General features: G+C 36.4%; 2 protein-coding genes across 5 annotated transcripts in view; one reads left to right on the plus strand and one right to left on the minus strand.

The window, feature by feature from the left end:
- The window catches only part of LOC18440481 (chalcone--flavanone isomerase), a 5,478-nt gene extending 3,232 nt beyond the window's left edge, over nucleotides 1-2,246 (plus strand). For both annotated transcript variants that reach the window (XM_006850622.4, XM_011627351.3), the window contains exon 4: nucleotides 1,847-2,246. In XM_006850622.4, the coding sequence (XP_006850685.2) occupies nucleotides 1,847-2,065 (219 nt within the window). In that variant the 3' untranslated portion in view covers nucleotides 2,066-2,246. The remainder of the gene's footprint in view (nucleotides 1-1,846) is intronic.
- Nucleotides 2,247-18,313: 16,067 nt separating this feature from the next.
- Nucleotides 18,314-40,747, minus strand: LOC18440479 (putative leucine-rich repeat receptor-like protein kinase At2g28990). 3 transcript variants are annotated; one of them, XM_020671053.2, is made up of 9 exons: nucleotides 40,492-40,747; nucleotides 38,975-39,190; nucleotides 32,164-32,488; nucleotides 29,627-30,099; nucleotides 29,241-29,373; nucleotides 22,200-22,268; nucleotides 22,036-22,107; nucleotides 21,796-21,864; nucleotides 18,314-19,089 (listed from the first exon to the last, which is right to left on the minus strand). In XM_020671053.2, exons 1-9 carry the CDS (start codon nucleotides 40,553-40,555, stop codon nucleotides 18,657-18,659), a joined length of 1,854 nt encoding a protein of 617 aa, XP_020526712.1. In that variant the 5' UTR covers nucleotides 40,556-40,747; the 3' UTR covers nucleotides 18,314-18,656. The 3 variants fall into 3 exon arrangements, with proteins under 3 accessions (XP_020526712.1, XP_088730501.1, XP_088730502.1); XM_088874376.1 differs by having other exon boundaries at nucleotides 18,781-18,953; XM_088874375.1 differs by lacking the exons at nucleotides 21,796-21,864; nucleotides 22,036-22,107; nucleotides 22,200-22,268.
- Nucleotides 40,748-72,089: the final 31,342 nt, after the last annotated feature.

Raw genomic sequence — 72,089 nt, forward strand, 5'->3', positions numbered from 1 at the left:
AGGCCTTATCTCAAAACTCATCCAAAATTATAGTTTCGTATCAAAAAAATTCTAAATCGATCATCTCGACCTTGACCATTGTGGTTGTGAAAGAAAATTAGGATCTTAAGCCATAAAAATAATTACGGTATTTAATGCCTAGGCCTTATAGAAATTACATTCCAAAATAAGGTGAGGGTTTTTTTTTTTTTTTTTGTTCGTAATGCTTAGGCCTTATAGAAACTGCATCCCAAAATAAAAAAGTGACCATCAGATGCAGGTGAGTTTTCGAGGGTAACAAAGAGATGTATATAGGTAGTTCGGCTGACCAGATGCCATGCATGGAAGATCACTCCAAAACCGTAAGGCATTACTTTATCCCAACGACTTACCATGAAATAAAATTTGACTTGGAGCTCAATAAAAGCTCACAAGAACTTTCCCTCTGATTCACCCATTTGAATGACAATAAATCCAGGGCCTTAAGAGCTCAATTATTATTTTTTGGCTATTGTTTACTGTGAATCAAATATGACTTATGCATTTCCACAGAAAATTAGATTTCCCCTATGATTTATTGGGTGCTGGACTATTAATTTCCCATATATGAAAGTGGAAGGATGAAAATGCTTTTGAAATGTGCCGTTTTTTTGCTTTTCTTTATTTTCTATTATTGGGTGCTCTCCTTTTTCTTATCAGATTCCTATAATTATATTCTTTTAAATGCTTAAGCGGAAAACATATTTTACTCCTTATGCATGTGAACAATGGATTATACGCGGTATAAAAAATGCAGTGTTACGGCGATACTCAAGCCTGTACGGACAGTAAGCCCCAGAAAAATGTAAGAAATATAAAAATGTGAAAAATAAAATAAAAAAGTAGTACAAGTAAATCCAAACCAAAAATGACTTTAAAATGCATGAATAAGCTTACGCAAGCGGTAGAATAATGGATTTAAAAAAAACTGATTTATGTTTGGGCATTTTAAAAGAATGAAATTGTCTACAAAGAAACTATTTATTTTTGTAGATAGATGTCACAATCATGAAAATATCAAAATGGGTGGTTGATTATGGAAAGAAATACTAACAAATCTTTACCAAAAGCATCAAAATCATATACAAAAAATTTATACACCATTCCCATATTTTTTTTGTAATTTTTGAGATTCCTTTTTGAATTTTTAGGTACAACTCGGGACAACCTAGCCTTGCCTATAGGGTGAGTCCAGAGTAACTCTGCTGAATCCCCTAAGAATGCAAAATGTAAGTTTCGAAGAATTCAAATAGTTTGCCACGTCCTTCCCGACGGTTTGATTTTGTCAAGGATAGTTCAGATTTGTTGGTACAGAGTATGACACTATTTGATGGATCTAGTGTTCGAGAACCATCCTCTACTACCCCTTGTTGACATCCAAATAGATCAGTGTTTAGCACAGAGTACTTTCCAACAAAACAATAACTGGTTTTTGGGTGCTTGTAGTTCAGCTTCTAACCGTCTAGTGCTAATCTTCTCTGGCTCCGCCTAGCGAAGCTTTCTCCTCTACATAGGTGAGAGAGGATGCCGGGGTAGGCCTGATTTATTGTGCGGAACAGTAATTTGAGATGGAAATTGCCCTCAAAGTCGGTCCTCAGCTGAGCTGAGTTAGATCAGCAATTCTTATTTCGCTCTCCTGATTTGGCACTGTCTGATAAAAGAGAAGTTAATAAAACATAAATAAAAAAAGAAACTGAAGAATCAGATCAAATCTTGGATTCCTCAACCCTTTCCGAACCCGAGCTGAGTGTGTGATGTCCAGTTTTTTTTTCAAATATGCTTCTTTTGTTTCTAACAGATGATTTAAAAGCATAGTGCTTCTTTTCAGATTGGAATCTCCAACGACGGATCGTCCCCTGAGGACGGGATCACAGTGATAGACAACAAAGGCCTTGCTGAAACGATACTGGAGTCGATCATCGGGAAACATGGGGTTTCACCAGAGGCAAAGAAATGTCTTGCAGAGCGCATCTCTCAGCTCTTGAGCAATCACTCAATCCCAACGCCTAAGCTACCAGTGGACCAAAACAATATTATTCCAGTCTAATGTGATACCGTGGGATCAAGTTTGGATCGCAGGTTCTTTGTTTAAATTAGATTTGGAGTGCCCTTATCATGCAAACAATTTGATGTGTTTATGTAAAGCTGAGAAGTTTTCAGCGAGATTGTTCGACTCATGTCAGTCTTGATTTTCAAAGGTTTTAGGGTCTGAGACAAATTTTAAATCACTGGAAACATCTTTCGACCCTAGATTTATGATTTTTTTTTTTTTTGGATAATTCACTAGGGAGAGAAGGTCCCCCTATCTGATTTTTTTTTAATAATAAAAAACAAATACACTTAATAAATTTTAAACAGTGGAATCTGAGAAAGCTATAGCTTTTTTGACAAATAAATCAGCCATCATATTGGCCTCACAATTGATATGTGAAGTTAGAGCTACAAAAATAATATGCATATGATGATCTTTGAATAATTGAAATGAATGGTTGGAAAGGTCTCTAAGGCAAGATGCCACATCACGATGTCGTGACACTTAGGTTCTAATTAATACTCAAAAAGGACAACTGAAATGAATAGTCAAATTTATATAAAAATCATAGTATGATTGTTTCTGTCTCAAATTCCATATTAGTCTTTTCTCATGTTAGTGGGATGATATTTCTCTTATGTTTTCAATCCGACTTCAATCCTCAAGCTGAATTTTGAAAGGTGGAGGTTCTAAAATCGGGCCTTACGGGGATGCACCAAAACCGACCCTATGCACCCCTACTTAAATTATTAGGGGTCATATACTATATAGGGAAAAGTTTATATAAGGTTGCAACCTTAAAATGTAGAATAACATATGCACTTCAAAAATCTATTGAAAAATTTATCGGAAATGTTGTTTTAATGTTGAAAAAACCCTCTAATTGATCATCTCGACATTGAGATGTATGAATATGAAAAAAAAGGTTTTTGAGTCTCGGAAATAGTGCATCTTGCAACACATTATCTAGACCATCTATTTTTAAGATTTTTCATATATTTATAGATCTACTTGATTTTAACCATTTTTGAAATTTAAAATTTTATAATTAGGTATGAAAATAGATTTTAAGATAATATTAAGAATTTTTTATAACAAAATTACTTGTTATTATAAAATTTTAAGGTGTGCCTTAATTGGATTGTTTAAGGTTGCATCCTTATAGAAACCGTGCCCTATACGACAACACTATTTACTTTTTAGTAAATTACTAAGGGATTGTATGCTACAAGACAATTTACTTTTAGTAAATTTGTAAGGGATTGTATACTATAAGCCTATTTACTCTGGGCCGGACCACCAAACAAAGCATCTCTTAATGGGCAGGGCCAAATTGGCTCCGGAAAGCTTGAAAATGTGCCCAGCAGGCTGGGCCAAATTGGTCCTGGAAAGCCTAAAAATGTACCCAACAGGCCGGGCTGGCCACAGGTGCTCAGCCCATTTAGATTAAAAAAAAAAAAAAAATCTTTACTTTTCAAACTTTTTTTGTTAGTAAGCCAAAAGAAGTAAATTACATAGATGCTAAATTATTTTTTAGAAAATTTAAAACCCATTCCCTTTCTCGAGAAACCCAACCTGTCTTTTTCTCTCAAAAAATCCGTTCTCTTTCTAAAAAATCAATCTCTCTCTCTCTCTCTCTCTCTCTAAAATCCTATTATCTCTAAAGACACAATCTCTCTCTTTCTCTAAAAACTTATGCTCTATCTTTCTCTCTCTAAAAACCGAATCTCTCTTTTTATCTTTAAAACTCATTCTCTCTATAAACCCAATCTCTCTCTTTCTCTCTAAAAACCCATGCTCTCTCTCTCAGTATCTTGGTGTAAATCCCAATTAATATTTTTCAGCAGGGAAATAAATGGGTGACATTCATATCACAATAAGATATATCTAACCATAGAAAGTCTAGGTGACCCTTCTCCAATAAAATAATATTTTCTCTTAATATCTATAGAGTTTCTCTCTCAATTAATTTTTGTTATAAAATAAACCCAAAATGACAATATAACAACTCAGTGTAGGCCACAAAACATTCTTCTAAGAAGGGATAGAGAATCATGACATTCACGTCACACGAACAATTTTCATTGCCGAAAAACAACATTTGAGCACCCTTCAATCAAATAATCATATATTTCAAACCGCAAGGATTTTCTCCATTAAAATATTTATGTTTGAAAGTAGACTTAATTTGGTTAAATTATGGTCAGATACTATCCAAAAATAAAAATATTTACTTAGTGGAAAAATTTACGGAATATAGTATACAGTTCTTGGTTTTTATGAGATCAGAACTGACATCCCTTAATGATGAATTCATAACTCTCAATTCCTCTATGATCTCCCATTGAAATTTTGTAGGGAAACACTTCTCTCAATAACAAAAAATATCACTAGGAAATGCTTAAGAAACATAACTCATTTTTTGGGTCATATAAGTGCTCCAAACATCACAAAAATACGATACTCTGCAGAGTACCTTTCGGTAAACATGACAATAATTTTTTCAGAGGTCTACCACTTGACAACAAAACCATTGGCTCTCAAGTTTCTGATCTGAAACTCACCAAGAACAACAACAAGAAGAAAAAGTTAGCACGATATCCACCTCTGTTACCAATGAAAGTTGGACGTGGTTAACTAGCACCGTATATGAGATTTAAAAATTTTCATTTTTGTACTGGCTATACTTAAAGACGTCCAAATATTGCAAATTTAACTCAAAATAAATAAAGATGAATCACAAAATGGATTCTCACTTGCTGCTACTTAATATAACTCTTTTATTTTAATAATAAAAATTATATAATACTTACTTGGGAATAAGAAACACAAACTGCATAAGAAGAAAAAAAAGTACCAGAAGATTACCTCAACTGGACTTGATATATCCCACTCTGAATCTTCTCCTCTAGGATCATGTTCTTTAAGAGATCTCACAAATATGGGAAGCTTTGGATAGAAACCCTTCAAAGATGAAAGCAAGGTGGAACCATCTTGAGCCACAAGACTACGTGTAGAGGGCCTGCCCCGCTAGGCTCTATGCTTAGGGCGTGACCCTCTTTTCTTCCTTTCAATAATGTTTTTTTACTCTTTTGGGGAGGCTAGAGAGATGAGAGGGATTAGAGAGAGAGAGAGGGCGGCATGCCACCTTTTTGAGGAGAGAGAGTTATCTTAAGGTGTAAAGACAGGACACCTAATGAGATATTATATAGACTTAGGGTTTTTAGGGTTTAGCCATCCTTATGGAAATTTGATCGTGAGTATTGATCATAAAAGACTTGTGGGGTGAGAGATCTTAGCCTTATAATTTATATGTCAGACAAAATGATCTATTGGAAGGTACTAGAACATTATCCTTCAGCTTCATTAACCTAATCCCATCAAATACTAAAAACATGGAAAATATTTTTTTCTTTCTTTTTATTTCCATTCATTCTCTACACATGCCTCTTTGATAAGTCAAATATCATTTCTATCAAAACCTTTCCTTATTTATTTCAATCACCTAAATGGCAAATTTTATGCCTCATCAAAATAAGAAGGTTTATGCACATTGTAGTGTTGGAGCCCCAAGTGGGCTCCACACACCTCCCCACATGCCATAATTTAGTGGGCACATGAAGTATAATAGGCCCTCATGTAATTTATTAATTTTAAAATTATGAAAATGATTTTTACAAATCATTTACTATTTTATTTTTATCTTTGAATAACCAAATACTGGATTTTATGGGATTTGGAAATAATTATGTTAAGGAAAATATGAAATTACTGAAGTACTTCGTCTACTACCAGAGACCATAAACTACACCCAGTTTCTCAAACTCACCGACCCACAGTTCATCACAGGGGTTCAATGTTGGGCTAATAAACTTAACCAATAGGTGAGGCGACACAATCCTAGTCTATGGATTACATGTTTCCCTAAGGACAAGCCTTAGGTTACACATACATGTGCACACATATCTCAATTACTGCATAGGGGTCTATCTCTTGTACATGTACACACATCACCTTCAATGATGTTTTGCTTCTCGATATAACTATCATGTGTATATGTCGTATGATGAAGCTTTGGCCCTTGTCCCTTCAAGCGTACCAATAACATATAAGGGTCGCAGAGTCCTTTGACTCACTTGACTTGGGCATCTCTGACAACATCAAGGGATAACTTTGCTAACCTTTCTCAGTTGTGCTCTATGCCCAGGTATCTTAGGTTTTAGTACGCAACTGGCCTAGTTCGTCAAGCCTTGTTTGAGTATTGGCATCAATGTTGCCAACTTTGGTCCTTCTAGACTATAATCTTTTGGTCCCTTTGGACCATACTCCCACTGGAGTAATCATGTCACTATAGTCATACTTTTACCTGCTCCCAAAGGACTTTAATTGACCACATAACCCCAACACAGAGAACCTCGAAAATCAAGGAACAAAGTACTAATCTGCTAATATAAGTTGATCAAATTTGGCCACTCATTTTCTGAAATAAGCATTTGGCAAACAAGATGAGAATAAATACACAAATATTTATTTGGCCTCCTAAAAATTTCTCATAAGAAGAGAATGAATATACAAAAATGACATCGTACAATGGGGAATCCTTTTACAATTTAAAATGCATGTACTAATAGCATTCGACATCATCAGGTTTGGCTCTAATTTTTTGTCTTTGAGACTAGCTTTACAGCTTCCTAAAATGCTCATAGGCACAATTTTTTCACTCAACATCTCCCACAATGAGGTCTTTGAGGCGACTAACATGTTTGTCCAAACCCAACGTGCAAAATAAAAACCATGTACACCTACTGGTGAGATTTGATCAAATATTCGAAAGTCAAAACTAGTTCATTCCATGTAAACTAGTTCACGATATCAAGCAAAATTTACTGTGTTCTACTGCAGCTATAAATAGCTGTTAATGAGAGTAAATAAAGTGACAATCGCTTTCGATTTCATTTTAATATGATCATGAATCATAGCAAGTTGTTTATATATTATGGAGTTAAAATCTTCAGTACAAGATCAACAAATTGATCACAATTTTGTGATCTTTGTTGTTCTCTCTAACATCAGTATATAAGTCGTTATCAAGTCATTATTTTAAGAAATATTCATCTTAAAATTATGTGAAATTGATCTCTATATTTGAATGACACTATAATGCATTGGTTAAGTTCAATACATCAAAATTTTGCTGTTGCAAATCATGAACCTCAAAATCATCAATGGTTTTATCTAGTAACTGCCGCTGGTTTAGCGGCAATAGATCAAGCATAATTTGATCTCATTTTTAGTCAAATCTTAACGCTAAATTTGTGTGAAGTTCTAAATACAACTAAAGAATCATTCACATGACTCTCATAATCAGAATAAAATGATTTGTAATTAAAATTTAGGATAAAGAATCGATCAATAGAGCATCACTCTATTGCGTTTTGCAGCTGCAATTACATTTTGACATCAAAAATTCTTTAAAAAACATCATTGTCCTCTGCTAATGAGATTGTAACTACTTTAAGATGATTCACAATAGATTCATAAATTTAAGATCAAATTTAATCACAAGATTACTGTTTCAACTCATTTTGCAGTTGGTATTTTGTGATGAAAAAATAATTGAGGATTATTCAACATGACATTGAATTCTTATTGAACGTGGGTTTTTTCATACCCGTAGGGGCTGTTTTGAAATAAATAAAACCTTTTAGTATCTTTTTATGAAATGACCAAAATATTATATTTTACTTCACATTTTTTTATTCCACGTTTTCTAGAAAGCTCCTCCACTCATTTTTTTTTTAACTATTGAAGCAAAATGGCTATTATATTGAGGTATGGTTTGAGGGTTTTAGTGTGTTGCACACTCATTCTCTCTCAACATCCTTGTTCCCTATCTCTCTCTCTCTCATTAAGTATTTTGAGGTTCCTTGAGTTCAAGGGTGTATCCATAGCCTTGTACGAGACACCCTAATCATCTATTGTGAAATCAACTTGCTTCATCGCTTCTATATTGATTTCTCTCTCTATATTCCTATTAATCCATTCATGTTTTAGATTTTCAAGCAATGTTTGACATGCTTATGATGCTCTATAGGTATCAATTTACTTATTCTTTATAAGCCCTAGTCGCAGGATATTGGTGAGTTCATTCCACACTTTATTTACTTATATTGGTGTGATTGATTACTATGATAGAGTATGAAATAGAGGATAATAGATTGAAGATTTGAATAGATCACTTGAAGAGCTCTTATTATAGACATATGTTTATGCTTCTTATGTGATTGAGGTTACATGCATGCAAAATGTTTGATAGTATATTTATATAAGGTTTATAGAGAATTTTTTATCCAAATATGATTTATATTAATTCATATTAGTAACCACCCTAAACCATTTCTAATATTTGGTATCAGAGCTTACCTTGGATGGGTACTACCAGAAGCATATTTATGGAGTTGGTAAAAATTGAGAAGCTTGATGGATTTAATTTTTCTTTAAGGAAAAATAAAATATTTTTCTTGCTTCATAATATGGAATTGTTGTATGTGATTAATGAGGAGAAACCCAATGAACGCGATGACTATTTTCTTTTTTGGGTAGGTGACTCGATGATGATTTAACTCTTAGAGAGAGGCAAAGACATTTGAAGTGGAAAAATGGTGATTTTTCATGTGGAAGTACTATCTTAAATTATTTAAGTGATAGGTTGCACAAAGTATTTGAAAAGGATGCTAATGTTAAGGACTTGTGGGTTGCCGTTGAAAAGAGCACACCGATGATGATTATGTTGTTAAATGTGAGCTTTATGAAAGATATAATATGTATAAGATGAAAGATGATCAATTGGTACTAGAGTATTTTGATGATATGAATATTATGGCTAATCAACTTGCTGGTTATGGTGTGCTATAATTGAGCACTAACAAATTATGAAAATTATTGAAAACTTTTCAAATTCTTGAAATGCTTAAAAAAAAACTTGTGCCAAATGGGGCAATCCATACCTTGGACGACTCTTGAGTACATTTGAGGATGGAAGAGAATGATAAAATTAAGGAGAAAGATGAAAGAGCTAAAAACCAAGCCTATTTAGCAATGGCCAAGAAAAATGATAATAAAGTTCCTAATAAGAATGATAAGAAGCCTTTTCATCTTAAAAATTCCTACAAGTTTAAGAAGTGCTATAATTGTAATAAAGTTGGTCATATTGCTAAATTTTGTGGGAACCCAAGAAAAAGAATATTAGACAAAGTAGTAGCTTAAGGACTTCTCCTTTGTGGTTGAAGATTCGTTGATGGTGAACTCCCCTATTGAATGGTTGGTGGACTTCAGAGCTACTTGGCATATCGTCAACACCATAAACAATATAGTGGAGTTCAAAGAAAATGGCGATGGTGTCGGGAAATTTTTTATGGGCAACTTATGTACCATTAACATTATTGGATAAGGGATATTTAAATTTCTACTCCCATCGGGTGGCAATTTGACTCTTAATGATGTTTTTTATGCTCTAGACATGCGAAAAAATTTAGTTTCTCTATCTAGGAATGATAGACGTGGGGGTGAAATTTATGTAAGGGATGAAAAAACAATTATTAAGAAAAATGATGCTTTTATTATAAAGGCCATAATGATTGGCAACATGTACAAACTTGATATTTGATAATGGAATGAAAATGTCATTTGCTTATGATGAGTGTTTTAATATTTGACATAAAAGGCTTGGTCATATTGGTTATACAACGTTAAGTAGATTAATAAAACAAAATATTATCCCTTATCTAAAAAAAGGAAAATTCCAAGTGTGAAACTTGCTTGAAAGAAAAATTACATAGAAAACCTTTTTCTAAAAGTAAAAGAGTTCAAAATTTACTTGAAATTGTTTATACAGATATATGTGAAAAATTGAAACCCAACAGTATATGTGATAGTGAGTATTTTATTACATTTATAGATGATTATTCTAAATACTCTTATACTTACTTAATTTCTCAAAAAGATGAAGTATTAGACAAATTTAAAAAGTATAAATTAGAAGTTGTAAACCAATTAAATACAAAAATTGAGATTCTTAGAAGTAATAGCGGAAGAGAATATAGATCCAACGAATTTAGTGAGTTTTATAGTAATAATGGAATAGTTAGGCAAACCTCTTTGCCTGACACCCCGCAACAAAATAGAATGGCTGAGAGGAAAAATGGGACTTTAATTGATATGGTCAATTATATAATTCAAATAGCCGGTGTTAAATATCAATGTTGGGGACAAGTTATCATGGCAACAACATATATATTAAATAGAGTGCCTTCAAAATCTACTAATGTAAGAACCTTTAAGCCATGATTTGGTAGGAAACCCAATCTACCTTTAAAAGACCGAGTTATTTAGATAATTATGTATATTATAATGAAGCATTATGTAATTTTAAGGAAGCTATTAGTTCACTTGAAGCAATGAGTTGGATGGAAGCTATGAAAACTGAATATGAGTATTTAATAAATAATAAAACATGAGTATTATCAAAATTACCTACAAATAGAAAGGCAATTGGTTGTAAATGGATATATTAAAAGAAGCTTTAATTTTGATGGAAGTGTTAACGGATATAATGTAAGGCTGGTGGCTAAAGGGTTTAGTAAAAAAGAAGGCATTGACTACAAAGCAACATATTCACTTGTTGCCAAAAAATCTTACAATAGAATAATATTAGCCATAGTTAATTATTATGATTTTGAGATTCATCAAATGGAGGTTAAAGTAATTTTTCTAAATGTTGTTTTACAAGAAGAAATTTACATGTCTTAACTTAAAGATTTTGAATATCAAGGTCGATAAAATAAAGAATGCAAATTAATTTTAAATCATTATATGGTTTAAAAACAATCTTCAAGACAATGGTATTTGATATTCTCATATACGCTTAGAGAATATGGACTAAATAATATCACTGCAGATTATTGTGTATGCTAATGATAGTGTGGGTATTCATTTAATTTTGGTCTTATATATAGATGATATAATCATAACATGAAATGATAGAAAAGCCATTGAGGAATGTAAGATGTGGTTGTCCTCTAAATTTGAGATGAAAGATATGGGACATGTTGGCTATATTCTAGAAATTAAAGTTATTAGAAACATAAATAAAATATTGTTATATATTGACCAAGAGCAATATACTCTTAAAGTACAAAATAAATTTAAATTGGAGAATTCTAAACCTATGGCTACCCTAAAAGAAAAAAATTGTAAATTAACAAAAGAAATGTGCCTTACAACTAATAAAGAAAAGAAAATAATTCATGAATGCCCTTATACACAGGTTGTATGGTCACTTAATTATTTGATAAATTGTATTAGACCCGATATAGCTTATGCAGTAAGGGTTCCTAGTAGCTATATGATCATCTTGGTATTGAGCATTGAAAACTAGTGAAGAGAATATTTAGATATTAAAAAGCAACACATGATTATCACTTATGTTATGCCACTAAAGATCAAATCCTTGAGGGATATAATGATATGCTAATTTAGGAGGTAATGTTGATGAGTATAGATCAACAACTTGATGTCTATTTACCTTTGGAGGGACATGTGTCTCATCAGGCAATAAGAAGCAAAAATGTATCTCACACTCTACTATTGAAGCAGAGTATATTATATTGTATCATGCTTCAAGAGAGGCAATATTGTTAAGGTAATTTCTTAGTAAAATGCCACTAGCCAAATATGGACATGGGCCTACAAGGATATATTGCGATAAGCAAGCGGCAGTAGCCATTTGAAAATACCTAATGTAAAATGGCATGTCAAAGCATATTAATAAAAAATATCACTCCATAAGAGGTAGAAAGCTATCTTCCTACACAGTTGATGGTTGTTGATCCATTAACGAATGGTATTAGTATTGACCCAATTGAAAGGAGTGTGGTTGCCATGGGACTTGGATGGATTTATTGATCTTCATAATTGATGCTTAAGTGAAGTGTTAGAGCATTTGTGAATTACTTGATAAGGCTTTATAACTGAGATTTTATGAGTAGCCTTTGTGGCACAGTAATGATTACGGCTTTTGTGATATTACCCACTTTTGTGGAATTGATGCTTTTGTGACATATGTTTGAGCCTTCGATGGTGGAAAGCTTAAGTCATTTGACCTTTAATGGTTCATTATGTGATGAAAATCCCTCGGAGGGATGTAGCCACGAACTATTTATTGGGTATACTTTTGTCTTAAACAAGACTAGATACATTCTAATGAACACTTAACAAAGATCAAGGTGTGAATGACTGTTAGAAGGGTTATTAATATATTTTGTTTTAAAAGTATATCACTTAGTCCCATATAAGGCTAAATATGAACGTTTGATGAAAGATATATAATGAACGCCCTAGAGATGACTCAACCCATCTCAGCCTCAAAGGCAGTCTAAAGCTGCTTAGAGATGACTTAATTCATCTCAGCCTCAACAACAGTCTAAAGCTGCCCAGAGATGACTTAACTCATGTCAGTCTCAAAGGCAGTCTAAAGCTGCCCAGAGATAGCTTAACCCATCTCAGTCTCAAAGGTAGTCTTAAGCTGTCCAAAGATGGCTTAACCTATCTCAGTCTCAACAGAAGTCTTAAGTTGCTCAGATGACTTAACTCATCTCACTCTCAACGTCAGTATAAAGCTGCCAAGAGATGGCTTAACCCATCTCAGTCTCAACTGCAGTTTCAAGCTACCTAGAGATGACTTAACCCATCTCAGTCTCAACGGTAGTTTCAAGCTGTACAGAGATGACCTAACCCATCTCAATCTTAACAGTTGTATCAAGCTAGCCAGAGAAGCTTAACCCATCTTAGTCTCAACAGTAGTCTCAAGCTGCCCAGAGATGGCTTAACCCATCTCATTCTCAACAATAGTTTCAAGCTCTGCTTGAAGATGACTTAAGCCATCATCATCATTGACCGGCTGTTAAAGCCTTAAAAGCTTTACGGATCGTGTGACAATCAGCAGGGTTTGGTATGTTACACCTCTCATTATCTCTCAACATCCTTGTTCCATCCCTCTCTCACTAAGCATTTATAGGTACTTTGAGTCTAATGGTGGTATCCATAGCCTTGCAAGGAATACCCTAATCATTAATTGTGAAACCAACTTACTCCATCACCTCTCTATTAATTTTTCTCTCTACATTACTACTAATTTATTCATATTTCAGCAATATTTGACATGCTTATAGTACTTTAAAGGTGTGGATTTACTTGCCCTCTACAAGTCCTAGTTAAGGGATATTGATGAGTTCATTCTATACTTTTATTTATTCATCTTGGTGTGATTGATGACTATATATTGAGGTAAGGTTTTGGGAAAGGGGAGGGGAAGGGAGGGTTTGGTGTGTTACATATCCATTCTCTCTCAACATCCTTGTTCCTTCACTCTCTCACAAAGCATTTAGAGGTACCTTGAATCCAAGGGTGCATCTATAGCCTTGCAAGGAATACCTTAATCATCTATTGTGAAACCATCTTACTCTATCACATTTCTATTACTTTTTCTCTCTACATTGCTACTAATCCATTCATGTTCTAGATTTTCCAGCAATATTTGGCATTCTTATGATGCTTTAAATGTGTGGATTTACTTGCGCTCTACAAGTTCTAGTCACAGGATATTGATGAGTTCGTTCCATACTTTTAGTTATTCATCTTGGTGTTATTGATGACAATAATAGAGTATGAAATAGAGGATAATAGATTGATGATTTGAATAAATCATTTAATGAGCTCTTATTATAGATATATGCTTATGCTTCTTGTATGCTTGGGGTTACATACATGCAAAGTATTTGATAATATGTTCAAATAAGTTTTATAAAGAGATTTTGATCCAAATTTGATTTTATATTAATCCATATTAGTAGCCACCCTAAACCGATCATAATAATTCTTATTAATCATCTAATGAAATTCGTTTCTATTTATGCTATATCATCTTATCTATGTCTTAATCAAATGATTTCTTCATAGATTTATGAAGATCAAAACATAAATTGATTAGCATAATGCTTTTGAAATTGTTTCTACTGTTAAATTTCAGCAAATAATGATGCAAAAAAGTGACCATATTCTCATCCATAACAGAAAAGATTACATCTTATTGAAAATTTTTGAAAGCATAGGGAAGGTACCTTTGCCTTTATTACTACTACTACGATACTTTAGAAAGAGAGAGAGAAAGAGGAATTTGCAAAGAAAGATAGTAAGATAGAGGGATATTGGGTTTCATATAGAGAGATGGAGAGATTTGTAAGAGAAAGAGAGAGAACTGAGAATTCAGAGAGGGGAGGATTTGTGCAGCAAGGGTTGTTGGAATTAGAGAGAGAGAGAGACTTTTGAAGGAGTCAAAGAGAGAGAGAGTAAGAGAAAGAGAGACAACATGAGAGGTAGCGAGAAAGATGGATATTTGAGGAGACATAATGGAATTGCATAGATATAAGAGAGAGAGCAAGAGAGAGGTTCCGATAGAGAGGACACTAGAGAGAGGATATGAGAGAGAGTGTGAGTGAAAAAAGAGAGAGAATATCTAGTTTGGTGAGCAACAGAGGCTGGGGCAAGCTGGTGCACGTCGACGAGAGCTGCAGAGGGAGAGGGAGAAAATATGGCGGAAAAAAGGGTTCATGGGGGCTTTTAGTCGCGCTAAATCTTCCAAATGTGTAACTTCCTTGAACGAAAAGATTTAAGTTCCTATTACTGTAGCACTTTGGGCACATCAAATGCAGAGTGCTATAGTAATGAGGATGGCTGAAGAAGAACATTACCCAAACAAACACGCTTTTGATTAAGACATAGATATCATCTTATTTATGTCTTATCAAATGATTTCTTTATAGATTTATGAAGATCAAAACACAAATTGATAAACACCATGCTTTTGAAGTTGTTTTCTACTGTTAAATTTCAACAGAAAATGCTGTCGAAAAGTGACTATATTTTCATCCATAACAGAAAAGACCACATCTTATTAAAGTTTTTGAAAGCATAGGGAAGCTACCTTTGCCTTTATTACTACTACCAGGATACTTTAGAAAGAGAGGGAGAAAGAGGAATTTTCCAAGAAAGACAGTAAGATAGAGGGATTTTGGGTTTTATAGAGAGAGATGGAGAGATCAGTAAAGAGAGAGAGATCTGGGGATTCAGAGAGGGGAAGATTTGCAGAGAAAAGGTTTGCTGGAATTAGAGAGAGAGAGATTTTTGAAGGAGTCAAAGAGAGAGAGTAAGAGAAAGAGAGACAACATGAGAGGTAGTGAGAAAGATGGAGATTTGAAGAGACATAATGGAATTGCAGAGATATAAGAAAGAGTGCAAGAGAGAGGTTTCAGCTAGAGATGCTACTAGAAAAGATATAAGAGAGAGTGTGAGTGAGAGACGAGAGAAAATATCCAGTTTGATGAGCAACGGAGGCTGGGGTGAGCTGGTGCGAGCCGACGAGAGCTGCAGAGGGAGAAAAATACGGTGAAGAAAGGGTTGATGGGGGCTTTCAATCGTGCTAAATCTTCCAAATGTTTAACTTCCTTTAACGAAAAGATTTAAGTTACTATTATTGTAGCACTTCGGGCACATCAAATACAGAGTGTTATAGTGATGGGGACGGTTGAAGAATAACCTTTCCAAAAAGATACGCTTTTGAGATTGGCCATCCATGGCAGGATACTCTAACTCATCAGCCAATTTGTTAAGTACTGGTATGATATTCAATGTGATGATTGCATCCACGCTTGCATGGCTAACATAACACATACAGGACCAGCGTTTGAAAAGTCGGTCGAGTAGTTTCTAATCGGTCAAGTTACTTACACTTAAGCCCTTTCCAAGCTCGAGTTGTCTTGAGTTGGAGGTCCGACTCCGGGATCCAAAAAGCTTTAAAAAATTTATAAAACAATCCTAAAAAAATAAGAATTATATTTGTATCATGTTTATTTATGATTTCGATCATTTTGAAAAATATTGAAAAGTATTTTTGCCATGAATACTTACTTTTAAATTTTCCCATCTTTTTCAAAATATTTCAAAAATACCCCCTGCCACAAACTCAAATCTATTTTTTCACTACTATTTTAACTACAATTAGTTATATTTTGTTGAATTTTACTTTGAATATATTTTCTATTTTTAAAACTTTTTTTGTATTTTTTTCCTGATAGTTTTCAGCTGCGACGATACTCAGCCCGAGTTACTCAGAATTGACTCGGCTTGGGCATGGGCCAATTAGTCGTCCTGGGTTGACTTTTCGAACACTGTACTGGACGGTGATGATAAAAAATTGGGAAGTCTCAAGGCTCACTATCTGAATAACTAGGGTATTCTATCCAACATAGGTTATTGGTGAGACACCATTAAAATCCCAGTTTCATTGATACAACAAATTGTAGACATGATAACTTTCTTTCATAAGGTATGATTTATTTGTTGTCATACTGGATTTTAAGTCCCATTAGTTTCCCTTTTTCATCTGTGATTTCCCCATTTGGTGCATTAGTTGGGTGTTTTGAATTTTTATAGCTCCTTTTCGGAGGTCAAACATGTAGGGAATTGTCTTGAAATTCTAAACCGAGATACTCTATTTCTCTTTTCTACTTGATCACTAACACCATATTTTACTAATTACATGCAATACCCTAAGGAATTCCACTTTCAACTAGCCCTAGGTTTTGGTCAAATGATAGAAGCTATCTGTCATTACCCTTAATCCAGACATTTTTTATTAATGGTTTCACTTGTAACCATAAGTAGCATTTGCACATTACTACTGAAAAACCCAAAAAGCGAAGAAGCACTTGTACATTATTTTCTAAGGAGGTTCTACAATGTGGTGTTAGGACTTGTACACAACCACTGTTTTTCACTTTGATGGTCGTTAGGAAAACGACATATGCACTTATGACACTAATTGTCCCATAGGATATCGCCTGGTATTGTAGGCATCTCATTTTTAAGGAAGAAGTTTATATAAGATTGCAGCCTTATACTATTGAATTGAGGTGCACCTAAAAAATTCTACAGGATAGAGTGTTATGGTGTTGGAGAACCCTCTAATTGATCATCGCGACCTTGAAAAGTATGAATATGAAAAAAAATAGAATTCCAAATCCAAAACATAATGCATCTTTAAATAAATTATTTGGACTGTCCATTTTCAAAATTCTCAAGTGTATTAATCTATTCAATCTACACCATTTTTTAAATTTAAAATTTTTTAAATAGGAATCATAATATTTTTTATACCAAAATGACATCTCTAAATAAATTTTAGAGATGTGCTACCTTAAGGAAGGAACCTTATACAAACTTCATTCTTTTTTAAAAGAAGTCAAGAATTTCATCATAACATCTTGGCATAAAGTTGACTATCAATATAATGCAAGTGGTGCTAAAACGTTTATAAAAGTCCGAGGCTGTAGATAATCAAATTAAAGCACACATCAAAAATTCATTAAAAAAAGTTATTTTGTTGCTGAAAAACCTTCAATTCGATCATCTCAACCTCAAGATGTATAAACATGATTGAAAATGGTGCATCTTGTAATTTATTACCTAGACCGTCAATTTTCAAGTGTTCATAAATTTGTTCGGTCTACAATATTTTTGAACTTCAAATTGTATTATTAGAGAAAAAATAAATTTTCAAGCCATCATAAAAATTTTTTAATCTTAAAGCAACATATTTCGGCACTATTTAAAGTTGTGCCCTGTTTTGTTTGTTTAGAGCCTCGGCCTTATACAAACCACACCCATGAGTAAATGTTATGTGGAAATATATTTGACTCGTTTAACGAGACAATCAAACAGTATGAGATCCATATGATTGAATCACTCTGTGGACACGTACATTATGCTCCTCAGGTATCTTGTTGTCCATTTGCAACCTCAGGCTAAGGAAGTACTTAGGAGGAATTATTTCTTTTGTTTTAAAATTTTGGGATCCATCAACAATAGATGATTATTTTTAAAAAAAGAAAAAAAATTGAGTTCGTAAATACTTTGATATACCATCCAAAACTTGGATGGTCCCTATTCAATATTTTTACACTGACTTTTTTCTTTCTTTCTCGGGCACTCACATTCACAGGTTCCTAGAGGTTGATGCATTCTTTAATTTTGTAGTCCTAAAAATGTTTCTAGATTGGGTTTTGCCCGAGGGAGAAAAATGAGAAAATGCTCCTACAACAGCAAACATATAATTTCAGCAAGCAACAAGAAGCTTTGGAGAAGTAGGAATAGGAGAACACTCATCTTGACGTGGGCTCGCTATTTAGATACTTTCAACAGTTATGTGCTCCACACTTGGCTACCCAATACTTAAGATGGGTAGGATAACTAATACACCAGAGGTGAGTCCTTTCCGATCCTCTCGTAATAGGGAAAGATTCCCAGCCCCCTTTCTCTAAATCCAATTTCATCATTAGAATTGCTATTTCCTCAGTGGATGGAGAGCATATACCACACATTCAACTTATGCAACCAAAACCCCAATATGAATGTAGAGTATTGTATGAAATAACCACAAAGTTTGAAAGCTCAAAATTGTGAGAAGTTAGAAGATGTGAAAGTATGGTAGCAATTATAGAGGGGGAGCACTGGCCTCATTTGAAGCCAATGAAACATGGGCATGCTCTTGGATCAAATGCCCCAGTTCTGATACCATCTGCTTTTGGATGTCTGCAATTTCCCCAGTGGAAAATCCTGTCTGTCCATATTCACCACCTTCCTCTCCAACTTGAATAGGTACACTTTGGTCATTTTCCACAGAACTTGAAGTAAGGTTGGTTTTGTGGTTGTTTCCTACTTCAGCAATGGTGCTGGTGCTAGTTTGGGGATGGGGAAGTGGAGATGGAGGTGGCCTTTTGGATGATCTCCCCTTACAGAGACAGCAAATGATCACAAGAAGGAAAATGATTATTAGTAGCAAGGATCCAAGGACACTCATTCCAATTATCAAAGATGCATTGCTCTTTTTCCTTTTAGGAAGGATTAACCCTGGGTTTCCTGAAGCCCTGGAAGAAATTTAGACAGAGGTACATGGGGTTGTTTAGTAGTCCAAAGTAAAAGTCAAAGTAAAAGTCAATGTCCATTTGCATAGCTTTTTTCTTAAATAAATGGAAAAGGCTCCACATATATATATATATATATATATATATATATATATATATATATATATATATATATATATATATATATATATATATATATATATAGGCGAAAATAAACGGTGATTTCGTTTACTTTCATCACCGTCTAAAGTTCGTCGCACGGTCACAATTGTCCAGTAGTGTTTCATTTTTCATTTTTTTTCTACAAATCAGAATGATTTGAAATTTGGAGCGTGTGTACATCTTAGTTAGGCACACCTAATAAAAATATATAAAAAAAAAATTGTGAAAAAAAAATTGATCAAAATACCTTTGAAACTTTCGCCTATAGGCGTTGAGAAGATTTTTCCATATATATATATATATATATATATATATATATATATATATATATATATATAAGGGGAATGATTTCATGCAACAATTGTATAATAGTATAATGCAACCATCTTAAAAAACCATGTTATATATAGGGGAAAGCATCCTGTCAGCCCACGAATTGACCACTACAGTATCAGCCAACGGCTCAGATTCAATCCGAGCCCAATCCAATGAACACGACCTCATTTCATATTTGAATTTTTATTTTTTTTCTACAAATTCAACTCATTTGAAATTTTGAGCGTCTATTCTTCAAATTTCGGGGGTATTTTGATCAGTTTATATTTTAGTAATTATTATTTTTATTCTTATTAGGTGGGCCTTGATGAGAAGAATCAAAATCTAAAATTTCAAGTCATTTTGATTTATAAAAAAAATAATTAAAATTCAAATACGAAATTAAGTTTTAATCATCAAATCGGCCCAAATATTGGCTGACGCTGTAGCTGTCAGCCTGTGGGCAGACAAGATCATTTCTATATTTTATATATATATATATATATATATATTATGTATTTTTTGATCGGATCTTAGAAGTAAGCAAACAATAATGCTATAAATCACTTATAACCCGAACATACTTGGCATCAACTTGTGGGATTTTCTTTGGCTTACCCCAAACAATTTGTTCAAGATTTAATGGCTATGGGTCTCTTAACACATATAAATATTTGGGTTTGGAGCCACAAAGAAGAATGAACCTGGCTTGAAGAACTATATTAATCTTAAAAATTCACAGGGTTCTTTATTAGCATGGATACTTTATTGCTCATCTTAGAACTTCTCATGTATCTTAGAGCATTGGCACTCTATTAGGACAATTTGGTGAAGATCATTAGTTTAAGTAATTAACTCAAAGTTAGTTTCGAATTCAATGGAAATGAAAAAAAAGGCTATTTAACGCATTTGAAGGAAGATTAATAAATCAAATCATCGAATGGGGTGGCGCAATTCAAAAAAGAGTAGTAGTAAACTTAGAGGATTTTAGGTGAGAGAAATAGAGAAAGATACATGGATACTTAATGTCATTAGCAAATTAAAATAAAATGTTGATAAATTAAAATGAAAAATAAAATTAATAACTTGAGTCAAACCTCAAGAGAAGTGGATAATACACATTGAGCATCAAAAATAAAAGGGCAAGGAGTAGGCCCAAAAAGACATGATTAGAAGTAATGAGAAAAAATATGAGGACTTATGGACTCACTAAGAGTAGAGTTCTTGATAAAGCAGAATGACATATTAGAATTCATGCAATCGATCCTAAATAATTTGAAAAAAAACTCTAAAGATGATATTAGTGTTGGGTATTCCAACTTTCACTTGGGGTATAAATGTTGCTGTGAGAGTTAATAACAGCTTCAAGCATTGCCCGAGCATGTGAGAAATTTGGGAAACACTAAATAGCATACGAGTCGCATACCATTTGAGTCTTTTATATTTTGTATTTTTTTTTTTTTTTCCTTTGTTTTTATATGAGTATATGCTTCCACAAGAGCATATTGTTCCTTGACACCTTGAGGGGTAAGAGCTACTTGTAAGGATATTATGGATCTAAATTTTGGGATCTACTTAAGGTTTACCATATGATTATTTCAAAAAAAATTAAAAAATTACGTTATTCGATAATTCAGATCTCATTCTCTAAAAATTAGATGTTCTCCATTCAATCTTAGGACATTCAATTTTTTTATACTTAAAAATTACAAGTTTTTTATTAATTTTTTTCTTAGATTAGGTGCAAGGTGGTAGAGATTACTTCCGTAAAATTTGGGGTCCTAAAATTACCCCGATTTTCCCTAGGGAGTGATTTGACAGTATGCTTCGGCTGGAGCATAAAACCTTTTTAGTTTCTTAAATTACAACTCTATTTCTTTCCTTTCTTTGTAATTTTACGATATACTTAGTGCACATTATCAATACAGAACAAAATAATAGATCAAATATCGCCGAAGTGGGCCTGTACTTTAATCAACACTCTACCTCTCTCTGTTTTGTTTTTATTTTTTTTGTTTTTTTTTTGTTTTCTTTTTTTGTTTTTTGAATCTTGTCACTACTCGGACAAGTCCTCCTAGACTAATCAGAATACCTCTGACTCACGGTAGGGTCAAAACCATGGCCTGAGCCAAGTTCTAAAACACTAGTGCTCGCGGTCAAGGAAAAGTAGAACAGCCTTCGACAAACCTATTGCTAAAAATTCAAAAAAGTTGAGGCGATTCTCTTTCTTACTTCACATTGATCTTCTCGTTGTTGAGTGATTTTGGTAATTCTCCGTTGAACCTATTGTTCTCCAAATTTCTGTCAGGACAAAATCAGGAATTAGGTGGTTAGAATGCTGAACCAATTCCAGTTTTTAAATCACTGGTTCGCTCATTTTCGTCAAAGTTGCAACTGCTGAAAGAAAACAAGAGTGCAGTATAATTTTCGTTGAAAAAGTTTGATAAATTGCTATGCCAATGTTTAACTTACAATTCTCTCAAGTTGGGCAATGTTCCGAGAAAATATGGAACTTCACCAGTTAGGCTATTGTTGTGTAGATCTCTGCAATGAAAGAGAACCTTTGATTTACTTGAGATTGTCAAAGTGTTTCCATTAATTGAAACTGACAAGGTCAAGTAGCATATGTGACTTACATGATTTCAAGGGCCTGCATCTCTTCAAAGATGGGAAGAGATCCTTCAAGGCCATAGCTTGAGAGATAGCTGAAAATTACAATATTACTCTGGGGAATGATCATTCTCTCTAACCATCGTTCATATTAAAATAGAATATCAACTCACTGAAGTAAAATAGCTACTTGAGAGGATCTTTCCTATTTGAAATTTTCAGTTTCAATTAAAACTCAAGATATTATTATTTTAAAACCAATGGCCTTTACGTTTTCCAACATTTAGACCATACTATCCAAATATGGGGCGGTCCTTGTTCGATATTCCGAAACTATTTTATTCAGGCAACTTTATTTCTTATTGCTTTATTTTTTAGTTTATTTTATTTTATTTTTAGGTTGGTCACTCATTTCAAGAGATCACATTCTAAAAATGGGTGCAGTTGGCATAACGATGCATCTGAAGCTTTAGAGGTAGGGTACACCTTCAAATTTTATCATGGTATATAATTTTTATGTAAAATGTTCTTAGGATTATCTCAAAATCTATTTTTATATTTAATTATAAAATTTTAAATTTTAAAAATGGTTACAATCAAGTAGATCTATAAAATATAAAAATCTTAAAAATGGACAGTGTAGATAATATGTTGTAAAATGCACTATTTCTGAGATTTAAAATCTTTTTATTGTTTCAGGGTCATACATCTAGATGTTGAGATGATCAATCAAAGGGTTTTTCAACATTAAAACTACCTTTTCCGATGGATTTTTGATGTGCATTCATAGTTCTACATTATAAGGCTGCATCCTTATATAAATTTTTTCCATAAAAAATACTTCAATCGTGGTTTTTACTTGAGGGACAAATGGAATGTATGCGCCTCGTGGAATACGAAATTGTTTCAATAACATGATATATCTTTCAAAAATTATGTACCTGATCCCCAATAAGGTAACAAAATAAGTTACAAAAGCCCATCATACAACGAGAAATTAATGAATGTAGAAATTGTTTATAATGCTTCCTCAAAGGACATTAAACGACATAGTAAAAGTCGTTCTAAAAACTTATTAGCATCATTTTTTAACCGAAATCCCAAAAAATTACCATTGTCTAATACTTCAGAGCCTCTCAAACAATTTAGGATTAGGAACGGTGGATATACAAGTTTTGCAAAAAATTAACGAGATTAAATGATTTCCTAATGTATATCATAAAAAATGCTTTACAAGTGGCTGGGTTATCTTTTGATGGTTAACTAGTTAAGGATATTCATCATTCACTTTTTAATCTAAAATTAATTTTCTTAAGGCATGTATACTTTGAAGGAAAAAGTTTATGTAAGGATGCAACCTTATAATGTAGAACTACGAATACACCTCAAAAATCCATTGTAAAAGGTAGTTTTATTATTGAAAAACCATTTGATTGATCATCTCGACATCGAGATGTATGACCATGAAAAATAAAAAAAATTTAAGTCTCAGAAATAGTGCATTTTACAACATATTATCTACACCGTCCATTTTCAAGATTTTCATATGTTTATAGATCTACTTGATTTTAACCATTTTGGAAATTTAAAATTTTATAATTAGATATAAAAATAGATTTTGAGATAATGTGAAGACCATTTTACATCAAAATTATGTACCATGATAAAATTTGAAGGTGCATGCACCTTACCTCTACAGCTACGGATGCATCCGTATGTCAACTGCACCCTACTTTGAATGCATATGTTGAAGTAGTTGGTGTTTATTTGTTATGAGTGTTCCATTTTTGTTTTTATTTGAATGGCAATATTACCTTATTTTGTAACAAACTTACACAATTTTCAATTTTATGGATGTAGACAACCAGCAACTATAGATATATTAAATTTAATTTCTTATCATGTAGTCAGCCATTTAAAAGAAGCCTCATTTCAAAGAATGAATACCACGAATGATAAGAAATTTATAGGAAATATGCAACTAGAAAAAAAGAAAAGAAAATAATGACGAGTCCCAACTCACAAGCACAAATTTGTTATTATTTAGTCGATGACATAAATATTTAAACAATCGGCTCACTCATCGAATATGGCCTATGCTTGAACTGAGATACTTGACAAAGTCTGAATGAACTTGTCCGAGGGGTGTCCCTAGAAAAAAAGAAAAAGAAAAAACAAAAAATATAGGAAGTCCAGATGTATCTTAAGCACATGCCCAATTGAGAGAGGGCCTTGGGCATGGGGCCCAAGAAGAGAGAGCATGGCTCTCTCTCTCTCTCTCCTAGCTATCTCTCTCTCAGGCATTTTAAGAGATCTCTTTGTCTCCCCCACCCTTCCCTCTCTCTTTGGGAATAAAGCATCTCTCTCTCACTCACTCACTCGGGGACTCACTTGGGACTGCAATATATCTCTATCTATCTCTTTCTTTGTCTCTTGTTTTTTTTCCTTTCTGGGGTGTGGGGGGTTTGAAAGGGAAACAAAAGGGTGGGTTTCTACCGCTTTTTAGAGAGAGGTAAAGAAAAGAGGCAGATTTTCTCCCTATTTTAAAAAGCAAATAGGGGCAAAAAAACTAGCCCGTTTAGAGAGATATAGAAACAAAAGAATTTGCAAAACACCACCACTTTTTAAGGAGAAAGTACATGGTATAAATGTTGAGCTTAGGTGAGACTTCTCTATTGTTGAAACTCCAAGAAGTAAGAATAAAGATGAGATGGTCAGAGGGGGCCTTTCTACCCCTTGCTCTTGTACATGTGTGTGTGAGAGATATGATATAAGGGAGTGGTGCCCCCCTTTTATTCTATTAAAAGTGTCCATGCTAGTTTTACTCACCCGACTACAGTAGAACTCTTGCTTACTGGCCTGTGTTTTACCGTGCTTAGATGAGTATGAATAGTGTTTTAAGATTGGTGAGAACCTTAAACTTTTTCTTAACCTATTATAATCCCAAGTAAAGGAGGTGGGTTGTGTTATGTAGGTAGTCAATACAAAACTTGTCCAAACTTTCCATGAATCTGAAATCTATATTGTGTGCTTATGCTAGGGTGTTCCTTGTAAGCGATGTTTTGTAGTATTGTGAGAAATGAGCAAGGGTTAGCTGGGCATTCCTGAGAAGTGGCACGCTGAGCGGCCCCCGGTTGCAGTGAAAATAAGCAAGGGTCCATGTGACATTATGAGTACGGGTAAAGAAGCTAGTTCAAGATAATAGGATTTTGATAGCCACATAGAATATATGAACACTTACATGTAAGGGTATGGAGTTAGTAGATAGAATAAGGCAAAGGAGAATAGAAATAGCTTGTTTACAAGAAACTAAGTGGTCAGGAGATAAAGATAAGGAAATAGATGAGCACAAAAATTTAGTATACATGAAAAGATTGTGTAGACACAATAGTAGATAAAGATTTAAAAGATAAAATAGTTAATGTCAAGAGAGTAGGTGATAGGATTCTATTAATTAAACTTATATTAGAGAAATAGATAATTGACGTAATTAATGTTTATACATCACAAGTAGGAATATAGATATAAGTAAGAGACAATTTTAGGAGGATATAGATAGACTAGTCCGAGACATACCAAATGGAGAGAATACCTCTTTAGAACGGGCTTAATAGAATGTAAGGAAGGATAATAGAAGATATGACGGGGTACATTTGGGATATGAGTTTAGTGAAATAAAATATATAGGTAAGTCTATTGTAGATTTTGCTATGGCCTACGATCTAGCAATACAAAATATTTACTTTACAAAGCGAAATGAATATTTAATAATCTAAAAAAATGGATTATATAAAAGCTACATAGATTTCTTCATAGATATGAAGATGGATCGACTATCATGTAAAGACTGTAAGGTATCCCAAGAGAGACTTTGACTACCTAATATATGCTTATTGTTAGGGACGCTTGCATAAAGACCTAGAAGAGATGTGGTGAATTAATAGGTGTTCAAAGACTAGGTAGTGGAATTTGAAAAATGAAAAAAAAAAAAAAAAAAATTAGGGATAAATTAGTTAAAGAAAGAATATGGAACTCTGAACATGCAGTCAAAGAATATGGAACTCTGAACATGCAGTCAATGATAATTTGATTGTATTATGTGAACTATCAAGAGCTTATGAGCTACACTATGAAGTTGTGGTATAGAGTGATTTGAGCAATGATTAAGGCATAGAATATGTGTATCAAAAAACCAATTCAATTTTATGCTAGGGAGGTTTGAGGTTATTTTTCTATTTAGGCAACTGATTGAGAAATTTAAGGCAAAGGGGAAATACCTCTATATGGTCTTTCTTGATCTAAAGAAAGGTTATGATAGAGTACCTCGAGATTTGATTTGGTGGGTGTTTAAAAAGAATGAAGTCTCTAGACACTACATTGTCTTGGTGAGAGATACATATGATGGAGCACTAATTAGTGATGAACAACTAGTGGAGAGAAGAATGAATTTTCACTGACAATAGATCTATATCTTTGTCTTAATTATAAATGACTTAACTAGGCATATAGAAGATGAGGTACTGTGTTGATTGATGAGACCTAAAATGACGTCAACACAAAGTTAAAACTTTGGAGGGGTCCTCTAGAATCTAAAGGTTTTAAAATTAGCTAGACTAAGACAGAGTATATGGAATGCAAGTTTAGAATAGTAGGAGTAGAGAGAAGAAAATAGTTAAGATGGATAGCTAAAAAATACCAAAAAAAACACACTTTTGCTATCGTGGATCAATAATTCAATAACATTGAGAGATTAAAGAAGATGTCACATATCGAATTACACCAGCTTTACTTATGGGGTGGAATGTTGGGCGGTCAAGAAACAACATACCCATAAAATGAGTGCAACCGAGTTGTGAATGATGAGATGGACGAGTGGCAAGATAAGAAATGATAGAATTCAAAATAAATTTATCTAGGAGAATTTAGGTGTGACACCAATAGGTGGGATAAAGTAGACTTAGGTTGGCTGGCCATATGTAGTACAGGCCCAATACAACATTAATTACGAAGTGTGAGTTAGTTCAACTAGAAGGCTCAAAAAGCATAAGGGGGTAGGCCCAAAAGGATATTGTTGGAAGTAGTGATAAAAGATATGGGAACTTCTGACCTCATTGAGAGTATGACCTTTAATAGAGTATAACTGCGAACTAAGATTTGTGTAGCCAACCCCAATTAGTTTAAAAAAAGCTCAAACGATGGTAATGATGGATAAGTATGAACATGAATTTGCCTAAGTACTACTCAACTTCGCATTTAACCCGAAGGGGTACATGGGAACTTCCTTAGGCATAGGTCAAAGTTGAGTATCTTGGCCAAGTTTGAGTCGGAAGAACTCTTGATCATTGATACAACAAATAAACGCCCTCTTTGTCCTCTCACTCACATTTAATTACTCAAATTTTTATGCATCTATTTTATTGGTTCTAGGAGTTATTCCATTAAGTTTGATCAAATGGTGTTAAATGAAGTTTCATCCCAAAAATAGCCCTCATGCATTAGTATCCAACTTGTTGTGAATTAGTTGCCGCTAACAAGTAACCAAGGTTCAAATTTAGGGAACATAGAAATGGATGTATAGTTTTGATCAAAAAACATGATCTCAAAAACACTTTTTAAAGTAACCAAGTAATAATTTGAGAGAGAGGAATGTGACTAGTTTAGATTTTCATTATGGAATAAAAAAGTAGGCTCATTTCAGGGCATCGAGGGTGGCAAGAAACAATTCGATTTCAAATTAATCAAATAAATCTTATAGTTAACATTATTAGTAAGCTAATACTTGATCAAAATATAAATAGATTAATCATTCTTAAGGCCCAAAACTCATCCCACAAACTAACATTGCGAAATAGTTACTATTGTGCAGTGTTTTTACTTCTTACCTAAAAATTTAAGTAAGATTTCTAAGTTTTGTCACTATATTATGGAGTACAAATATTGAAAGCAAGAACAAAATTAAAATTTAGCAATGGGTGAAGGGGAGGAAAGAGAAAATTACGTAAAAACAAACTAATGTGTATTCAAAGGGTTTTGGTTCAATGAATTAGGAGAGAGTTTAGGAAATATAGCCAAAGAAGAATTCCTATGTAATCCTTTTTAAGAAATCTCTCTTAAAACATGATTACTTACATCAAATATTTTCTGTTCATGCAAAAAGAGTCATGTTTTAAGATAGAGTAAAAGTCACACGGTCTAAAAATAGGAAGAAAAGGAAAAGAAAAGTTAGGTTCTTAATGGACTTTGCTAATTATTTAAAAAAATGAACATATATGGTGCATAAAAAAATAACACATGCCTTGTGAGAACCTTCATATACTCTTGAAAGTTGTTTTTTGTTTCTTTCTCACATTCTTGTACTAAGAAGCTTTGAATCTTGATGGAATCCCAATCAAAATATTCATGTAATGCTTTAATGTTAGTCTTGAGTGTGATTAAGAGAGTACCTATGTATGTCTATTTATCATAGAGGTAAATTTTTAATAAAAAAGAAACTTTCGAATTGGTTTTCGTTTTTTGAGGTCTCCATCATCATAATCTCAGGGTGGTCAATACCAAGATAATACTCAAAGCACTAATGATTTTTTGATGAAGCAGAATCCCATATTATTTTTAAGTATGTTCAGCTTTAGATAGTTGATTATCTGATTTTTGGTGATGTCATCTCTTTGGTTTGATCAGATTTCCTTAGGGCACGTTTGGTATACGTGAAAGTATTGCCATGTGAAAACATTCCTTCATGTGACTACAGGTGGGATTTTTCTAATACCAATTGGCATAAAACAATTTCCCTCATATGCCAACTGGTGTGAAAAATGTGTTAGGACCAATTGGTATACAAAAAAAAAAACCATTCTAATCACATGCGGGAGTCTTTTCACAAAAATATTCTCACGGTAGTATACTTCCCCTATCAAATTGGGTCTTCATTATTCCATATCATAAAGACTTTGCGTCCATTTTGAATTGGGTAGAATATTCATATTTCTATCAAAATAAGAGGCGTTCTTAGCACATATGGGAAGGAAAAGTGGAAGTAAGAGAAAGACAGAGCATATTGTACTACTCACAGTGCATTCACCCTAGGGGCATCGTCATTGCTACATTGCAACCATTCCCAATTGGATTTCAATGGCAAGCATGGATCGCCTGTCCAACTTTGTAGTTGGATAAATGCTGAACTAAGTTTTGCCAGGCCTTCCACTGAAAATTACAAGAAAAATTGGATACTAGATAATTAAATAAAACCTAAGAAATACATAGACAAGTATGTAATACATTCGAATATTTAATTCATATGGAGAATGTAGAAATTTTTCTTCTACTTTTCTAATCTGAAAAGAAATGTGCATTCCTTTATTTCAGATCTTTAGCAAGAAAGCATAAGAAGTCAAAGTAAAATAATGGAGAGAGAAAGAGAGAGAGAGAGAGTAGGTCTGCCTTCCCTCCAACTTACAGTCAGTTTGTGAGGTTGATTGTGTCGTTAGCAAATCACTAGATGTGTATAGTTCAAAGGCAGAGATGAGTGGTGGAAAATTCGAATTTGGAGTCGAAGAGAGGGTGAGATTTAGGGGACCAACTGCTGGGTCTGCGTACCCAGAGAACTCATCAATCATTCGATAGCGCGGGCTCAATGTCATGTTGTAGCTCTTGCCATCAACATAGATATTGAATGTTCGATTTCCAACTGCCATCTCTGACACCTCAGTGAAGTAGATTGCTAAATATGCTGACCTTTCAGACATGGGCAGATCAAAAGAGAGATACATTGGGCTTGTTGAATTTGCTGATTCAACAGCTGTGCTCATAACAGAAAATGGTGGATCATCACTAACTGAGTTGATAAGGTACGAGAAGTCTGCTATCACAACATCAGTGTTTGATGGAGTCCAAGACCACCATACTCTATTGTGCTCATCATATGGATACCTGTAATTAAATACATTAAATAAATTAGTTTTTATGATGAATTCAATTCCATCAAAGAGCTAACGAATATGATGACTAATCTTACTTTAATAGTTTTGAGCTTAAATTCTACAATAGAGGAGAATTAGAGATGAATTAAGGGATATGACTGTCAATTTCTACAACATTTACAAACCTCCGAAAGATTATCCATTTGTTTGACAGTAGTTTGCAGTCATCCTAAAACTTTGCATTTCGATAAGATCTATTGTTTAATCAATTTTATTTTTCTTTTTGGAATTGATTGCAACGTGAATCAAGAGTTAGAAAGATCAAGTACACAAAATCCTTCTGACACGATTTTTGGATGTCCATTAGTAGTTTAGAATTGGCAGTCCAAAACATTACAGGTTCTTTCAATATATAGTATGATCCATGTGGTCATGAGAATAACTTTTGGTTGTCAGGATTATCAACTTTCATGGATTGGTTAGATGATGATGAGGAAAGATCGGCCCCATTAAACGTATAATTTGTGTAGTTTCCTTTGCTAGCCAATTCTTGGATTTGGCAAGATGACCCCTATAATTGTAATGGTCATTTGTATCATATTTAATTCTTCATTTTCCTAATAGGATAGTGGATGCGAGACGAGTGCATAGGCACACTTCAACGGTTTAGATTAGATGGAAAACACATTGATGGCCATGATTTATGAAGCTGTTTTAATTTTAATTTTTCTACTAATTGGATTGACATGAAATTTTGGAAGTGCTTGAGCCACACTTTTGTGCACCAAATAAATATAAAAATATAATTTGTTAAAACTAAATTGAACACCATTCTTTGAAACATTTAGAACTATTTTTGTCAATTTAATTTTTTTGCAAATCATATTTAATATGTTTTTAAGTGTACCTGTAGACTCTCCAAATTGTAAGCAAATAAACATTAAACAATCATGACTGTTCATTTTCTTTTATTTTAATCTGAAATGTTCAAAGGGTACTTATGTTCCCTCCAAGTGTCCACATCTTGTGTATACGATATTTTCTTTTTTCCATAATAACAATCATATTGACGTTAATGAAGTGGTGGAGAATCAATAGTAGTATTCATCTTTGCCAAAGTCACTTATGAGTAGTCAATGGCTGCATTGTTATAAGAGGACCAAATGGGCATATTGTAATCAGTGGAATGCAATCGTAGAAAGTGTATTTACTTTTCCAAAACCATATATCTCCTTCCTATCAGCCATATGTTTGCCTTTAGTCACTTACTGGCAACCTCTATCTCTTTAACACCTTTATATCATTATCATCATTCAAGTTTTTTTCCAATTATTTATGGTCGATCACATGAATCATGCTCCTTCATTTTTCTTTATCAATGACCATACCCTGAATAAGATGAAAAATCACCATATTTTCTCTTATTACTTATAACCATGTCTTTTGGGGCCTTCTTTTTGCCCTTTTAAAGCTTTTCCCTTGAACCAAATTGTACCTCTTAACCGGTGTAATATTAGGTCTACATCATACATGGCCAACCTACCTAAGTGTGTGTTCTCTCATCTTATCACCTATTGAAGCTACGCCTAAGTTCCTTCTTAAGTATTCATTCGGAATTCTTTCCTTTCTTATCATGTCACTCATCCATCTCAATATCTTCATCACAACTATACTCATTCTATGGATGTTGTTCCTTTACCACCCAACATTCCGTCCTATAAAGCATGATTGGGTTTATATTTCGCACCTTTGTCTATTTTGATAAGAAAAGATAAAAAAAGCTACACATAAAAGAAAATGTTTGTTTGTTGAAAAAGAAAATAAAAATCATATACATGATAGGCATAAGGATAGTAAAGTTGTTGTATTTCTTTAATCAAATTTTTGGCTAAGCAATTGCAAATCACATGCAAAGTACTCAAATTCCAATACTGAAATGCCTGAAAAAGGTTCTCTGTTATTGTAAATAAGCAAAGTGAAAAAAGGGAAATACGTCCAAAGTTTTGAATGACCAAATCACAATATACCTTTTCTTATTTAGGACATTAAATTACATGTACTTTTTCCTACTTACCCTATATACTCAGATGTTGCTCCAAAGTCAATCCTACTTTGAATGAACAATGCACGCTCAGTGTCCATGTGCGAGTACATATTCTTGGGGAGCTCTGTCAATTCAATTGCAGAGACCAAGGGGAACTCATTGGGAATTGTTCGAGTCACACAAAAGGTTGTACTACTGCTCGATGCCACATACACTACTTCGTAGGCCACTGCTTTTTCCTCTGAAGTTATGATGTTGACCCATATGTTATTATCAAATTGGATATCAAATGCCGGAGGTTTTGAGAAGCCATCATAGTTACCATAGTAGAATCCTACTCGTAGGAGAAGCTTCACTGTGAAATTCAAAAGTTGTTTAGTTTTGTGAGCAATGCTATGGCATAAAGAAGAAAGTATAACTATGGGTTGATTTTAATAACTTTGCTTTTGGTACAAACTTTAATCTGACAATAATGGAATCCTATATGAAGATAAATGCATGTCAGTCATTTATGCACATTCTATTATTTTCAAATATTAAAAGAGATGATTAAACTCTAATCATTTCCCTTAAAGCATAAATGGGATAATTACCAAAAAAAAGCAGCTTGAAAAGATTTAATATCTATTTTACATGGGAAATTATTATATTTGAATCCTTTACCTTTATTAATCAGTATAGTTGTAAGATGATCAATTTGTATTTTATAGTTCTCAAATCGAATGGATTTCCCAAAATATATAAAATTAATGTCCTTGCAAACCAGGTGTCTAAATGTGAATTATTTGCAATAACGTTATCAGAATAGTATATGACACTAAATCTAAAAAGTTATTACCAGATCATTTAGCATTTATCAGTTTGATTGGTCATCAAACAATTGGGCAAATAACAATGGCTAAAACCCTTTGTCAAAGATTTAAAAAATAACTGTTTAACACTATGATGCTCTCAAGATCCAAGTTTTCACATGATTAACCTAGTTTGTAATTTGGTCAGTACTCCAACTAGTCAAATCATTTTGATCTATTTCAATATTGATTACACTATTTCTAATGTTTTTCCTAGAATAAACATTACATGTGCATCAATATTAATATTGATGTCCAACATAAGTTGACATCGTATCAGCTTAAAACACACATGAGGAAAAAGATGTCTATAAATTATTACAGAAGCCTTCAGTGTGATGCTATATAAGCTGGCTCTAAAGTATCTCAAAATGTCCTTTCTATTCCCACTTACAATCTAGAAAGAGATATCTATACAATTATTCATAATTATTGTAGAAGCCTTCAGTGTGATGTTGTCTAAGGTGGAAGAGTTGGGAAGATTTGCTAGTTTTAAGGTACCTCAAAACCCTTTTATTTCCCACTAACAATATATTGATTATATCATTTTTTTTTGTGATACTAATCCACAATTGCTTTATTTTATTAATAATTTCTTAAACGTTGTGAAATAACGTTGGGGCTTAAGGTTAATGTTAAGAAAACTTATTTGATTAGAGTCAATTGTGTGACTAATTGGGTGGACTCTCTTGCCATGATAGTCGGTTGCAAAGTTTATTATTTTTCCATTAGAAACCTTGGCTTACCAATATCTGATTTTTTATTATTGAGATTGATTTCAGATCTTGTGTTGAAGTGATATCATGTAAAATTTGATCTATGGAAAATGAAGTTCCTTTCTATGAGGGGTAGAGTTATTCTTGTAAATTCTTCATGGGCGAACCTTCCTATTTACTAAATGACCCTCTTTACTATGGCTAACTTAGTGTGCAAGGAGTTTGAGAAGTTGATGAGGGACTTTATGTGGGGAAATATGGATCAAAGGTAAAAGTATCATCTTGTCAAATGGAGCACGGTGTGTACACTAAAAATAGAAGGTGGCTTAGGAGTTAGAAAGTTTAATTTAGTTAACAGCTTTTTACTTGCGAAATAGTAGTGCAGGCTTATGCATTGTGAGGAATTGCTGTGGTGCAAGGTTGTCAAAGCTACGAATGGAGTTTGGCCTGAGTTTGTCTTAAATGAGAGGGGCATGAGGGCTGAGCTTGTTTCTGAATTTTGGAAGGGTATTCGTGGGATTAGAGAGATTGTGGCTAGAAATGTGAGGTGGTTTGTAGATAAAGGAGATATAGTTTCATTTTGGCATCATCTGAATTTTGGAAGGATATTCGTGGGATTAGGGAGATTGTGGCTAGAGATGTGAGGTGGTTTGTAGGCAAATGAGACATAGTTTCATTTTGGCATCAAAAGTGGTTAGGGGATTCACCTCTGAAACTCCTTTATCCTTAACACTTTGCAAGAGCTACAATTTCAGAGGCGATAATAGAAGCCAATTTTTCACACATGGTTCGAATAAACATTGAAAAATTGATTGCATTTATAATAAGGTTTTAGATGATGTTATAAACCAATTGCAGAATCTATTATCTTCTCTCAACTTTGTCTACATCTCTTAGAATTTGGATGATGAGGTGGTTTGGGAATGGGAGAATGATGACATATTTTTGTTAAATCAGTTTAGAGATTGTTGTGTTCTGATCATTTAAGGAACATTCCCTCCTCTTTAAAGTATGTTTCGAAGTTGCCTATACCATACAAAATTATGTGCTTTCAATATGTTGCTCTTTAGGGTAAAATAATAACTATTGAGAATCTAAAAAAGAGAGGCAAAATCTTGGTGAATGTATGTTTGCTAAAAGGGATGAAGAAAATGGTGATCTTGTTGTTTTACGTTGCCCTTTAATCTCAGCTATTTGGAACTGGTTTTTAATATTATGGATGTCAGAATGATGCTGCCTTAGGTGCACACGAATCTTCTTATGCATTTGGAGCTGCCAGGGTTGCAAAAAAAATGGACATGTGGTGTGTCAGATTTTGAGAATAGCTGTATTATGGGAATTCTAAAAGAAAAGGAAGAGACGAACATTTGAAAGACTTCATCATGATTTTCAAGATGTTGTACAAAGAGTCCATAATACCTTGTGGTGCTGGTTTTCAGTTACCAATCAAGAATATGGTTAGTCAAAGGTGGATGTTACTCTTAATTTGATGTCCATTATAAATGGTACAATAGTATGCATTAAACCAAAGGGAAGGTGACAGTTACCTTTGGAAAAATTTATCAAACTTAATTTTATTGGATACTCACTTAGAAACCCAGGAGCAGCTGGCTTTTGGTTTAGCGGAGGGGTGTGGGGGTGGGGGTGGGGGGTGGGGGGTGGGGTGGGGTGGGGGTGATTAGAAATTCAAATGAACATGCTTTCCTATGTTGGCCTTTGTGGCTTTACGATGGCTAATGAGGTAGAATTTAGAGCCCTTTTGCAAGGCCTGAAATTGGTGAGAGAAAGCTTTGAGGGCTAGTGTTGCGTCATTGAAGGTAAATCTTTGAATGTAATAAACCAGTGTAATAAGTAGAGCAGGCCATATTGGAAGTTGTAAGCGATTTAGGCAAAAGTTTTAGACATCTATGTTGGGATGGATTTCTCTTTTCAACATGTCTACAGAGATGTAAATGATTTGGCGGATGGATTGGGGTGCTTCTTTTGAATCTATTTCGATTGCTTTTGGGGTCTCCTTCCATGATTCTTTTTTTTTTTTTCTTTTTTCTGATATAACTCTCTATAGCGTTGACTAATAAAATTTATGGTCTACTTGTAAAAAAAAAAAAGGGATTATCTGACTTCCAATAGTATGTTAAAACTCTTTACTACTTCTATTTCTAACACATTTCTAGATGTATTTCTTACCTATATCTAGAGGTGATGACACATGACACTAGACCTATATTGGAGTATCAAGGTAACACAAACAAGATTGCCTTTGTGGTCATAATTTGGATATAAGTAACCCTTAGTGGAGGTGTGGGCATGTGTACACATGTGACATCTAGGGAGAGAGAGAGAGAGAGAGAGAGAGAGAGAGAGAGAGCCTCTTAGAACAAGGGGTTTGTTCCCCCAAATACTTGTAATCTTTTGTTTATAGTGGACTAACTGCCTATCCTGTAAATGTATCTCGAAAGAGTGAACCAAATAAAAATTTTGTGTTTCAGTTATTGCTTGTTTGTGTATCTTTTGTTTCCCACACCCACATACAAATAATATTATTATGTTTAAATGAAATTGATCCTAGCGAAGACTAAAAAATTTGGATATTTCAAAATAAATTAGAATAATAATTGATATTTTTTACTGACTATGAACTTATGGTGGAATGGCAGATCACTATTCCTTGTTGGTGAAGGAAAAGTATGGGACCTGGTCTTCCAAGATAGACATATGGGCTTGCTTGGATGTGCTTATTATTATTGATAATTTGTTATTTCAATAAAATTATTAATGATAAAGAATTCTCAGTTGTTTGGCTGTGTCCGTAAAAAATAATATGAGATAGAGTTATAGGAAATTTTATATGTAAGTACAAAAGTGGTTTTGCTTTATCCAGAGTACTTATTGACAATAAAGAACTAAAAATGGCTGAAAATCATTGAAAATGTTAAATTATTAAATAATACAATTTATTTACCAAACAACTAACAAAACAATATTATGCAAAGTAAATACATTTCAGATAAGATAGTCTATTGAGTAGATTAATCGTCATTCAAACATGCCCTAAAGGTACTATTCTTAATTTCGATCAATTTGAGCTATGAATAGGAGATCAAGGACCTTCCATACGCCTTACGTTTGTTTATTTCCATCAAATTGAGCTATAAATTATCTCTCAACCATCTGCAGTTGAAATCGAGGTTCCTATGCATTATTTCAATTAGCTTAGGGAACCACTTTCTAACCTAAATAGATACCAAACCTTTTTCTTCACAAAAATTAGAAAAGCGCAAGAAAAGCACAAAAAACAAACACGAGGAAGCGACGGTCTGGTAAAAAAAACTTTTGTTGGAAACTTCTTTCTTGAGAAGAAATGTCCCTTTCAAGGATTAAAAAAGGGAAAAGTCTATGTACTTCCCCTATCGTATAGCAGATGTATACTTTCCCTCTCATCTAGCCATCCAATTTAGATCAAGTGAGCCTATGATCGTTTGATCTAAATTTGATGCTTCAGAGTATTTTATTTTTAAGTTTTTTTCTGCATATTTTATGAATATGAAATTTGGTATGTTCCATCATATCAATGAGGTACACCTAAAAAAAATATTAAAAATACTTTTTCGATAAAATATAATCATCAAAATACGGTATTTTAGTCATTTAATTTTATTGAGAATATTTTTTTTATATATTGTACAGGTGTGAACTTCAAGGAGTCGACGCCCCAAATTTTGTGTCAAAATATTTTGTAGAAAAAACATTTAAAATAAAATAGTGTATTGATGTGATATTATATTTATAGCCATCTCAACCGTCGATTCAAAATGTATGGTTGGTTAACGGGAAGGTATGTTGTAAGGGATGCATCAAACATTGCTCTTAACAAAAAAAACAAAAAAAAAAACGACCCAAATTGGAAACGACTGATCCAGAAAAAAAATTATTGGCACCAAGCCAGTGGTGGGAACTCACTTTTTCAATTATCTTAAAAAAATATATATTTACAAGGGGCAAACGCATCCTTGTGAGGGTCCATGCTGCAAGGGATTGAGACTTGAGAGGGCAAGACGGTGCCTTGTCCTTTAACAAAGGAAAGGCCCCCAAATAATATCCACTATATCCGATGTGGGATAAAACAAAAGTAGCCAATTAGGCTAAAAAGGGTTACAGCACTTGTGGGGACACCGTTGAACGAACGGACCTAGCTTGAAGATGGGGAAGCCATACCTTACTTCTTTTTTGTAGCGTTATAGGGAAATTATATCGTAATAACCAATATCACAATAAGCCATGACCAATATGAGAAAAACTAACAAATAAAATTGAATTTAAAGTTCTTTCAAATGTAAATTTTAATTCACATGTGATTTGGTCTGAAAGTAGAGATATCAAATTTTTAATTCTCAGTGTAAATAAACAACTAAACAAGTAATATTAATAATCTACATAACAAGGAGCCTTCACTAATCTGACGAAAATACCAAATAAAATTGAATTGAAAGTAATTTCTCAAACTTTGTAAGCTATGAGTACTATTTCATGCTCTTCAGTAAAATAAATTTTTTTGAAGTTTTTTTTTTTTAAATATACCATTTAAATAATTTTTTCAAAAAATTAAAATATGTTTAGGGAAAATGCATTTGTGTCATAGTTTTGTGTAATTACATCCGTAAAATACCAACTAAGAGACATAATTACGCAATAGCTAACGCCCTATCTAACCAAGCACATAACCAAACCTTATATCTCGATAAAATACCTCAACAAGTCGATTGTACTCTATGTGTGGGAAAGGCATGTTAGTATCAATAATTAGTATTAAAGTTAATATCAATAAACATTTAGACAACAAAAGGTATATCAATATTCACGTATTTTTGTAAAACAATGAAAATATATAAATGCAATATTCATTCTTCGTTTGTATTTCAATTGTTGCAAGCTCCATTTCGGACCATGTATTTATATCTACAATAATTATAGTACTTTTTTTTCAATGGTCAATAAACACCCAAACATGGAAATGACATCTCAATATTTACCTGTTTTTTACAAAATAATAGCAATACATAATGCACCACTGCAAAGTTTTTTTAGAGACTGAAACCAATTTTAGGGATTTTACATGATTTTTTGAATTTTTTTGATATCAAAACCGGACGATCTGATCAATTCTCCAAACCAGATCGCTGATTCACCGATCCAACCCGATTTTTAGGATTTTTAAAACGCTAGCCCCCTTGTTAAGTTAAAAGGAAAACGGAGAAAAGAAGTATGGGCCTCTACCTCCAGCACCGGACACAGGCAAAATGTAACAATTTTTATTTTGTGAGGAGAAAGCACGCAGTGTGAGGAATATTTGGGAGTGGGTGGTGGTCCCGCTTCTGACGACTTTGTTCTCCCCTGACTTGATGTAGGAATGATCCGGCACCCATACCCTTCCATTCAGATCCAAGTAACTCTCTTCCACTCCACAATCTATCCACAACGATCCACCCATGCCTGTGTAAAAAATAACATTTCTAAGTAAATTGGGTTTTAATCTTTCTTTAAAAAAAAAAAAAAAACGATTATGAAATAGTGGATTATTAGCAATATTATGAAATTCGGATTGGCCCCCAAACTGGAGAGGGCTAGTGCAGTCAAAATCAATTTAGTTGATGGTTAACTGGTTGGACGGGATTTTAAAAAAAGGTGCAGTTTGCATACAGATGCATCCGTAGGTGTAGAGGTAAAGTGCACCTTCAAAATTTATCATGGTATATAATTTGAGTAATGATCCTATAGGACCCTCTCCCACCCATGTGTGTAGGATCTTAAAGAATCACCATTAAATTTGGAACGGATCTATAGAAAAGTTATCCATGCCAAATTTAATGGTGATCCTTTGAGGTCCTACACACATGGGTGGGAGAGGGTCCTATAGGATCATTTCTACATATAATTTTGATATAAATTGTTCTTAGGATTATCTCAAAATCTATTTTTATATCTAATTATAAAATTTTAAATTTAAAAAATAGTTAAAATCAAGTAGATCTATAAATATATGAAAATCTTGAAAATGGACAGTGTAGAGAATATATTGTAAAATGCACTATTTCTGAAACTTAAAATCTTTTTATTTTTCAGTCATACATCTCGATGTCGAGATGATCAATAAAAGGGTTTTTCAACATTAAAACTACCTTTTCTGATGGATTTTTGAGGGGCATTCGTAGTTCAACATTATAAGGTAGCATGAGAAAATTATCAACATATCAGTAAGGATATATTACTTGACATATTATTTGTGTGTCACTATTTCAACTCATGATAATGTATATTCTAAAATTAAATCAAACAGTATCGATAAAGTGTTCAATTATTTATCTCTCATGAGTATTTTGCTAAACTCCCCAATAAAAAAAAATTAGGAAGAATAAATCAATATTTTTTTGAAACACATCACAACAAAAGCCCAATTCTTAATTTATCCAGCCATTTTCAACTAGCCAGCTTGAGAGCTCAAAAACTGAATGAGGATCGATTTTGATCGCTTTTCAACTAACTGTTATTTTTGCGATAGGACAGCAGTCGAACCGGTCATTTTGGTCCATTATGTCCGGTCTTGATAACACTGATTATTAGTATCCTTGGAAAGAGTAGAAGGAGGAATTTTTCACACCCTTACAAATCCATATAAAGTCTATGATGAAAGAGCTAAAATCAAGTTTACATCAAAACAATTTGAAAGCAAATCCGAATTAAACGGAAAGCAAGTACTTTAGTTCCCTTTGTTTTGAAGTTAGTGACAGGTTTACCAGGAGTGAAGAGGTGGAGAAGAAAGAGTGGCATGAACATGAAGACCCGCACCCATGTATCCATATCTCTTACAATACCATGAATCTCATAATATTAACATACAATCTCATGAAGAGGAGATGGATGAAGATGAATATAAATGCTCCAACTCTTCTGAGGTGCCAACTCTCAGGAACAGGAATATTAGTGGGAAATGTTTACGAGACTCGTGAACAAAACTAGAGAAAACGCCCAGCTCGACTTGACGTGGCAGCATCTCTCTATATATATACATTCTCTCTCTTTATATATTTTCTCTATATATATATATATATATGCTCTCCCACTATATATATTTATAGTGTGAACGGGCTTGTGTGAAAGCATGGCAAGTCGGCCGGTGGGATTGTGAAAGGGCCCATAAATAAAGCCAAAAGGCTCTTAACGTTCTTGAGGAAGCTAGGGAGAATCTTAGGAGCTAAAAGATTTTGTAACTTCAACCCAAACCGAGTAAAAATAAAAGAAAATTTTTTTTTTGTACTATGTATATACGTGAAAATGAGCAGTGATTTCGCCTACCCTCATCGCTGTCCAAAGTTCATCGTACGGTTACGATTGTATGGTTATGTTAAAGTACTCACACTATGGAGTAATTTATCATTGTACTCAATTAAATTCGGACATTTATATACCTTTGTTTAGTACATCAAGCTTTTTCTTAATAAAGGTATTTTGGGTCCTTACGAGGGGTGTGACGTCGTCCACACGTCACATCCCTTCTAATGACAAAAAATACCCTTATAACAACAATACTCCATGTGCAAATAAGGGTATAGAATTGTCCAAAATTTATTGAGTACAATGATAAATTACTTCATAGTGTGAGCACCCTAACACATATATATATATATATATATATATATATATAGAGAGAGAGAGAGAGAAAGAGAGAGAGAGAGGGGAAAAAGATTGTCCAGATTCAATCTAGGACGTTGGGCTCATATGTTCATATAAGCTAGGGAGCTAATCCAATCTTTTCCCATATATATATATATATATATATATATATATATATATATATATATATATATATATATATATATATATATATATATATATATATATATATATATATATATATATATATATATATATATATATATATATATATATATATATAAAAACCTAGAAAGTTCCTATAGGCGAAGTGATACAGTGTTTCGCCACCGCCATACACTTACTATGTCCGTGATGGTTTAGTGAATGAACCTGCAATGGACAGCACCACCGGTTGTAGTTCCATGTGAATTTTTTACTGCCATGAACCTAGTATGTCCGTGTCAGTACCATCACAGACATACTAGGTCCGTGGCGGTCTAAAAATTCATGACGTCCGATTTTTTCGGACTGTAATGAGCTTATAGGCGAAAATGCTATTCATTTTCACCCATTGGCATTGCGTAGTCTCTTATATATATATATATATATATATATATATATATATATATATATATATATATATATGGGTGCAGTTTGTATAGAGCCGAGGCTCTAAACAATCAAATTAGAGCCCACCTTCAAATAGTGTCAAGTAATATGGTTTTACTACTTAAAATTTTTGTAATAGCCTTAAAATATATTTCACTTTTTATTATAAAATTTAAAACTTTAAAATAATGTGTATCGAGCAGATCATGAAAACTTGAAAATCTTGAAAATTGACGATAAAAAAATGCATTACAAGATGCTCTATTTCCAAAACTTGAAATCCATTTTTTTCTCATGTCCATGCATCTTGATGTCAAGATGATCAATTTGATGATATTTGGACATCAATGCATCCTCTACGCGTGAAGTTTTTGAGGTAGACTCTAATTTGATTGTTTACATGCTAAGATATATATATATATATATATATATAATGGGATAAAACTTAAATTAAGATCGTGATGGCCATGTACATGGCATTTACCAATTGTCATTTACGATCCTTGCTAGGATAATATTTCTTAGGATGATTTTTAACTTGTGTCCTATTTCCTTGTTTTTGGTGTTAATATCAGAAAGTGACAAGCTATCTCAATGATTGTGCACATATCTTGCGCAACTTGCGCATTCCTTAATATACAACAAGGCGAAGTGCTTCAATATGCAAAATTCCCATTTTGCCACCAAAGGAGGGAATGGCCTTTTCTTCCTCGAACAGGCATGATGAAATTCTTAGCTTTCACACAGATGGGAAGTGGTGAATAGTAAGTGAAATTCCACACAACAATCTTTTATGAGATGAGAACCTTGTGTTCATATACAGCATCCATTGGATTCATCGGGCAAATTCGAAACAAGTGGAAACACAAATATAAGGATCGGATAGAGATTATATATCTTTTCGTGATCTTTTTTGTTTTTTTCCTTGCGGTTTGTGCTACTCATTCTCCTCCCTTTGCCGTCAGTTTCTCCTCGCCGAGTGTTCGAAGCCCACAACCTTAGGTTAAAATTTATTTATGAGAATTAAAAGTATAACATGTGCAGTGCCAAATCGAGCTTTTGATGGACGGGCCAAGAATTATTGAGTCGCATGTTTTGTTTTTTGTTTTTTATTCCTTAGAGATAAAACAAGGTTGAGAGAGAAGGGAGCTTTAAGTGTACAGAGAGAAACTCCTTTCGGGACATGTGACTCTCAATTTTCCTCCCATATGATGAATATTGTTTCTCTCTTCTAACTCATTCGTATAAGAATGTCCCATGAGGAAAACTTATCCAAAAAATGATTAATCTCTCTTATTTTAGATAATATTTACTACAACACCCTTTATCACCATTTGGAAATTTATATCACGTAGGATTCCCTTTTCTTCTCTCTACCATGAACAGATCCAATTATACCATAGATGTTCTTCTACGAAATGACGAAGATTGTTGAAAATTGTAAGGAGATCAGCACACCAATAAGTGGTAAACTCTAAATTCGACAGCGCACACTCATTCAAAAGTGGTTTATGTCAATCTCAATTATCATTTTCTGGTGATACATTACAGTAAAAGAAATCTCTCATAATTTATCAAAAAATGTGCCACGAGACATTAATGAGCAGTGCATCCTTGCAAAGATAACCACACTATATCTCCATCAACTTGACGAGGAACAACTTTCTCTTTTTAAAAAAATGCACCAGCTAAGCCTAGACTGCATTTGGTCGTACCCAATTGACTATCTCAACTAATCCTTATAAATTTTCTATGCTCAAGAGAACTACTAAACCCCTACGTGTACAGATACGTAACTCATCCAATAAAATATTGTTCTTATGAAAGCCAAGAATTTTTTTTTGAATAATACACATTATATTATACCATCGTTTTTTTTAGAAACATTTTTACAGAAGCACAATCTCAGTAAAACCTTTATATCGATGTGCATCTGATGAGGATCATGGTGTGTAATGAGTTTCAAGGTACCATCTATAATATCATGCCAATGGTCTTCCATCGGCCACCTATTATTCTATTTTGACATGACTGCTTTGCTTGCTTAGGCTCCAACCTACCGAATTATACATGACCATGGGGTTGACATGCTAAACAACATCAAACCTCGACTTTCTAATATAGTCTCAGCTTGTATAAGGGCATTTTTGGTCACATAACTGGCTATTTCTTTTACAACATAGTAAGAAACATGGATCATCCTATACACCTTTTTGTAAAATAATGATAGTCCTCCTAAGCAATAGGGTATGAGTCTCACATCATGGTATAAATGATAAACAATATTCGGATCTTTACACTATGCAGGTCTTCGTTTTGTCACAAGTATGAATCTTGTCACAAACAATGCTTCTAAGATTTCACCCAAGCTACTAGGCTGAAAATCTGTGATGCTCATGCCTAACTATCATATAGGCTACATGATTTGGTGGGGCACCATATAAATCATGTTGATTTTCAAACATAAAATCTCATCTTTATCATTTTTTGAGGAAATACTCACATATCTTTGTTGTACATCATTTTTGATGTACTTTTATCCCTGAGTCATATAAGGAGAGAGTCATTAATAACCTGGTCCTACCGATACTCAAGACACCGCTAGACCAGGGCAACACTGCCAGATAAGCCTAAAACTGGGCAACCTCTGAAAAAGTACTGGAACGGCTTTAAAAAGCATGAAAATGGTAGTTTGAGATGCTCAAAAGACGCTCATAAAGTATCGTCGATTTCCAATAAGTTTTGATATGATCAGGACAAAACTTTGTTCTCAACTCTAGTTCTTTTCATGCTGAAAATGGACCTTATAACTACAACCCTATTTTTTGGGCCTCAAAACAGTAGCAAACTACTATCTTTAGATCCGGAGCGTCGGAAAACCCCCAGGGACCAAATTTGGGCTCAATCGGATCTTCCAAGACAATTCTGGGCTCAAATTACCATAAAAGGGTGGGTTTTACACTATTTCGATGTAGACTCGGTGAACTAGTTTCCATTTATGGAAACTATGTTTTCACCTCTCGGGATGATTTTCAAATACTCATAACTTGCTCGTTTAGAATCGGAAGAATCTCAAATTCTGGAAAAGTTAGGTTTCAATGACCCAGTCATTTTGATTTGTGGCTTGAGACGAGAACTTTTCTAGAGAGAAGATAAGTCCAAAACCATAAAATCATAATTTTAAAAGAAGACATCCCATACTTCGCAAAGCAATAACTCAAGATCTGTAAGTCGGATCGACACAAAATCAGGTCCGTTCCGACTGCATCGCGAAGGGCTAAGAGTTTGGTGTAGCTTTTATGTTCAGTTAAAGGATGGATAGTACTAATTTCAAGGTTGAATATGGAAAGAGTTTCCCGATCACCAGAATCCCATTTTCCGGTTACTTCCCGAATTTGGAAATTGTTCAAACGAAAACCAAATAGGATGAAATTTGGTGCAAAATGACCGTGACAATATCTACTTTAATTTGTGATCAAAATAAGGGCTTGAAACATCGTAGATCGCACCAGATTGATGGTCGAATTTTATGGATTTGGCTAAATTTTTGCCCCTTCATGAAAAATCCATTTTAAGACGATCAATGAGCATCAAAATGTTCATGATAGATCAAACATCGATTCTACGACGATCGATCACCCGAATCAGGTTTGCAAGCGTCTGAATAGTCTCCTGAAGTCTAGAAATGGCATGAGGACCCTCATGGAGGGATGATTTTGTCATTTACACAAAAGAACTAAGGGGTATTTTAATAAATTTTTCCAAAAATGAGATTTTATTTTAATTCATTTAATATGTAGTTATCAACAATTTGGCTTAGTTTTGAGAATTCCACCCATGTTTTGTGGTTGCTTTATATAAAGAACTTAAGTCATTTGTAAACCTAAGTTGGGAAGCATAATAAAAATTGGGTTTTTGGCCCTTCAAGCTTTTGATTGTGCATAGCTTTTAACTTTAAGAGAGAGGAAAGAAAAAACTTTACCACTTTGGGTGATTTCCCTTGGACCTCCTACTTCCTACTCCCAACATCGAAACTCTCAACTTCCAACTCCCAACTTCCAATCTTCCCACTTCCAACTCCAACTTCTAAACCTCCCACTTCCAATTCCCAACTTCCAAACCTTCTACTTCCAATTCCCAACTTCCTAACCTCCCACTTCCAACTCTCAACTTCCAAACCCCCCCACTTCCAACTTCCAACTCCCTAGAACCTCGAACTTCCTATTACCTAGAACCTCAAACTTCCTACTCTTTACACCATACACCTCATCTTAGATCACCCTACACCCTATCTCATACACTACCCTAACTCACTTAGGTTCATTCATCTTAGAATTAGAACCCAACTGTCACGACCTCGCCTCCTAACCCCTATCGTACCTTACTAGAGGACGACAGAATGCGGGATCGCGATTGGAAGTCGCGAACGTCACTCAAGTGGGAGTGGCTCAACACATAAAAAGATGGAATCAAGAGCAAACCACAAAATAAAACTAAAATCCAAACATTCCTTACAATTTCTTCAAGGCCCTAATGGCCCATAACAAAAATACAAGGTTAACATAAAACATTCCAGCGTCACAGCCACCAAACACCTACTATAGTAAGCTCCAGAAAGATCGTGTCTTCAACGTCAAGCTTTAAGCGCCCCAAAAACCTGAACTGTTGCCCTCTCAATCGGGCCAGAAACTTTCACTCTACAAGATTGAAAATGAGGGGAATGAGCTAACAACTCAATAAGTAGATTTAAACCGTTGCTTTCGGGTCTAAAATCAATAACAGTAAATGATAGTATTTCCATGCACACAGTTATCACGAATTTTTTCATCATTCATGCTCTTCAGTACTTTAACCATATAAGAATAAACAGCTCAAATATAAAAAACATGCAGTGCATAAGTCATCAATCATTTTCTCTTTAGCAGAACAGTAAGACCAACAGTTCACAATTTCACATAATAAGAGCTAGAAGAGCCTATTCCTGAAATAAAAGTTCCATCGATCAGGTCAAGCTAATCCTATAACTTGGAACCTCTACCCTCGTTTAGGAAAGAAGACAATGACAAGTGGGTGTCCCACTTCGTAGTGTCCTCACACACACACACATCCCCAGTGCCCTTAGGGGTATTTAATAGGCAGTGGCTTTGCAAGACACGACTCTCTCCTTATGCCTTTCTGGCTAGAGAGAATTACACTACCATTGGGTGTTTCAATGCGTAGTACCCATAACATTTCGGGGGAGCAACCCACCCTATTATCCAGTTTCACTTTCCGACCCCAGTCTTATCATTGGGGTGGAGGTACAGTCAGCAATTGTCAGCATAACAGTATCCAACTACCAATGGGTGTCCCATTGTATAGTGGTCAATGTCACAACATAAAGCAGTATCACAATACCCATTACCAATTGGTGGCCCATTGCGTAGTGGTCAGTATCACTATCAGTTCCACAGTCACAGTATAACATTATCCATTATCAATGGGTGACCCATTGCGTAGGGGTCAGTATCAGTATGGCTTACAGTATCAGTATCGCAATGTGCCCATACCAGTATCATAGTATGACAATAGCTGTATCATCGTATGGCAGTAGTAGTATCACAGTATGACAGTAGCAGTATCACAGTATGACAGTAGCAGTATCACATTTTGAGTATCACAATTCACATTTCCTACCATTTTAGACAGTGATGTCTGACCATAAAGAGGGTCGTAACTTTTAATCTATTTGGAATTTAGAGAGAGTTTCAAGACCAATTTTACACTAGACATACATATCTTTCAAATGGGGTAGTTTGAAAGTATTTGGACCCCGTTAGCCTTCAAAATTACAAAGCAATAGTGGTTCACTTTCTATGCCCTGGTGTGCACTTGAGACAGTGGCATGCCTTGGCTAACACCACTATAACTTTTAATCCATAGGATGTATTAAAATAGTCCCAAAACAAAAATTTGGGTAAAATACGTATCTTTCCAACAGGGTTAGTTTGAAAGCGATTGGACTCCATTTGGTTATTCAAAAGTCCATGACAGCCAAAGTGATGGTTCTGAGTTTTAGTGAAATCTATCCACAGTGACATACCTTCATTAATAATATCTTAACTTTCAATGTAGGAGGAATTTTGAAATAATTTCTCATGCAACATTAAGTTTAGTTAGAGATCTTTCAAATGGCGGTAATTTGAGAGAAAATGGACTTCATTTAGTTGGTCAAAACCAATGGCAACAACAGTGATAGTTAAAATACTCAAGAAAAACAGTCAACATTGACATGCTTATAGATATTGGAACATAACTTCATATTCATACGGAATTTCAACTATGGGCAAACATGAACATTTTAATTGACTCACATATCTTTCTAATGACAGTGATTTGAGATCTTTTGGACTTCATTTGACTATTCAAATGCTTAGTACAAAAATATGCAAGTTCTTGGGAATTTACAATGTCACAAGGCATGCTTCATGAGACATTCAATAACTTTCAACTATAAAAGATAATTGCATGAAATATTTTCACGTCAATTTAGAGACGTAAAAAATACTCTTCCACAGATTTTTTGTAGGTAGAGGAATCATATTCAGTATTAAAATCTATCATGACGTAATGCATAAGTACTGTAGAATTAGTATGTTTTTCCTTAACATTTATTCATTTCTACCTCTAATTCCATACTCCTCAAGTGTGAATAGAATGGTGAGTTGATCTACTTACTTACTCAGCAATGGTGTCCTCAAATCCCCTTACACAGTCCTCTTAGAGCTCCTTATGAAGGCTAACAGTGAGGTAGCCGTGAGCTTCAAAAGGGTCTAAGTATTGTCTCTTAGAGAGAGGGAAAAATGAAATGGCATGAGAGTGAGTGTGAGAGGTTTAAGTACTTGTTAGCTGAGTGGCAGCCCAAAGCTGGACAAGTGATGCTTACCACACATGCACAAGGACAAGTGGCATGTGTAGCAGACTACATCTGGCAGATGGCAAATTTTGTTCATGCACGACGGTATCACACTTGGCGTTGCTCTTATTTCTCTCTTCATAGACGGCGCTGCCCTTTTCTCTTCATAGACGGCATCACCTCTCTCGTCACGCACGTTTTAAGTAGAAGATGCCAAGGACTCATGTCAACAATGCGAGTTCCAGCAACGAGAACACTGAGGCCCGTGGTGAATTCTTTTGGACTCTTGGAGCTACGACACAAATTATGAAGGAATCGATGCCGGCCTCGTCTACCCCTGCCCCCGATCAGAGTGAGTGGATTGATAGAAAGATTCAAGAGGCTGGCACCTCCGACTTTTGTGGGGTATGGGGGAGTGGAAAAAGCAAAGAGATTGAGAAGATAGGTGGAGAAGATATTTGAAGTCTTAAACTATACATATGAATAGAAAGTGAGGTTGGGTACTTTCATGCTCAAAGGAGAGGCTGAGCACTGGTGGAGCTCAGTAAAGCAGTCTTGGGAGAGGTCAAGAACTATAGCCACTTGGGAGAACTTCTTGGAAGCATTTTATAAGAACTATTTTCCTGACTCGGTGAGAGAAAGAAAGGAAGTGGAGTTTATAGAGCTACAACAAGGAAGAATGTACATGGAACAATACGCGGTAAAGTTTGCTAAGATGTCGAGGTTCGCGCCACACATTATTGACATAGAGGCACAACAAGCTAGCAAATTTGAGAGGGGCCTTCGACCTAATATAATGGGGAGGATCATTTCAGTTAACCTTAAGACCTTCTCCCCATCGGTGGATTTTGCCCTGAAGATAAAGATAAATTGTGAAGACTTCACTTGAGGAAAGAAGTGAGATTGGGAGCCGTGCAGCCCGAGAATTTTAAGAAGAAAGTGCAACCACCTCCAAGGAGAGAATTTAGAGGTAGGAGTGATCAGAGCGGTGTCAAGATTCAAAAGACTTTCCCGGGAGATGTAAGGGGTAATCGACTCCCAGTCTGCCCTCACTGTGGTCTGAGTAACCATGCGGCAGTCGCATGCTTCAAGAAGACTAGGGTCTGTTTCCAGTATGGCAAACCAGGCCACCTAGTTAAAGACTATCCAGTCAAAGGACGAAAGGACCGACCAAGGAGTCAAGGCCGGGTGTTCGCTCTGACAGAGCAAGAGGCTAAGGCGTCAACCTCTGTTATTCGAGGTACGCCTTCTGTTTGTGGAATTAAAGCAAGAATTTTAATTGATCTTGGATCTTCCCAATCATTTGTTGCACCACATTTTGCATACCATATGAATATTGAACCTGCACAACTTGACTAGACTTTGGTTGTATGCACACCCATGGGGGAATCCTTAGAAACTGACATAGTGTATAAACATTGTGGGGTTGTGCTTGAGGGGCAGATGTTACCTTCAGACCTAATACTCCTAAACATCCAAGACTTTGATATTATCTTGGGTATGGACTGGTTGTCCACTCACTGTGCCACAGTAAACTGCCATGACAATACTGTAACTTTTAGATGCCTGAACCAACCTGAAGTAAGTTTTATGGGTATGAAAGATCTTTCCCCTCTACACATCATTTCAGCCCTTCGAGCTTCCCTCTTGTTGGCCAACATTTATGGGATACTTAGCTTATGTAGTAGAAAGTCGGGATGTCCAGTCCAAGTTAAAAGAGATACCAGTAGTGAGAGAATATCCAAAGGTCTTCCCTGAAGTGTTAACCTCTCTGCCCCCAGTAAGGGAGATAGAGTTTGAAATAGAAGTAGCTCCTGGTACTGCTCCTATTTCTAAAGCTCCTTACAGGATGGCCCCAACGGAGTTAAAGGAACTAAAAGAGCAATGTAGGAATTATTGGATAAAGGGTTCATCTGACCTAGTGTATCACCATGGGGCATACTGGTTTTGTTTGTAAAACAGAAAGATGGGTCTTTGAGGCTATGCGTTGATTATAGACAGTTGAATCAGGTTACGGTAAAGAATAAGTACCCCTTGCCCAGAATTGATGACTTGTTTGATCAACTTCAAGGGGCCTAAGTATTTTCTAATATTGACCTCCAGTCAGGTTATCATCAACTACCGGGTTAAGGAAGAGGATGTTTCCAAGACCGCATTTAGGATCCAGTATGATCATTATGAATTTCTAGTAATGTCATTTAGATTAACCAATGCACCAGTTGTCTTTATGGATTTGATTAAACAAGTTTTTAGACCTTTCCCGGATGACTTCATGGTAGTTTTTATCGATGATATCTTGGTGTATTCAAAGAGTATGAATGAGCATGAACAATACCTAAGGATGGTCCTTCAGACCTTAAAGTATGAAAGGTATATGCCAAGCTACGTAAAAGTGAGTTCTGGCTTCCAAGAGTGGCTTTCCTCGAGCATATTGTTTCCAAGGATGGGGTTGCAGTTGACCTTAGCAAGATTGAGGTTGTGCTTGACTGGGAAAGACCAACAAATGTATCAGAAGTCCGTAGTTTCCTGAGATTGACGAGGTACTATAGACGTTTTGTGGAAGGTTTCTCAAATATAGCACTTTCCTTGACCTGCCTAACTCAGAAGAAAGTAAAGTTTGTATGGTCAGAGGCTTGTGAGAAAATTCTTCAGGAACTAAAGAAAAGGCTGACTACGACCCCGATATTGACTTTGCCTGAGGGGAGTAAAAATTTTGTAGTCTGCACTAATGCCTCACTAAACGGGCTTAGATGTGTATTGATACAGCAGGGAAAGGTCATAGCTTATGCCTCCTGGCAGTTGAAGCCATATGAGCAAAACTATCCCACCCATAATTTGAGACTGGAAGCTGTGGTTTTTGCCCTAAAAATTTGGAGGCACTATCTTTATGGGACCCAATTTAAAGTATTTACCGACCATAAGAGCCTTAAGTACTTGTTTTCTCATAAATAACTGAACATGAGGCAAAGAAGATGAATGGACCTACTGAATGATTATGATTGCACCATTGACTATCACCCGGGTAAGACAAATGTCGTGGCAGACACCTTGAGTAGGAAGCCCGTAGTGTCAGTGGCTCTCATAATGGTCCCAGAGATGAAATTATAAGAGGATACAATAGAATGACACCCAACTCTACCCCTTAGAGATAAGGTGGGAACAATTTCATGTACAAGGGTGGAGCCCCAACCATCTCAGCAGATCTGAGTGACACAAAAGGAAGATCCTCAATTCATGAAAATTCATGAGGAAATGAAGTTGGAAGGAAAGGAGGATTTCATTATGGGCAGTGATGGAATGTTAAGATTTAGGGTCGGGTATGTGTTCCTAATGATAAGAACATAAAAAGGGCAAAGTTGGAAGAAGCACACCACTCCCGTTATACAGTGCATCAGGGAGTGTGAAAATGTATCAGGACGTGAAGAGGGTCTTCTGGTGGAATAATATGAAGAGAGAAGTAGCACAATTCGTTTCCAAGTGCTTGACCTATCAACAAGTGAAGGCTGAACATAAAAAACCTACTGAACTATTATAGCCCTTATCGGTGCTAGAGTGGAAGTGGGAACACATCACCATGGACTTTGTGTCCAGCCTACCTAGATCGGGCCTTGGGCACGACAATATTTGGGGTCATTGTGGACCGATTGACTACAGCTGCCCATTTCTTACCGGTTCGCGCCACTTATACCCTTGATAAACTATCTCAATTATATATCAAAGAGATAGTAAGACTGCATTGGGTACCTATTAGCATTGTGTCCGATATGGACTCTAGATTTACTTCAAGATTTTGGAACAGTCTGCAATCAGCTTTAGGAACAAACTCACTTTCAATACTGCTTTCCACCCTCAAACTGATGGACAGTCGAAAAGGACTATGTAGACCCTTGAAGATATGTTAAGGGCCTGTGTTACAGATTCTAAAGGAAACTTGGACAATCATCTGCCTCTGATAGAGTTTGCGTACAACAACAGTTTCCAGGCCAGTATTCAGATGGCACTTTTTTAGGCACTTTATGAGAGGAAGTGCAGATCACCCATATGTTAGGAGGAAGTCGGTGAAAGGAAACTGTTAGGGCCAAAGATTATTAAGATAACATCAAAAAAGATTGCTTCATTTCGAGAAAAGGCTCAAATAGCTCAGAGTCGACAAAAGAGTTATGCTGTCAATCAGAGAAGAGATCTTGAATTTGAGGTAGGTGATCAGGTCTTTTTGAAAGTATCACCAACTAAGGACATTATGAGGTTTGGCAAGAAAGGGAAAATCCTTTGAAATTTTAGCAAGGATTAGGGTCATGGCTTATCGACTGGCCCTACCGCCCGAGTTGGCCAATATTCATGATGTTTTTCATGTATTGTTGTTGAGGAAGTATCAACCTAATCCATCCTATGTCTTGAAGTATGAACCAATCCCAATCAGGGAAGATTTGACTTATGTTGAACAACCGATTGAGATACTGGACAGGAGGGTTCAGGTATTGCGCAACAAAGAGATTCCCCTGGTTCGGGTTCATTCAAGAGAACAGTCGACATGGGAACGAGGGGATGAAATCCGAGATAAATACCCCCATGTATTTAATTGACTGATGATTTTGGGGACAAAATCCTTTTTAAGGAAGGGATGATGTAAGGACCAAGATTTCTCGACCATGGAAACACACACGACAGTAGGAGACGTATAGAGAAGAAGTACGAGAGGCAATAAAGGGAAGCTTACCGTCATGCATGTCAGAGGCTAATGCCGTGCGTGAAGAGAGAGAAAGAGTAGCGCCGCGTGGGGGTAACACCGCACATGAAAGGGAGAGAGGCAATGTAGTGTGTGTCACTACCGAGCGTGCAACACCATGCATGTCGGAGGTAACGCCACGCGTGAGGAGAGAAAAAGAGTAGCGCCATGTTGGGGTAACGCCATGCATGAAGAGAGAGAAAGAGCAGCACAGCGTGAGGGTGACGAGGCACATGAAGAGAGAGAAAGAGAAACAATGCGTGGGAAGCACCCAGTTACGAGCCTATCAAAGAACTATCCTAAAGACACTTCTAAAACTTCTTAGGCCAAGAATCCTATCCTGGCGAGACCTTGCTATAGGAATGATGCTGCTTGGCTCCAGCCTGAGGTGTCGGTGCCTTGGTTGTGACTACCCGTTTGGAGAGGTCCAAGGTTTGAGGGGCAACTTTCTTAGTGTCAGTCACGGTGACAGCCACACTAATCACCCATTTTTGTTGGCTGCCCCGATTACTGGAGCGAGAATTTCCATTGCCCTAATCGTTTCCTGAGCTATAGGGCTGCTGATGAGATCCACCATGGTGCGTGGACAGACCTTCTATACGAACCGCTTTAGATATGAGCTTTGACATGGAGGGTAGATTGGAAGCCTCAACATGCAGGGTGATCTTGGCCAGCATATTTCGTTTACATGTCTAAACTGCTTCTCTTTCAATCATGAGAGTGGCATGATAGGTTGCCAATTCTCTCCATCGGGCGATGAACTTATCGGCTAGCTCACCAGACTCTTGAGTTAGAGTGTGGAGCTCGATGGTTTCCACGTTTCATTGGACTTCATAGAAGCGCTGGTAACACAATTGCTTCATTTCATGCCATGTGTGATCTTGGAGGTAGCCGAGCATACCATTGGAAAGCTGACCCTTCGAGAGTCTCGACGAACAAACGGAGGAGGAGTTGCCCGTCAGTTGTTGTCTCTCAACAAGCCACTTGGAAGTGAGCGGTATGCTGGTGCAGGGATGTAGTACATTGAATAAGGGGAGCTTCCCCTTTTGATAGTTTGGGGGAGACAGCACCTGGTCAATATACGAGGGGTATGGCTTTTGGTAAAGAGGTGCCCCTTGCATACCCGAGACCTTACTCTTGAGATTGTGGGTCACCATGGCATCTACATCTACGAAACCATCTGAAGAGTAGAGCTGTCTTGAGAGGCCGGTGGGGGAGTTTGCTTAGGAGTTCTGTCCTTTCTAGGCTGGGAGTTGGCCTCATGGTGAGGAGGAGAAGCAGGGGCCTAGAGGCCTCTAGGCAATCTTTTCGAGAATGGACTGCATCATCACCTCAAACCTGTTCATCCGATCTTCTTGGGTGTCACTCAGCTTGTTGATCACCATTACGCTGACCGTTTCTTCTGGAGGGAGCTAGGTGGAGTAGTGGACTGCCAGGATTGGCGAGTCGTACATAGCAAGTTGGTCTGTAGAGGCTCAGCATGCCCCGATTCGACTAGAGTCTTGTACGCCGACCGTGTGATGACCGATTCTTGACAGTCTTGGGACCGTTACTTCTTGGTAGCTCAATCTTTTCCTGTGACGGCAAACGCCGAGCAATATTCTTGGACTTCTTGCTCAAGTTCTGGAATCCGAAGAGGGAAGAAGGGATTGTGAGGCAAGAGGTCATCAAGAGTGGTAACCTCAACTGCCTTAAGAGCCTCTCTAGTCAGGAGCTGCAGACCTCTCTTCTGCTTGATCTTGAGGTTGTAATAAACTTCACTCCAGAATCGACCTTGAGATCTGGACTACTCCGTTTTTCTTGAGCATGCGAGGCCTGTGTCCATCAACTGGAGCAGAGAGTGAGGTCCAAGGATAGAGGGCAATCTGGGTTGGTTCCTTGGAGGTTGTAGGCTTCTATCTGCCATCAGGCCTTTGCCTCGAGTTCCCTTGTGAGGTCCGGGTGCATGGCCGACCTGAGATGACTGACTCAAGATGGTACTCTTAGGGAAACCCTTTGAGTACCAAGTCTCGAGGTGTTTGCCTGGCAAAGGAAAGGTCGCAAAAGAAGGAAGTAGCTCGCCACTCCACCTGAGTCGAGATCGAGGAGGAACCTGTGAAGCTGGTGCATGTGCACCTTTGGAGGCAGCCCTCCTGGTTACTTGGGGGTCAGCTCGGGCTCAATCAGTAGTTCAACCTTAAAAGGCCGAGACCTACGAGCTCGTTCTGTGAGAGACCGGGTAGGGACGTATCTCTCACAGGGTAAAGCCATGTGTGCTAAGAGGGAGGACGAAGTGGTCGACCCCCGTGTGCTCGAGATGGCGCAGAATTGGCGCTGCCCCGAGCTGTGGGATGCAAATGCATGGCATGTGCAGGGTTCGACCCGAGAAGGCCTAACCTTGGACGCAAGCTCAAGGCAGCATGAAAGTTGCCTCGAGCTATGGCTCGAGTGGACGGACCACGAGCCTTTAGGTGTGTGCGAGAGGTGAAGGTCTCAGGACCTCCGCTTGGTGTGGCGATCCTCTAAGCATAGAGGTTCAAGGTGGTGAAGGAGTATGGGGGGTGGCCCTACGGCAACCCTCAGGAGTGATGGCAACCTGCGTGCCTTTCGCGAAAGTGGACAAGGCAGCCTTTTGGTATACCTTAGCAATGTGACTGGCAAGGGACTTGCCAGTAGCAGGGTGCGCGCTGTGGGTGGTAGTAAACGTGCTACTAATGTGAAGAGCCTTGGTGGAGGGTCCACCAGGACTAGAAAGTGGAGAGTTAGGGACCTGCAAGTCCCTTCTTGCACCAATCCGGGAAAGAACTTGGGAGCCAGACTGTGAGTCCCTACTCGAAAGGAGTGTAGGGAACGAGGCTTGAGAAGCTTGCTTCCCTGGGACGGTCACTAATGCGACGGTGAGAAAATCCCCAACTCGAATAAACGGGTTGAATAACCCAAATGCCATGGAATGCAGTGTAGAAAAATAAAAGGCGATGCCGATCAAGCAAGAGCAAACCGACAAAGGCATAGCAAGCACCCAATGGAGTCACCAAGGTGGTTAGGATGCCTCGATCGTGCCCCCTGAATCTAGGTAATCGGGTGACACGTGTCTTGGGTTCGGAAGACCCGGGACCTGAGACTGCTCTCTCGAGAACCTCATTCACAGAACAAGGGCAGGGTCCTAACTGATGAGAGAGGAATTTTAAACGTGAGGTGGGGACCAACCTCAGCTAGGTATGTAACTTACTCGGGCTGAATCGCATGGGCATCCTCTTAGATCACGATGGAAAGCCCCCTGCTGCTTCAACTGGTTTGGAATCGCCTCCCTTGACCTGCAATCTCCTTCTTTTCTACAAAGCACTAAAATGGTTAAATTGCAAGAAAAGTGGCCCCTGTTCGGTGATAGACATTGCCGAGACCCTTCGTGAGCGGCGATAGACATCGCTATCTATGGTAGGCACAAGGCACACAAAAGAAGCTTGCGGGTGGTGATAGACATTGCTGCAACCCTTCGCAGACCGCGATAGGCATCGTCGTTTGTGATAGGCACAGAGTGCACAAAAGAACTTGCGAGCGGCAATAGACATTGCCACGACCCTTCGTGGGCGGTGATAAGCATCACCATCTACGATAGGCACAAGGCGCAGGAGAAGCCCACGAACGACAATAGACATAGCCGCGACCCTTCGCGGATGGCGATAGGCATCACCGTCTGTGACCCATACGAGGAAAGGGAGATAGTTTTTGGCGATACACATCGTCGTGCGTGACGTTAATCCTGGAACCAAAACAGGATCCCAACCCGCTGCTTGAGCGCGGCCCGGCTCACTGTGTGCCCCTTCAGATAGTATTACGCACAATGATAACTAACGCCTTGCACGAACCATATTGAGGAAAAGAAGCGAATGAAAAGAGAGAGGGAAAGCAGCTCGCACACGGCATTGCCATCGCCATTCACAACCTGCGAAGTCACAGGAGGAGAAAGAAAGAAAGAGGTATGCACGGCACTGCCACTACCATGCATGGCCTCTGAGAAAGACTCAGCAGAGAAGACGAAGAAGAAAGAGAAGAAGAGAGAAAAGAAAACTAGAGAGAGAAGAAGGGAAGAGAGAGAAAATACCTTAAAAGTAAGAGGGGTAGCACTCTAAACTTTCTCTCTCCTCTCTCTCTCTCTCCAAAGAAGAAACGTGACCCAACTCATGCTCTTGAAAAGGAATTTGTATTAATCAAAAGAGTCCATGTGAGTCCCAAAAGAAAGATCATTTACAATGAGAGGTAGTGTCTATTTATAGACTAGGGCTAAAACGTGGTGGATTACCCAAAACTAACCCTAATTGATGATAATTACATCTTTTTTTAATTAATAAGAAAAATGATTGATTTGCCCCTGCCTAACCATTTAGAAAATTCCAAATCAGTCCCTGCTGAGAACTTGGGACGTTCTTGATTCTTCTCGGAAGATCCATCGACGATCCGGCATCCGAATGAACAAAATATGATTGCCACTGTGTAGGGCTTATGCTATAATCATTTTGATATCAATTTTAATCCATGAATCACACTTTAAAGGCATGATCACATAACTTGAAATTTGAATAGATCTTGAAAACTTTTGATTAATGGTGCGTCTTCATTTTGATGTTTTTTTGTGATTTCTTTGTTGGATCACACTGAGCCTGCCGTCATTATCACGTGGCAACAAATGAGCTCGATTTCGTGGCAGAATGACGATTTCGCAACTTTGGAGTTTTGGCTGGAATCTGGAATTCCGACAAAGAAATTAACAGTCACTTTATTTTCTTCGTGTGCGAAATCTGACCATTCATCATGTACGGGGTTCGGACCAGAGATAGCCCTGAACCTTAAGCATGCGATGGATTTAGTCTCGTGTCAATCCAATGTGTGAACGACGTGATTTGGCCACTCGAGTGAGGTGTATCACTACTGATTTTTCTGCAACTTTCTTCACATATCAGCAACTTCTCTCTAGCTTTTCTTCTTGTTCGGGTGTCGTCACGGGGCATCCCACATTTTGAAATGCTCGTCTTGAAGAGAAGAATACACTCACAAAATTTGAGCACGATCCAATCTCGAATGAGTGAGATATGAGCGTCGCAAGTCACTGTTCGTGACTATCCCTTTAATGGAGATTACTTGCGTGGTGGCCGCATGGGAATAGTGTGCGACTCCTCATGGTTTTGTCTTTTACCCATAACTTATTCTTGAAGTGTCTGTTTAAGCTGGAATTTAACCCTAGGGGTTTTCAAATGTGACAGAGCCAATAGTGGTGGTCCCACAGCGGTTTGATGCTCCGAGAGTAGGGTTCCAGTTATAGGGGTCTTTTTCAGGGTGCTAGAGGATTTTGCAGAAATTGTTTCTCAGTCTACACTGCCTTAGACTTGTCGGAATGTGACGAAACTTGGCATGAGGATTTTAAGAGTCCTTATAAAGATCTTGACCAGTTCTAGGGATATTCTGAGACTGTTGAAATTTCCGCTGTTTGTCAGGCTTTATTGACCGGCTTCTCCTTTTATTCTGTGTCGGGGAACCATGGTGCGGAAAAATATCTTCAAACAACAAGTCAAAGGGTCCCTACAATCCTAACCATCCATGTGGGCATAAATGAGAGGAGGTTGTTATGAGGTTGATTCCAAACCGAGCTGAACAAAAGTCAGGGGACTTTTCACAGGCACTCCAAGTCAATGAAATCTAATAGGGAAACCCTTACCTAGGTGCATCTGACCCAATCCTCTTGAGGTAAGCCTTAGCTTTAGCCTTAGCACATTTCTTTTATTGGTTCAAACCGCATCACCACACCTCTAACCCTTATCCTAGATGGAACCGTGGTCACCCTTATGTGCACACGTGGACACACCCTACGAGGTGTGGCATGTCTTTTCTCTCTTTTTTCAAAAACAAAAAGAGAAAGTATCTGTGCTTTTAAGAAAGGGTTTTCAAATTACAAAAGTTCAGGGTCGACCACTATGTAATGGGTCATCTCATTTCCTCTTATTGTTCATTCTTATCTTATGCCTTTTCAACGGACCCAATAGGGTTTTGGTCAGCTTTGAGAGGATTGTCATGCCCTTCCTCCATGGTATCATCCATCACTCTTAGTGGATTCAACTGACTTCCGCTCTTAGTGGGGTGGTTGACCTCTTGGAGGTCATTGCTAGCCACGATGATGACGCCCTGTTTAGATTTGTCTGGGTTTTCTTGGTCTTGATTTTGTAGTGGAGTCTTGTCCCAATTGATTGAAAGCATGTTTACCAGGTTCTGGTCAACTATGGCTCCCTTATCTTTTTAGGTGATGAGATCTTAAAGGGAAGTCGATAAGTTCCCCTGAGCATAATGCTGGATTGGAGTTTCGAAATCCTTCTTAGGTGGTTTTCCCTCAATCATAATTATGACAAATGAACTAGGACCGACCTCCTTGCAGGGGGGAGTGTTGTTCCTCTTCAGGGTTCTTGCCATTATTTGGAAGCATATTTACAAAAAGGCCCCTATTATGGTTAGATGTATCCACTGGTGTATCCGTGAGGATCTGGTTAATGGCGCCTTTATCTAGGAGTTCCTCGATAAGACGTTTTAAATTGTATCACTCGTTGGTGTTATGGGTATGGTTTTGAAGGTAGCATCACCATTTAGATTTATCCTTAACCTCATATTTGGTTTGGACTGGGTAAGGAAGTACAACCAGTTCTGCCTATAGGATCTTCTTCTGGATTGTGAAGAGGGGTTCCTTTAGTGGCAAAACTTTGAGTTTTTGGAAAGGTCTACTTGCCTCCAACTTTTGAGTTATTGTTGTAATTGTTATTATTTCTACTACTGCCCCTAGGCTGATTATTCTTGTTATGTTCTTGGGCCCACGGTCGGTTATACGATAAGTTTTCCTACTTGGACAACAGCATTGTTTGTTTCTTATTGTTATAACTACTCTTAGGTTTTGTTTGGGATGGAGTGGCCCACTATCTAATTTTCAGGTTTCGCACTGGCCACCGCAACCTTTGACCTTTCATATAGAGCAAATTGTCACTCCTTTGCTAAGAGGAGAAAGGTCGTAGCTCATGGCTAAAGAAGGCACATGCTCATTTATGAGGTCTCAAGAAGTGCGCAATCCATAACCATTGATGCAGCCCTCGTTTATCGGTTGAGTAAGGGAGCTTCTTAGGAGCCAATCCTTGATTGATTTCACTCTTGGTAAACCAGAAAAGGTGTGAAGTCAATTGTGGAATTTTAGGTGGTCTAATTTATAAATAAACATCTCTTATAAAATATGATCCCTCTATAACCCAAACTTCCATTTCTCCTTCCCGTTGTTCCCCTTGCTTGGCCCTTCCTCAAAGGGTGCATAATGTCCACTGAAACGTCTATGGATTTTATCATCTACTTGATGAATTAATTTCTTCCTATGTTGTTAAAAAGGATCTCATGTTCTTCCATCAAATTTTCTGCTTTTTTCAGGATACTCAGGTTCAAATACCCATGGATTTGCTTTTTTCTTACTGACTTCATATAATTCAAGAAACACTAGTTTTTTTGAAGCATCTTGCTCATATACCTCATCAAAGGGTGTCATTCTATAATGTTTGTCTAGCAAATCTCCCGCTGACCCTAGCTACATCCAAACATTTCTCCCACATTCATTGGTGAAGGTACGTTTAATGGGTTGAAGACCATATCAACTAGTGTTCCATCTTACAAATAAGGCATATCTTGTCTAAGAAAATTGCCATGTGAATGCTTTGATCTATCCTGGGAGCATTTCAAGGTATAGGTCTAATCACCTCAACTCCCATTTCTGGCATGCCATAGTCCTTTTAGTCTCTTGACGGCTGTAATGGGAGATTATCAGTAAGTTAGATACTTCGTGAACCACTGGTGCATTTCATTGGACTTCATCACCCTCGTGAAGGGGCGCACTCCAATACCATTGATGTCTAATAGCTTTAATAATAATGGCTCAATCTATTACTACCTCGTCCATCCAATATAACAGATCAAATGGTGGATAGCAATGAACATCGGGATGATACTAGGAAATGCAAAGTCAAAGAACGACTCTCCTGGGTTTAGTTTTGTTGCAACCAACTCCTTAAGGGTCATTGGTTGTTACTTCATCTCGTGATACTGTTCAACAAAATTCCGAAACAATTCGCCAAGAGTCTGATCTGGATGTTTGGCTACTATCTCTTGGAACCAAGTTAGGGTTCTTCCAAATGGTATATTGAAACATGGCCTTAAGATGGCACAGTTTCTCTTTGAGAGTAGGGACACTCCATAGGTAAGCAGTGATACCGTTTTCAAGGTTACCCTTCCCATTGAGCTTCTTTTCAAATTTGAGATATATAAAACCTGCAGGAAGGGTTCGACATCCCTAAGGGAATCTTTAACATAAAACCTTGGTGGGGGTATATTAGGGACTCCAACTTGAGCCAATGTTTCTTTAAATGTGGATAATTTGCCCTTCAGTTGGGCAAGCTCAGTTGACTCAGGGGTCTTAGCCTTTGTGGCCTACTGGTTGCCCAAAACTAATGACATGGTTTGAGTTGTAGGAGAGGCAGTTGATGTAGGCTGCACTAGACTAGAAGAAAGGGCATATTAAGCCTACGAGGCGTCAGGAGATGGGTTAAGAGGTGGCATGGGAGAAGAGGCCTGAGCCAAGAAGGCTGAGGTCGATTAAGGAGATGGTGTAGGCACAGGGGCCATAGCTGGCATGGCTAGGTCTGAGTAAGGGGATGGCACAAGCAAGGGACCCTGAGCCAAAAGATAATATGGTTAGTTCTGAGGGGTGAGCTAAACTGGTGGAACCTAGAGCTAATAAGTCGGAACTGGGATTTGAAAGTGGACTACTGGGTTAGTCTGTGTAGGACGCCCCGGATAAGAATGACTAGAGGTTAGTGGCACAACTGGGGGAGGTGGAGCTGACTAGTGCGACTGGTTAGGACAGTAATGGGTTGGCACAGGGGCTAAAAAGGCCATCTATGGGTGATAGTATGGAACCGAGGTAGCCTGGAAAGACTGCATCGGCGAGTGGTGATGAGTGGCTTGAGAAGGGTCAGACCTAGGCTGAGGGTTGTGAGACGGATGGTCCAGTAATCAAGCTAGTACTACAGGAGGTTCGAGACGAGAGATATGGCAACACCGGCTCACCAACTAAGTAGAGCTAGCATGAGTGTGCTGTTCAGGGGTAGAGGGAGTCCCCCAACCATGACTCGAGCAATGGCCTTAGACTCGAGATGGGTCATGGGGCTTAACCAAGCCAGCACGCCTCAAGAAGGCTTTGACCAAAGGTAAGTACTTAAGGCACTCGGTGGAGAAAGACACATAAAACTCATAACTAACTAGTAGATCAGTCCTAGGAAACTTGGGGTGTATTCCCCCGTTGGATGAGCCATGATGGCTTAGAATCTGGCTCTTAGAGCCTCTAAAGTGGTTTTTGAGGAATCATGACCCTGTCGTGCCTAACCTTCACCTTGGAGAGGTCGACCCAGGTCTAGTTAACCTAAATCAGATGAGTTTGGAAGGACCAAAGTTCCGATGATGGCGTGAACCTTGGCAATCTTTCCCTTGGACTTAGACTTTGATGGAGGGTGCAACCCTGACTCTTTAGCTCCAGATCGGATGCAATGGCTATTCATGGTGATATGATCCAAGCAAACCAATTGGAAATGTGGGCTCAGTGAACAGGAGATGGGCTATGTAGATTAAGCCAGCATGTGGGACTATGGACCCACTAAAGCAATAGATGGGCAAACCTGGAGTAGGGTAATCCTAAGAAACAAAGCCATAGGCCCATACAGGTTGAGATGGCCTAGGGCATCTAAAAGAGGTGGTCGACGCGATATCCGAGTTGTCACAGACTAAAGACATGACTACTAAACCTAGAATGCAAAGAGTAAGCAATAAAAAATGGTTGAAATAACTTGACCTAAGGCTATATGTCGATTGGGACTAGTGGGTTTCCCAACTAAGTAAAAAGCTCAAATCAGGTAGGCTTAATAAGAACCCACATAAGATCTGACTCTGCAGCATCAAGTCCATTCTATTTTGGGCTTGTTTCATGGTCAGAGTTTTTCCAGAGGGATGCTTCGCTTCATCACTGACACATGCTAAAGACTCCGCACACAAAACTAAGTTCACGCATGACAAGTGTTGGTGTAGGGTTTTTTGAAAACATTAATACTTTAGGGTATATCTGAACGTGTGTGGGTGTGTGTAAGATAAACTCTCAATGATGTGTGTGGTAAGTGCAGTCAAACAAGAACATGCAGACAAGCATGTCTTCTTATGCAAGAGACAAAGATATAAATATAGAAGATTTAATCTCATGAGATCAAATCAAATATTCCAGACTAAGCAAATAAGATCAAAGAATCTAGAATTAAATCTAATCTAAACATATAAAAGTAGAGAAAGCCTAAGTCTGTTTTTTTTTTTTCTTTCTTTTTTTTATTACAGAAAAGATGTAAAGTTAAAACAAAATGATATAAGTTATGCTGATAAGAATAAAACATATAAAATTAAAAAATATGAGATAAATTTCTAAACAAGTAAAGCAAAGAAAACCTAGGCCCTATCCTTGTTTTTCTTCATTTTTTTATTTTATTTTATTTTTTCGAAATTACATAACAGGGAAATAAGAAAGACAAAAAGGCTAAAATCATACAAAGTCAAATCAACATAAGTAACAAATTGCTGAAAAAATTTCCTGGCAAACCGTATAGTGCGACATGGTGAGTGTGGGGCAGCTCGACACGAGCCGCTTCATGCAAATTGGCACGACACAAGGCATGCCATGCAGCCCAAAACAGGCTATATCGTGCATAACAAGGGACCCCGGATCGAATTCTGATGTGTTTCTTAGCAATTTTTGATGATTTTTTACTTTTGTGGTTTTTACTTTTTTTGGGATAAAGCTATTGTAAAATTTCAAGAAGTGTTTCAAGGACAAAAAACACATATCAGATGCTTGAGTACCCCATAGTAGGTGTCAAACTGTTTACTCTCAGATTTTCGCCGATCTCAAAGAGAGATCATTTGCACTAATCTCAGAGCAAGATCAATTCAAATGCCATGCGAAACGAGTCAAATTTATAAAGTAGTAAAGAAACTGGGAGCACTCAAATTATAGTTTCAAAAGCATCATGGATCTACATAGATCCAATCTCCTTTTGAAACTACTGGCAACGCTGGCTTCAGGATCTATGTAAAAGGCCTTTAAATGATTTTAAATTTTTTATTAAATCTAAGAATAAAGAAATTATAGAGAAATAAATGAAAATTGAAAGAAAATAACTAATTTAAAAGAGAAAAGGAGGAGCTATTTACCTTAGGGACCTGAAACCCAAATTCTCAGGCTCGGATCAAGCCGCTCTTCTTGTGCCACCATCTCCTCTTTTGTATTCCTTCTTGCTTGCTGAAATTTGCAGGTTCTAAGGTTATTTTACCTAGACCTAGGGTTCCTAAGGCTTAGAAAGGGGCTAAGGATCTTAGGTAAGTCTTTACCAAATTTTTCTTAAGGTTGGGAGATGGTTTTCCCTACTTTTTTAAGGGATTTGGGGTCTCCTAATTTTTAATATGAATTTTGGGGTTTTTTAGTATTTTGTTTTTTGGAATTTTTCTAATTTTTCCACAATTTATATAATTTATCTAATAGTTTTTACTATTTTCTAGTTTTTTTTAGATTTATCTACTAATTTCTAGAGACTTTTCTATGGATTATTTTTCATTATTTTAATTGTATTTTTCAGTGTATTTTTTTAAGAATTTAGGTGGGGTATTTATAGGTTGAGTTAGGATTATGGTTGTGGACGCTCCAAAAATTGTGATGCTTAAATTGATTAAAATGTTTAAACAAACACTAAACTCCAATCAAAGACAAGAGGACATCACATTCAGGGCCAAATTCTCCCATGTATTCCGTATCATAGAAACACATATTTTTATTTTTATCTATTGGGAACAAAATAATTCTAGAGGTTTAATCCTCTATTATAATTTACAATGGCCAAAGAAAAGGAAAATAGGTTGAATATCCTTGATTCTGTTATTGAGACCTATACATTTGTTTCTAAGGGAGAATATATACAGACATATCAAAAAAGAAGATAATATCAAACGGCATATCGGCCCATATACCTGTGATTGTACATAGTGATATTAATCTTCAAGTCTAGTCTTCCTTTGAGAATGGGCTTCAAGTGGTTCACAAAAGATGATCTTCTTTTTCTCTGTATATCAGCCACTCTAGAGAGTGGTTATCTATCATAACTATATCTCTTTTTGTGTCATGGATGTGTCCCTCACTCCTTAACTCTCAACTCTCACATAAGTAAACTCCTTCCAAGAGTGCAAGTCACAAATGTGTGCGTATCAAAATGTGTGAACCCCTCTCCAATCAAGAGATCCCCCCTTTTACCCTTTTCCTTTGTATTGACAAGTCATGGTTCTTAATGGATAACCATGCCTCTGTTATCCTTTAATCTTCACCGTCTACTCCATATTTAAACTTATCTTCTTCTCCATGTCACGACACTATAGGGTATGCATTCTTATTTTTTTGTTTCAAAATGGTAATCACATGAATTGAATCAATCTGTTATGCGCTTGAATATCTTCGTTTCAAAATGGTAATCACATGAATTGAATCAATCTGTTATGCGCTTGAATATCTCTTTATGATAACCCTTTATTTTAGTCAATGCTTATCCATGTGACATTCAATTTTGAATTCACAGGCTCCAAACTCAATAAAATCTTCATTCAAGCGTGGCAGTTCAACTCTGGAGTGCAGCCGTGACATGTTTCTATATTTCTTTAACCGTATTTAGATGATTGATCCTTTAATCAAGAAACTTAGAGGATTGAGAGAGGACTCAGAGACGAATACGATGGTTAAGGTCTCATTTCAAATGAATTTCAAAGATATGGTTCATTCAAGGCACCGCGTTTCTATTGGAAATTGCATCAGCAATATCAGTCAATTACGGATGCTATTGCATCTGATATACAAATCAATCAATGATATAACTTTTTAACAGTGATAAAACATCGATTCAAAAATCCAAGTGTCCCTGTATCATAAGAAATTCATCGTATTGAGAGAGAACTCCTCATTTTAGTGATCGGATATCATCCTGGCTGTAACGCATAAAGTATAAGGCTTTTAAGGCTTTAGCTGCCAGGCGATGAGAATGACAACTGAATTCTCCTTCGGGTGACTTTAACTAATGGTTATGTGGATGACTAATTAAGTCACTTTTGATTTATATGAAACTTTAGGGTGAGGGTTATAATTCCTTGAACATGGATCCCTAAGAGTCTCAGCTCAAATCCAAAACATAAGTTCTGGGATATCAGTCAAGGCATATCCTAACTAACAATCATGGGTTAAGTTAAGTCCAAATATTGCCCAAGTTATATTACTCCTAAACTTTAAGGCATATGAGGTCTTAACATGTATATCTTTAAAAATTTCACTCAATATGTTAACATATGATGACGCTTTCATTTGTTAAAACCCCATATTCTTAATCGAAAAAACAGAAATAGTCATATCACATCTCACCCAAAAATCCTCCAATATTCAGCGGAGTGGCATCCATGTGCCAAAAGAGTATATGTATCCCAGAGTTTCGTCTCAAATTAAAACATGTTCATGATCTCGTAAGTTACAATACACATGCGTAACTAAAGATGGATTCAGGAAAATATTTACATATATATATATATATATATATATATATATATATATATATATATATATATATATATATATATATATATATATATATATATATATATCAAACCACATCAAGTTCCTCCACATATCACATGGATAGGCATATTGGGCTTTAGGAGTATATGTATCCTAGAACTTATCTCACAATGAGATGGTTTTCATATCTTCTATCATTGATCATAAATTAAACTTGAATAGGTTTAACTAACGTTATGTCATATATGTTATCGGTCATGAGTCAGAACATATAGAGGCTGACTGATGAGTTAGGGTTCTGAAGGCATATTGAGGCCTTCGAATCCTAAGCATATCATATCTTTCATATATTCATATCATGGGGCATATTTGAGTAGGTGCTATCAAGAACCATGTCATATGTTAAGACAATTATCAAGTATGCGCCAAAGGAATTCACTTCATCATACTATTTTCATCAGGAATCAGTTAGAATATTCTTAGTCTTACACATGGTGACTTAGAACATATTCAATTACCAAAGCCTATCATCAAAGGCTAAGTTTATCAAGCTTATATATCTTTCATCCAGCGTCCGTTAAGACAACTTAGACAGTATTCATTATAAAACTCACACTTTTATTGATACCTATATCAAGCGTCGGTTCAACAGTTCCCAAATCGACATCTTTATCAAGCTTTGGTTAGAATACACTTAGTCTCATATGTAACTAAAATACACCCAACAAGTTGAAAATAGACCAATTTGACTAAAGATGTTGAATTTTCATATTTTTCGGTTAAAAACTTACGTAAGCATGAGATCCCCTGTTTGAGATCCCCTGCTTTCAATTTTGATGGATATGCATTTATTGCTCTCATTTTTTGATTGACATGTATTTACTGCTTGTTTTCCTTTTAAAATATAAAGAATATGAGTATGTTGACCTATTCATCGACTTCTATGAGATTCGGCTTGCAATCTCCCAACATGGGACTGTAGCAAGGACCTCGATCCCACTCCAGGGGCGCGGGATTATGTTCCCAAAGCAGTACTGCTACCCATGTTACGGGATCCTATTAACTAAGGTTGGGATGTTTTAATCAACTGTGGTGTGGGGATCAAGATCATTCTTTACATGAGTACGTACTAGGATAATTTACTGGCTGCGAAATAGGCAGTGTTCCTTAATTATACATGCGCACTAAGCACATGTAGGTGGAACACCACACTGCTAGCACAAATTCACTAGAATACTTAATGTAAAAGCTGAAAAACTAATTCGCAGACATGGTGAAATCTTTGGGCCTCGTTGCACGACTTCCTTGGCACTAGGTTGGGGTTTAGTTATTACCAATAACATTAAGATTGGACCAGAACAGCCAACCGTTCAGACAGGGGATCTCAAACTGGTCTATGAAAATTCGGTTAAAAACTTACGTAAGCATGTTTATGAACAAAATTGGGCAAAATTGCATCGCCCTGGATCCATTGCTTCTCGCGACATGTATCACAATGTGCAGTCGTGTGTGACACTAACCGCATTGCATAGCTTAAGAGCAAGGGTAATTTGGTCTTTTTCCCTTGGCTCCTCCAAGGATTCTAACTTTTGATCTATAAGTCTGATTTCAGTGATTCTTGGATTGTTGAAAAGCTCTTGGGGTATACTACACCTTGGGATTGGTTCTGAAAGGTTGTGGGTATACAAACTGGGTTTAGGTGTACTAGGATTCACTGAGGTTTGTCTGGTCCTTAGGATTCAAAATCAAGGTTTCTGGGAGTTCTCTTAGCCAAAAGTTTGAGGGAGGTGTGTATAGAGATGTATCTCTTTGTGAGACCTTGTGGAGACTCACTGCACCAATGAAAAGGCACGACATGTAATGAGTGCATGTATGGTGTAACACTAGAGTGTATCCACTGTTGTTTACTTTTTGCTACCTGGTGGAGAGATTTTGTAGCTCTAGATGCATATGCATGAAGTCCATGAGGTAGTTGATGATCACGCAATACGTCACAACTATAATGAGTATTGGAAAGTGTGTGGTTGATACCATTAAATGAATGAATTGTGCATATGGATAGATCAATTGCTTAAGGATGTATAGATCAAGTGCTCATGATAGACCTCTTTGCCTTAATGGATGGATATTTTATAAAACTAAAATTATAAGAAAAATAGTGGGGGAACGTTCGGCATGGGGGATTTCTCCATGACATTTGTGGACTGTTTTGGAATAAATGAAAGGTGTACCACACTAAACTCTCAAACCTTATCTCAATATATATCGGCCTCTTTAATTCAACAACTGGAAAGAATATATGGAGGAGTTCTTGCCAAATTGTGGAACCTAGAGAACCAAGAAAAAGATGTGATGGTCTGGTCATTTAGAAAAATGGTGATAAAAACAATTTCATTTATTCATGTGATGGTTTGGTCATTTAGAAAAATGGTGATAAAGGTGTCTTGAGCCCAATGGTATATCCATAGCCTTGCAAGGGGGCACCCTAATCATCAATTGTGAAACCATCTTGATTTCATCACTTCTCTATTACTTTCTCTCTGTATATTGCTACTGATCCATCTTTGTTTCCAACAAGATATTAATAAGGATTTGATGTTTTAAAGACGTGGATTTGTCCAATCTTTATAAGCCCTAGTTGAAGCATATTGGTGAATTCGTTCCATACATCATATTTGTTCGTTTTGGTATGATTTATGATTAGAATAAAATACAGAATGAAGGATGATAGATTGGGCATTGATTTTTAGATTTGGGGAGCTCTTAGTTGTATATATATGAATTATAGATTTGAATATATACATGTGAAGTATTTGATAGTATTTTCAAGTAAGGATTAAATCAAGATATTGATCCAAATCTAATTTCTCATTAATCTATATTAGTAGCCATCCTAAAACCGATCCTAATATTTTTTTGCATCCTCTTTCTCCATTGTGGTCTTAAAAAAAAAACAAAAAAAAATCTCTCATTCAAATCATTTAGAAAAGTTCATCTACCCGTAAAATCCCATGCTCAAAATGGAGGCGACCTTATGACTATCCTAGGTAATTATTGATTGGTCAAGTTTGAAGAGTGGTTAGGTCAAAGCACAATAATATTGGAGCCATGGCAAGACTTCAAGGAGATCAATACACAAAACAACACTCACTAGCTGCAATGATATGAAGTTTTTATCATGTTTATTCTTTTGCAAATAGTTTTTCAAGTGGTACTTTGTAAGATATCACTTCTGTGCAATAGAATTTCCTGGGTTTTCATGAAATCGTGCTTTAATAGATGAGTCAATGACTGTGAATGAAGTAGTTGAGTAGCTTCTTCAGCACGGAGCTTCAGAACGATAAGTAAAGATGCTCGATCTAGAGTGGCAAAGAAAGATTAGGGCATGTCGGAGCAATTAGGATTTAAGAGAAGTTGAGTTCCATGCCAATTTGATGAAAACTTAATAAGGTTTAATCTGGTGAAATGCACTTATTCTTTGGGAAAAGGTTTATATAAGGGTGAGGCCCTAAATAATCAAATCAAGGTGCAACTTGAAAATTCACTAGAAGAGATTGTTTTGATGTTGAAATATCATCTATTCGATCATCTCGACCTCAAGATGTATGGACATTAGAAAAAACAGATTTTAAATCTTGAAAATAGTGCATCTTATAATGTGTTATTGTTTACGATGAAACAATGAATCGGACTGATCGTCCGATGAAGATTTCTCCGATTTTGACACCATAAACTGATAAAAATAATGCGGTAGAGAAAGTGGGACAAATCGAATTCAGATCTGATGACAGATTTGCCCAGAAACAATAAGATCGACTCGCAGATCTGTGGCAAAGCCAGCATGATCCAAAACATTAAAACACGAGTTTAAAGCAGAAAAGTGACTAAAATTAATCAAAATAAAATCAAAACAGTGAGAAGAAGAAGAAAGAAAGGGTAAGAGAATAATACCAAATCGGGCCGGATGGCCGGGGACCTTGAGCCTTCGAGGGCTCACCCGTATCAGAATTGGCGTCCTCTTTACCTCTCTGATTCAGAAGTTGACGCGAAGATCTCTTATTTTAAAGGGTTATTGTGCCCTAGATATGATTGCAGATGGTCAGGGTTTTGGACCTATGCTTTTATAGCTTAAGGTTTCTCAAGCTTCAAGTTAGGTTAGGGTTTTAGGCTTAACTTTCTCTGAGAAAAGGGGCTAGGGTCTTAATCTTTCTCCTCCTCTCTCCCAAAATGGCCACGAAAAAAAGGTTTATAAAGGCCAAGGATCTGTTGGGAAGGGCATTCTTTTATAACCAACAAATCCCCCAACCAAAGATACCATTTTTTGGGATTCGAGTTTGAGCCAAACCAGTGGTGCCTGAGTGACACGTCTAGTGTCGCCCAAAAAAGCATGGTAAAAACTACACAAAAGGCAAGAAATCGATGCACAAAATAAATTTCTAATTTGGGCCTGAATAGGGCTAGTGGTGTCACCCAAGTCAGCTGGGCGGCACCACTCATGTCGCCAAGTCTAGGCTGGGCGACTGCCTGGTGTCGCTTAAACCAAAGTGGTCCAAACTAAAAAATTCCATATCAGGTGTGTTCCTCAACCTCTTGTGAAGTTCTCAAAGAAATTTTGAGTCAAAAAGGAGTTTTCTACGATTTTTAATGATTTTTTGGGTAAAACAAGGTGTTTGCAAGACTCTGGGTGAAAACAGGGTATCTACAGGGTTTTAGGTAAGAAAAATGGTTCTGGGTCACAAGGTAGGTTGTGTGGGCTATAGATTTGGGTTTACTATAATAATACGGTCCTAAGGGCTCAGGAAACTACAGAATTTGCAAGATTTAAATT

This window comes from Amborella trichopoda, chromosome 8 (assembly GCF_054954075.1).
Source record: "Amborella trichopoda isolate Santa Cruz 75 chromosome 8, AtrichopodaSantaCruz75HAP2 v2.0, whole genome shotgun sequence".
NCBI lineage: Eukaryota > Viridiplantae > Streptophyta > Magnoliopsida > Amborellales > Amborellaceae > Amborella > Amborella trichopoda.

Coding starts and splice junctions, on each gene's coding strand:
- LOC18440479 (XM_020671053.2), bottom strand. CDS start 40,555: ATGGATACATGGGTGCGGGTCTTCATGTTCATGCCACTCTTTCTTCTC. Junction 30,100..32,163: donor GCAACATCTGAGTATATAGG/GTAAGTAGGAAA, acceptor ATTTAATTACAG/GTATCCATATGATGAGCACA. Junction 22,269..29,240: donor GCCCCTAGGGTGAATGCACT/GTGAGTAGTACA, acceptor TGTAATTTTCAG/CTATCTCTCAAGCTATGGCC.